Here is a 70,731-nt window from a genome sequence, read left to right as displayed (position 1 = left end):
AAATACAAATGTTATCGAGTATTGTTCTCCTCTTTCTCCATGGTGTTTCTCACGTGGTACCTCTTTGTCTTCTCCAAAGAGGCTGTGTTAGACCATAAGGGCACCAGGTTCTCCTGGCATGTTCCTTACAGACATGTTGACTTTGGTACCAGCTGCTGGGATTTGAGTTGGTTGCTGTAATGGGGATGGTCAGGGAAGGGCAAGAGGAGGATGGGGTTTGCCTTGATTTAGGTTTTGGTTGTCTTTTTTAATTTTTTTTTTTTTTTTCTCCTGGGCTTCTCCAGATGCTGGGGCTGGCAGAGTAAGCAGTAGCCAGGGAGAGGTTCAGCATCGTGGAGGGCAGCCGTTCTTGCCGCAGGATGCAGGGCTGGCTCAGGAGCCAGGCACGGGTGAGGATGCTTTGGAATCCCTGTTTTCCAACCTCATAGCTCATCTAGATGCACGGAGAGGAGGATTAACTGCAAAGCCAGCCCTTGTCTCTCCTCACTGCAGAATCAGGATGGGAAATGGAAATCTCTGAACCCTGAACTGTCTCTCACTGAAACCTTCTCGGGGTGAAGGACCTGGCGGTGTTCCCTGTTCTGCCTCTTCTGGGATGACCCCTTGAAGAGGGGATGTCTTTTATTTTGAGATGATAAAGATTTTGAATATTATGCTGGGGATTTAGCTGCAGGCTGTGGCTGGGTCTTAAGTGTTTTTGGGAATAAGAGCTGACTTTAGAGTGAGAATCTGGAATTTGAGCAGGTGTAGGACGGGTGAAGCGTGACCGGCTCCCCAGAGGGGATTAGGGAAGCTTTGGGCTTGTTCTGCTGAGTAGAGCAGAGACTGGGAGGAGGGCTGGGAGCTGCCTATGCGTGTCGCAGGGAAGTGAAGGGGAGGTAAATAAAAAGGTGCTTCAACTGAAGGACTGTGTTAGCTCATAAATGAGTGAGCAGGTGACAGTTTGGGGGTCCCGGGGGCATTTCTGCCTGCCTGGTCAGGGGAGGTTGTAGGGATGTAGCCTGAGCCATTCTCAGGACTGAGGCTGGTGTTGGGTGGTGCTGTGTTTGCACCGTAGCAGTCCCCCTAAAGTCCTGCTCGGGGGGAGAAGGCCTTGATCTCCCCTGAGTGCGTGGGCTTTATCTCGGTTGGAGGCTGCGCAGCATCCCCTGGCCTCTGGCAGGTCCCTGTAGGTGTGTGTCGAGCGCTGCATCCCAGTTCACAGGCAGCTTCTGTGGGTCAGTGCTGGGCTTAACCTGAGCAGGAGTTTGCTCAGGGGCTGTGAAATCCTTATCTCTGCAGGCAGGAGCTGTGCTGTAATGCTTCACTCCATGAGTAACTCTCAGAGAAGGTACTGTCTCTTCCTGTGGCAGATCACACACACGTTTTTGATGGGTGACTAATTCTTGCTCTGAAGAGCCATATGGCTGCAAACGAGAGCAGCTCCATGGTGCTGTGTGGTTTGTAGCCTCCGTCCTGCATCACGTTGTGCGACACTCCCCAGCCCTGTATTTCCCATCCCAAGTCAGCAGTACCCAGACCCAGAGCTCTCCCTGCACTGGGTGTAACTTCCACGGAGGAAGGAGTAACTGCAGCCATTCTCATATCTCCAAAACACAGAGCTTGGAAAGCTCTCCCCATCTGGAGCTCATCTCTGGCTCTGTGAGTCTTGGCACGTTTGATTGAGTAATTCCCTTCTTAGGCTGGGAAACCTTAATCCAACGGTGCAGAGGAGTGTAGTAGGGGGTGGAGTGTGGTTTTTTTGTGTGGTGACTTTTTTTTTTTCCGTGCATGTGATTTTTTTTTAAACTTTTTTTAAGGCTTTTCTGTGTTATCAGCACATGCCCAGCAGTGGTACTTGCTTGGGCAGCTATAATTTTCTCATTGCTTCCAGTGTAAACCTGCCTGGCATCTCAATGCTTCCATTAGCTGCTGCCTCTGAAGTATGAGAGGCAGCAGCTGTGAGGCATCCCGTGGTTTTCAGGGAAGACGGAGAGCTGTGAGTTGTCTCACCTGCCAGTTTTCCAGGATGATTTCTGATTTCCACTCTGCCTGGTAGATAAAGCAAGATGATGGAGCAGCTTCTTGCTGGCATGAGATGCACAAATTAATGCTGCTCCTTGATTACCATGCAAGGGCCGGAGGGAGGGATTTGGGTGTCCCTCTAGGCTTACTACCCCAGATAGCTGATCCTCCCAGTCTCTTTTCTGACCACTCTGGGTCAAAGCGTCTCTCATTCCATGGGTCCCACATGGTTGCAGCTGAGCCACAGGGAAGAAGCTGATGAGATTGATGTTTGTGAACAGTCACTCCTCTGTCACCATTGGCATGGAGCTGATGGAGACAAGAACCAGTGGCCTCATCCAGCCCTGCTCATACAGAGATGGAAATGAGGGTGTCTGCTGTGCTCTCCAGCAGCCCTGACACCTGGGGGAAGCCTCAGAGCAAGCAAAGAAAGGGGAGACAAAGATTTTAACAGGAGGAAAATGTTTTTGGGGAGTGTTTAAACAAATATCCACACTGATATTTACTCACAGCTTGTTCCAACCCTGTTCTTGTCTAGCTTGTGTCTTCTTGTGTCTATTGTATTGTGCTGTGCTAATTTTCTGAACTGGTCCTGTGTGTAAAAAGGAGAAAGGGGGGGGGGGGGGGGAGAAAAATCACATTGCCAGACCCCACAGAACAAACAAACGAACCCTGACCCCCCCAGCCCTAAAGCCACACTGGTTTTCCTATTCTGTTGTTAAACATAGTCTTGAGACTTGACTTAAAAGAGCAGAAGCAGAGAGTGGAACAGGCAGGCAGGCTCACTAGGAGTCTCAGTTTTCCATACCAAATGGCTCAAAGTGCAGTGAGAAATCATCCTTTGTCTCGGTGGACCTTTTGGTCAGGCCTGTGGCTTAATCAGATTCTTTATTCATTTCTGCCACCTCTTCCAAAGTCAGGATTTACACTGATTCCTGCCCCCACACTTAGGTAGATCTGTCTCTGTTTGAAAAATCTTGCCAGCGTGTCACAGCCAGTTTCACTTTGGAAGACGGTGAATTTGAAGCAACAGACTGAAAGCACTAAGATATTAATTTCCCCATTTCTATGCAACTGTGTGTTGGTTGTCGGCAGCCTCCAGACATGTGACCCAGGCTGTGCTTCTCTTAACGCCTGTCAGCATCAGGTGCAAAGATGCCCTGGTGGCCAGCCCCAAGTCATCACCCAGTCTTGCACCTGCAGGCAGCAGCATGTAGCCTTCCCGGTGACGCGTGGAAACAAACCTTACAACTCGCAGAGAGTTATAAAGCAGGTATGTTTATTGTGGCGCCGGGTGCAAGGGGGATTGCTCCTCCAAACTTGCACACCGGTTTGTAAAACAAGCATCTATTTATGATAAAAAGCATACATATTCATTAAGGTGGGCTGGGTTATTATAATTGATTCTAAGAAAAGGCGTTACTATTCTAATTATTTCTAAGAACTCATTATCATAAATCTCCCCTTGCTGCATGCGCACTGTTGCCTGGTGGTCGTGGGCCGGGGTCTTCTGGAGGAAGGCTCGCAGTCTTCTTCACCGTGTACCTTCACCTTTGTCCTAGAATGCTGGGTTGGCTGGACCCCAAACCGCAAAACTGGTCCCGACCAGATGGACACTTTACCCAGACAGTTAGGTTCCTCCTTAGCATGCAGGCTGTTCCCGCTATCTTATACACAAGGCCATTTCTTTATCTTGGAATGCTGGGCTCCTGGGCTCTGAGCTCTGTTCTTTGCCAGGCTGTACTAAATCCACACTAACAACCTTTAACCATTCATTCTCTGAATCAAGTCCCCCCTTTTCTTCCACCTTTGTAAATTCTTTTACAATTGCCTATAACACACTTTCCTTCTCCATCTGATTTCTAAAATACTTCCCTGACTCACTCGTTCACGGAGCTGATGCTTCTTCCACTGAATGTATTCGTCTTTGGCCCCCCCTGGTACAACACATAAGACATCTAGTTAATGCACACAGTAAAATTCCTAACACAAGTATTGCTACTAGAAAGATAAACAGCTGTTTAAGCCAAGCCAAGTTAGGTAACCACGAGGTTCCCAGGTACAATTGTTACTGCTAATTAATACAACAAGCTCTTCTTTCAACACTTGTAAATCAAATCTGGGTCCTAAGGGGTAGATATTATCATCGTACTCACAATACCCGTTCAACTCATTTCCCCCTCTTGCCCAAAATTTGGGCCAGGTCCCGTTGGCACTGTTCCAATCACTTGCTGCCACCCCATATAGAGGCAATTTCATTTCTCCTTTGGGTAGGGTAGTACATACCCAACAATCTGACAGATTAGTAGCCCTTACCAATGTTTCCAGATTTTGTGAATATGTATTCATATCCCATGTCCCTCCCCCTGAAACACAAAGTCCTGGCATGTTGACAACTATTAATGTCATTAATGTCCATCTTTTCGTTGGAGGCGAAGTTTCAGGGGTCCGGCCTGCGTTGATGTCCATGGGGTTCTGGAGCTCTCTTGACTCGAGTCCAATGGATCCAAGCGGCTTGTTCCTTAATCTTTATGGCTGTGTGAGTGGTCAGCAGTACCTGGAAGGTACCTTCCCACTTTGGCTTCAGTGGTGAATCTGTAAAAGACTTGACATATACATAATCCCCAGGTTCGATCTCGTGTACTGGTCCATCCAGCCCACGAGCTCTGGTTCCCAGAACCAGTTTTTCTACCTCTCGGAGCTGTTTTTGTAAATTTATCATGTAATCTGTCAATATTTCATTCCCCAACTCTGTGGATGTCCCGTCTTGTACACTATATGGTCTCCCATAGAGTATTTCAAAGGGGTTCAAACCTTCTTTGGTTCTGGGTTTTGTTCTTATCCTGAGAAGGGCTAATGGTAATGACTGAGGCCAGGCCAAGTTAGCTTCCTGGCCTACCTTTACAACGATTCATCTTTTCTACCTGACCACTCGATCGTGGGTTGTATGGGATGTGAAGTTGCCAATCTATACCCAATAATCTGCTTACTTTTGAAACAACCTTTGCAGTGAAATGAGATCCTCGGTCCGAGGAAATCACTGCAGGAACCCCAAATCTTGGTATAATTTCTTGCAACAATGCTTTAACAACTCCTCTCCTTTTATTGGTTCAGCAGGGAAATGCCTCTGGCCATCCTGAAAAGGTATCAGTTAATAGGTATCGAAACCCCCCTTTTCTTGGAAGTTCTGAAAAATCAATTTGCCATTGTTATCCCAGATAGTTTCCCTTCCCTATTTGGCCAAACTGGACTCTGGGACCTGTCCTAGGGTTGTTCTGTAAACATACCTCACACTGCTGAGTGACTTGTTTGACAGTGGCATATAGATTCCGAGCACATATTAGCCTACTCAGGTATCTGTAAAGTGCCTCTGTTCCCCAATGGGATTTCTTATGTTCTGCCATGACTACAGCCCATAGTAACGAGAGAGGCACTATTATTTTTCCCTGTGGGGTTCTGACCCATTTCCCTTCAATTTTCCCATTTAAGTCTTTGATCAATTTGTGATCGTCCTTAGAATATTTAGGTTCGTCGTCAATTTGTATCTTACCATCTGGGACCAAGGATTGTATCTCTGCATTACCCATCTCTTTTGCTCTTTCGGCTTCTCGGTCCGCCAGTGCGTTGCCCAGTTCCATAGCGGTGTTCCCTTTTTGGTGAGCTTTGCAGTGCATGATAGCCACTTTGGTAGGCAGTAATACTGCATCTAAGAGCTTGAGAACTTCTTCAGCATGTTTTATGTGTTTCCCTTGTGTAGATAAGAGTCCTCTTTCTCTCTAGACCACCCTGTGAGCATGCACCACCCCAAAAACATATTTAGAGTCTGTCCAGATATTTATCCGTTTTCCTTTGGCTAGTTCCAGCGCTCAGGTTAGTGCTATTATCTCAGCCTTTTGGGCTGATGTATTTGGGGCCAGGGCTTTGGATTCTATTACCTTCTCTGTGGTGGTTACCGCATAGCCAGCTTTGCGTATCCCTGTCGGTGAACCAGGAATCCTCTGCATCTTCCAATGGTTCTTTCAGGTCTGGTCGACTGGAGTACACAGCCTCGATTGTTTCCAAGCAGTCATGGGTCACTGATTCTCCTTCGGTTCCGCTGAGGAAAGAGGCTGGATTGACAATATTAGTTACTGTTATTTCTACATCATCTTGCTCTATCAGGATAGCCTGGTACTTAAGAAACCTCTGAGGCGAAAGCCAATGCCCCCCTTTTACTTCTAGTACCGCTGAGGCGGTATGTGATACCATAACTGTGATTTTCTGGCCCAGGGTGAACTTACGGGCCTCTTGGATGTTTATTACCACTGCTGCCACTGCTCGGAGACAGCTAGGCCACCCTTTACTTACTCTGTCGAGCTGTTTAGAGAAGTATGCCACCGCCCTCCGATAGGGTCCCAGATTCTGAGCTAGGACTCCTAAGGCCATTCCTTGTTTTTCATAGGAAAACAACCAGAAAGGTTTAGTAGTATCGGGTAATCCCAGGGCAGGTGCTTCCATTATCCTCTTTTTTAACTGATGGAAGGCTCTGTCTGCTTCCTTATTCCACACAATATTCTTTGAGTTAGATTTTAATAACTCGTATAGCGGCTTTACCAAGAGTCCGTAGTTATATATCCAGAGACGACACCATCCTGTCATTCCTAGAAAGGTCCGAAGTTCCTTAGGCATCTGTGGTCGAGGTGTCTGGCAAATGGCCTCTTTCCTCTCCTTCCCTAGTGTCCGTTGGCCTGCGGTTGTTTCATATCCCAGATAGCCCAGCAGCAAGTGACCTATCTGTGCCTTCTGTGGAGAAACTTTATAGCCATTAAGTCCAAGAAAATTTAGCAGGCTCACAGTCCATTCTAGGCATGTTTCTCTGGTGTCAGTGGCGAGTAACATATCATCCACATACTGCAATACCACTCCTGACCCAGGCGCTGTTCTAAATCTTTGGCTAGCTGATTTCCAAAAAGTGTTGGACTATTTTTAAAGCCCTGTGGTAGCACGGTCCATGTAAGCTGTGTTTTCCTTCCAGATTCTGGGTTTTCCCATTCAAATGCAAATAAAAGTTGGCTCTCTGGGCTCAGAGGCAAGCAGAAAAAAAACATCCTTTAGGTCCAAGACGGTAAACCATGCCAATTCAGGTACCAATTTAGTTAGGATTCCCCAGGTCTCCATCAATCTCCTTTAAAATGGGCCTGAATTTTTTCTTTTCGTCTCTTTGGACACTCATTCTTCCAGTGTCCTTTCTGCTTACACCATGCACATTGATCTCTTTCTAATGGTTTCCTAAAGTTCTCATTTCTTATTCCACCCTTCCCTTGTAGTGCTGGTACCAGTGCCCGTTTGTCCTTTCTCCTATCTTCTTCTTCTCGGTCGCTAAATACTCCCCATGCCTCATCTAGCAGAGTCTCTAGATTTCTACTTTCAGTTATTCTTAGCTTTTGCAGCTCCCTCCGGATATCACTAGCGGACTGCTGTATAAAGAGAGACACTAACTGCTGTATTCCTATCTCTGATCCAGGGTCCAAGGGGGTGTAGCGTCTCATTGCATCTCGTAATTTATCCAAGAACTCCGAGGGAGTCTCCTTCGGCCCTTGTCTTACAGCATACAGCATTGACCAGTTAATGGCTTTCGGGATAGCTCTCTCCATCCCTCTTATAACCCAATCTCTATAACTGTGTAATGCTTCCAAGTGACTGCTCCTATTTGGGTCCCAACGAGGGTCCTGCAAGGGGAAATAGTCTTTAATGTCTCTTCCTGAATCTTTCATGTGGTCCGTGGCTATATCTTGAGCAGCTTTCAAAACCAGTTGTTTCTCAGTTTCTGTCAGGTGATCTAATAATAACTGGATATCACCCCAGTCAGGATTGTGCTGCTTTACCAGAAACTGAAAATGTTTAGTGACCCCTACGGGATCATTCCGATAATTCTTTGCCACGCTTTTCCACGTTTCTAAATCAAATGAGGAAAAAGGGACTTTTAACAATACAGGTAGTCCTTCCGGACCCACAGCTTCCCTTAAGGGTGCCTGAATCGCTACTCGCCCTGTTCCCTTCTGGGTACGGGACGATACCGGGCTGTCAGGTGGGGTCCTGGAATCAGTTTCTCCATCTCCTTGGGAAACCTTTACCTCCTCCATTGCCTTAACCGGTGGTAAGTAAGTTTCAAGAAAATCGTCTTCTTTTAAACCCCGAATCTTTTCAGGCTTTGTGCATCTCTGCCCTATGCTACAGGCCGAACAACCTCTTTTTATATTTGCTTTCATTTCTTCCCTTCTTTCTTTCTCCAAGGCTAATACCATCGGGTCTTGTGGAGGTAATAGCCCGCAGTCCCGTTGGTACTCTGGGTGGTTCCGAAGGGTGAAAAACATGTCCGCATATGTGACTTCATCCCACTTTCCTTCCCTTCTAAGGAATAGCATTAATTGTAATATAGTATTGTAATTAAGGGTCCCGTTAAAGGGCCATTTCTCTTGATCATCTAACTTGTAAAGGGGCCACCACTGATTACAATATTTAATTAAGGTTTTCTTGTCCACGCTGCCACCTGGTGAGCCCCCGATCTCCTTCCAGTGTGCTAAAATACACCCTAGGGGACTCTTTTTAAGTATCTCGCCCCCTTGATTATTGCCCATTTTATGTTCCTCCTTACCCCCTTAGTTAAGAGGTGACCCTGATCTCCGGGTGTCACCTGGGTGTTATTCTTGTTTCCCTCCTGGGAAACGGTACAGCTATATCCCTGTCGCTACCTTTATCTCCAGGGGTAGGCTATGTCTCCACAGATTACTTGTTTCAACTCTCCCGCCCGCTCGATTTTTTCCACTCAGTCCAGCTACCACACTGTGGATGCCAAAAATCGTCCTCCTGATCTACCCAAACCTCCGTATTACAAGCAAAGCACTTTAAGATAAAAATAGGATCACAAATGTTATCTGAATGTCCAAGACACTGCCACTTAATATTCTCAATATTAGGTTCACACAATGTTTCTTTATAGTCTGTCATACGCTTCGTTCGTCTCCGGCCGCTCTCCTCGCGGAGAACACGGAACCGCGGATCGGAACTCCGCACTCGCTCCGCAGCAGTGCCGCGTCTCAATCACTCATTTCACTCATACAACAATTTACACCTTATGTCAGACAATAACACGATAGCGGTACCTTATGACAAATACAACAAGTAACCAACAGTATTACAATTCTACATACTAACACAAAAACCCGAAACCGAGGGATCCCACACCAGCCATTAGCCCAAGCCTGAGCATACCCCGGGGCGAGTACACCGACTCTTTACCACGCGTAGGACATCTCACGACTTACAGGTCCCCCCCTTAAGAAACCCTAAACATACCTGGTCCGCAGGAGATGGTCCTTGTCTGTCCCCGCGGTGATCTGGATGAGTTGGGGAGTCCTTCCGAGAAATCTCGGGGGCGCCCAGAGGAGTCCCGTCCTCAGCAGGTCCCGCAGCCGGACAGAGGGGGTCCCATCTGGGGTGCCAAATTGACGCGCGGAAACAAACCTTACAACTCGCAGAGAGTTATAAAGCAGGTATGTTTATTGCAGCGCCGGGTGCAAGGGGGATTGCTCCTCCAAACTTGCACACCGGTTTGTAAAACAAGCATCTATTTATGATAAAAAGCATACATATTCATTAAGGTGGGCTGGGTTATTATAATTGATTCTAAGAAAAGGCGTTACTATTCTAATTATTTCTAAGAACTCATTATCATAAATCTCCTCCCCTTGCTGCATGCGCACTGTCGCCTGGTGGTCGTGGGCCGGGGTCTTCTGGAGGAAGGCTCGCAGTCTTCTTCACCGTGTACCTTCACCTTTGTCCTAGAATGCTGGGTTGGCTGGACCCCAAACCGCGAAACTGGTCCCGACCAGATGGACACCTTTCCCAGACAGTTAGGTTCCTCCTTAGCATGCAGGCTGTTCCCGCTATCTTATACACAAGGCCATTTCTTTATCTTGGAATGCTGGGCTCCTGGGCTCTGAGCTCTGTTCTCTGCCAGGCTGTACTAAATCCACACTAACAACCTTTAACCATTCATTCTCTGAATCACTGGGGAACAGGCTGTGGTACCTCTTCTTATTTAGCTGGGCGTAGGTCTGGGTGGAAGAAATCAAAAGACCCCCATGGGGCTCTTTGTGTTACAGCTGCCCTCCGGAGGATGGGCTGTGGGCCAGGACTTTGTGACTTTGACTAGCAAAGGGTTGTAAGAAGGAATTGAAATTGCTCTCCTAGCTTTTGTTGGAGGCCTCTTCATTTATTTTTCTCTTTTTTTTTTTTTTTTTTTTTCCCTGATGCTTTGCAATGGCTGTTGCCCACCGAACTTTGTAGTACCTCCACAATGGAAATGCATGTGTGGCTGTGGTGTAGGAGCACGGGCTGGCAGGAGCCAGCCAGAGAGACTGAGCTGGGTTTGGTGCTGTGGGGGAAGAGCAAGGCTGTCCCTGCCGCCTGCACATCCATCTGCTGGGGGATGTGCTGTGCTTGCAGGCAGGGGATTTGCGTGTCGCAGTTTATATTGGATCTTATCTACCTGCTCAAAGCAGCTGGCATCTGAAGCTGATGCACTTAATCTCTCTAAGTCTCTGTGTGAATACAGATTGAATCACAGGTAAACTACCCTTTCCCTTGGGGAACTTGGAGGTACCTCAACAGCGACTCTGGATGCTATAACAACGCTGTTAGTCCTGGTCTGAAATGCATTCTGAGATATCCTTAAATAGGTAGAGATGAAGATGACTGATTTGTTTAATGCCTCTGCCAATTTTGGTTTAGTCCAGCCAGCAGCCCTACCTTGCCTGACCTCAATTTCAGTGCTTCTGATATGAATGGCTCTCTGTTACTCTAACCTTGCCTCTCTTGCAGTCTCTTCTATTAAATAATCCAGCATCGGGGAGTGGGGAAAAAGTTTTAAAATGGAATTTTTTTTTTTTTTTTTTTAATATAGGAAACACTTGTTCATGAGGGTCTGTTTTTTCTCTCTTGCAATGGAGGGCAATTTGTGTGGCCCTGTGCAATGGTGAAATAAAACCTCAAGTTCAACATTTCCCATGCAACATTGCCAGTGTTTCTATCTGCTAAACTAGGTTTGACTCGACTGATGAAAATCTTATAACTGTTGTTGGAGCGTGAGCTGACAATGGCAAGGGAGTAATCCATAATCAAATCCTCGGGGATTAGTTCCACATTCAAGGCGTGTGCACTCTTTTTATTACTATTATTATTTTTTTATTTTTATGAAAACTTCTCTTGCTGTGTCCGCAGAGACAGCGAGAGGCTCGTTGTGGATCAGGCACTGAGCTGGGACTCGGGAAGTCTGCGTTCAGCTCCCAGCTCTGTTAATCCTTTCGTGCATGGCCCTGCACAAGCCATATTGGAAGGGATTCAGCTCCTTTAAATTAACTATGCAAAAGCTACAGGTCTAGTTGGAGCCAGTCCTTCAGGCTTCTTCTGTGAGCTCATGTGTAGATAGAGGAGAGCTTAACACCTCACTGGGGAACCAGCAAGCAGTATGTTTTAAAACCCTCAAGGCAGACATACGTGGCTCAAGCAGCTGAGCATGCCGTGGGCAATGATTGGACTTGCATCTTCCTGGAAAGAAGATCACCCTGGCTCTGGGGTGGTGATTCATACCTCAACCCTGACTTAGCTGTTCCCATATCTACACCTCCCCAGAAGTTCTGTCCCCATCTCTTTGACCCATATGGTTGATGATCTCCATGTGCAGAGCATTGATTGAGAGATGGCTGCCTTGTCTGACAGCTAAGCTGGAGCAGAGTGGGTGCTATAAAGGAGTTTAAATTGTGAGATCCCATATGAAAGTTGCAGCAATAAATAAAATCCAGTGAAAAATCAAATGGTGACCTTTCCAGCAGGAAGAAATCCAGTCTGCTCAGTGAATAATGTTTACAGGTTTGCATTTCCCTTTCCCAGGAAAGGTGAGGGCTACTTAGATTCCCCCTCCCTGGCACAAGTCCTTGGCTGTTGACTGGGTGTATGCAGGAGCCTTTTGGGTACAGAAGACTTGGAGTCTTCCCCCAGCTGAGGAGAAATCCCCACGGCAGCACTGCTCATCCAAGGAGAGAAGTAGGAGCAGACTGGGATGTCTTTACTGCAGCTGTCCCTATAATGAAAGGACAAGACCTCTCAGCCAAAGGCCGCAGTGAGCTAAATGGGCTGTGAATCTTCCGAAGGGCTGCTAAGGGAAAAGGGAGGGGGTGGGGGGGAAGGTCCAGATTGTTTGAAGAGGCTGTCTGAGGCTCTTCCCGTGTCTGCCAGTTCTTGGAGAAAGGAATTGAGTCTCTGCCAGGGTTTGAGTCATCTCCCTGTTTCAGGGGTGGTAGCATCCTCTCTGGTCTGCACTCTGAACTTGGATGACTCCTCCATGATATGGATAGACCTGGAGTCCTCTGCTGGCAGGAATCTTGGGACTCTTAACAACCGTATCTGCCATGTGGACCTGAGGTGGTCAGTGCTAAGAGCAGAAATCAGGAGGAGGCACTCTCTGCAATGTGGAGACAGTGAGGGTGATGGGAACTGGAAATAGGGTGTCTCTTCTTGGAAACTAATAAGGCTACAAATAAATCTCTCCTCTCCTTGCTCTCTGCAGAGCAACTAGATCTTTCCCCTCCATGGGGCTGTTCCTCAAACCCAACGCCCTGTTTCCCTTCGGTTTCTTTGGTACTACATGATGGCTCATCTCAGAGGGACGTCCTGATGGAGGCATATTTGGCTCCACTCCTTGTGCAGCAGCTGTCAGATGATGCCTTCACTCCTGCTGCTGTGTTAATGATGCACTGGGCTGTGAGGACAGGTCTGGCATCACTTGTGGCTCGACATTCCACTGAGTCACAGTGTTAGTATTCCAGAGTGAATTTAACATGTAAGTAGGAGTGTGTGCACCAGCAAGGAGAAAGCCATTCAGCAGTGATATTGTAAAACGAGTGGTCACATTAGCAGGTGCTGTAAGCACGGCTTTCAAATTCTGGGAGCTACTGAAGAATTCCTTTATGCTCGAAGGAAAAGTCTGCTGGGGAATAAAAATACAAAAATATTTGCAAGACTTCTGGGTCTTCTACTGTAAAGTACAGTAATCCTTATCTGTGTTGGTTAACGACCATAATGATTATAGGAGTGAGTGCGATTTATTAAAATAGTTTTAATGTGAAAGTAAATTGTGTTTATCATGGAGGCCACTATACTTTGCTAGAGAAGATAAACATGCTTGAAACACTTTTGAGGACCACTCAATATTTAAGGTGCTTAAAATGTTCCTTCTCCATTACAGGTATTTCTAAGAAGGTGTGTGCAGTTTGGTGTTTCTATGCATGTAAAATCCTTTGGTGGTTTCATGTTCACGATGACTCGTGTTTGAGTCATCAACCTGGGCAGCTGCTTAAGTTTTGAGAAGAGATCAAATACATCCTTGCCTTTTGTAGAAATCCTGCAAGAAATCAGCAAGAAAGTACTCCATCTTGAGAGCATGGGATGTGTTATACTTTTGGATTCACGACTCTGTCCTCTGAGCAGGTCATCCCATTTTATCCTTATCTCTTGAATGTCCTTCCTGTTCATTGTAATCTGTTTTAAAGCATTTGTTTTGTATTTCTGTCCCTCATGGGGGTGTTACGTTCTGCCACTTGTGCTTTTGATAACTTGCTACCCAGTTCTTCATCTCTCTTTCTTCCTAGCTTCTGAATTCTGGATGAAACGAATCTTTCAAACATTTTACGGTTAAGAAAAGGAGTCGGTCTCCACAAATTCACCTGTTTCTTCTAAAGCCTCAGCTTTGGTCCGGAGGAAACATGCTGCTGATAAACAATTGCCTGTTGCAAACCAGACATGGGCAGAGCAGTTGTCAGCTGCAGCCGCCTCTTCATCGGCTGTGATTTTGATTTGTGTAACTTTAGGACAGCTGTCACCTGCATTTAGGTCCTTCCCGTTGTTCGTGTCCCTGCTGGTGTATTAACTGAGCTGGCCCATCACTCTTTTTCATGGTTACAGCCGTGAAAGCTTAGGGACTGGTTTGAGCTCGGACATGGCACAGAAAGGATACGTGACTAAAGAGAGATGACGGCCGTCTGCGAGGGCCAAGAGGGGGGAAGTCTGCTGGAAGGAGCCATACCCCTGTGATTAGACATGGTCAAACTAAAACCAAGCAGAAAATGGGAACAGGTTCTGGGAAGGGAGCGTTGCTGGTCTGCCTGCACTTGCTGTTGTCATGACTCTTTGCTTATGTTTATTTGCTAAGGACTGAAGTTGTGATTTCTATTTTTTTAAAGTGATCTGATAAAGGTAGTAATTTGAGGTAGTAATTACCTTGTTTCTTGCATAAGACTTGCAGATTAATGTTTACAAAGTCATAACGCAAGGCAGTGATCTTGATCTCTTGTGATTTATGTGCTGAATTATTATTATTTTTTTCCTTTTGCGTGATTCGGTACAGACGTGGTGACGCTACACTACAAAGAATTGCAAACGCAGGTGCCTCCCCTGCATCTCGGGGTGATGGCAGGGTTAATGTGGTATCTCCTGTCTGTGCTGCTTCCAGCGTCGCCAGCTTTGCTCCCTGGCCATTGTGTCATTATTTTTTGTGGCGTTGGGACTGAACAGTAATCAGACCTCTGGTTTCTGAGGTGATGTGGGGAGAAGCTTTTGGTGCTTCCAGAGCAAGGAAATGAAGGAAGTTAATTTTGTCTGGTGGTGGGAGGAGGGACAGTACAGCAAGGCAAATGTTCTGAATCAAGCCTCTTTGTTGAAGGACGTATAACCTGTATAAGGAAAAAACCCTATAATGCAATTTCTAAATCGAATTGAACGTAACTGCAGTGCCAGTTTCTAGGCTGATTTCTCCTGGTTTCCTCTGCTTACTGGTGAAGCCTGTACGACTCTTCTTCCTCTTCTGCACCATTCACAACACGTCCATTTGTGCATCTTGCTTTTACCCTGTTGCTGTGGAAGAGGTTGGGGCTGTAATGGGGTGTCTGAGGAACAAGCTGGGGTCAGGCTTGCTATTCTGCACCAGGCACCGTGGATCTGCTTGCCACTGAGCTTGTCTGTTAGCCAAATGTCATTAATGGCTTTGACTCTGGGAGCAGCATTGCCTTGGTCTCCCCTGATGGGCCTTGGCAGGTTCCTCCTCGTAGTATTGACCTTGTCCTGCCTTGGCATAGAAGAACAGCGTGTTCTTTCACCGGCGTTTCTGTGTGCTACACTCAGCAGAGCAGGTATTTGCAGACATGAAGGCTGCCTTCTTGGTCAGCTCATCAGGAATTCACTATGACTTTGAAGCGCTGTGTTTGGGAATCGGCAGCGTGGATTTCCCCATTCCTTCTTGGCTCAAAGCAGTCACGGCCGGTGCCTCCATACAGGGCCCATGGTCTGCTGTGGTGACAGCTACCGTAAAACTTCTTTGCTTGGAAGGTCTTTGCATGAGCCTGCCTAGGGAGATTTACAGGAAGGCGAAGTCAATCTGCCAAGTTCCGGTGTCTCATGGGATGAGTTTTCCTTCTGGCATATTGAATAGGGACATTATTGTTGACAATGGTTTTCCTTATTCCATATGCTTGGACAAATCGGTGCTTGTAGCAGGGAACATCTCCCTACCCCGTGCCCACCCACGCTTAGGTGTTGTTCAGAGATGGTGACACAGCCTATTTCTTTTTTCTAATCTGCCTGGATGGTTGTCAAAGGCCTCTTGAAACAGGGAAAGTGGCAGTACTTTATCTCGTGTGGAACTGTCTCTCCTTTGCTTATCGTCTTTTCTCCCCTTTAATTTATCTCTGTAAATCAGGAATATTCCCTTGCACTCATTTGAGGTCAGACTGCATAATTTGACAATAATGTTATGCTCAAAAATACCTGAAGTTGGAGAGGTTTCAGTAAAAGAATGGTGGTATTTTGGGGCAACCAGCCTGAGGCTAATTTTTCCCCAAAACCATCAGCAAAAGAAGTCCAACATCAGGAATACTCCTATAATAGGATGCTCTTACATTAGTAATGTGAAACAAAACACCACTGATCATCTTGGTTTTTGTAGTGTTCTTCTCTGAAATGTCTCCAGGCTTCTATAACAAAGTTTAAATGTCTTTGTTAACAGATGAGAATTTTAGACCTGTTTCTGCCACGGCTTCCTTTAGTGATCCAGGGCAAAAAAGTTTCATTTAAACTAATGTGACATCAGCCTCTGTGCAGCCAGCGGGGGTTTGGGCTGGGTGAGATGTTCCCTGGAGCTGCCCTGCGGGGGGAGAACATCTCCCCAGGGAAAAGAAAGTTCTCGAAGCTGATAATGTTTGTGCTGAGCTAACAAATGATACCGGGCTGCTTTTAGAGCATTGAAGTTGTACTGCGTCTCCAGAAGCCAAGTAGTGTACTATGGTCTTAAGCGTAGTCTTCAGGGACCTCATTTAATAACAGCTTAACATGGGCTATCCTCATAACGAGGTCGGGAGTTACAGTTGTGAACAAACACATTAGTCCCATGTTTTGCTGATGAAAGGGAGCGGAGGCTGCAATAAATGCTGGGGGAGACTGCCAAGGGCAAGAAACCTCTCTGAAGCCCCCAGCCACGACCCTCGCAGTCAGGCCTGGCTCCATCGCGAGCTGGAGATGCTCACAGCAAGCTTTGCTGGAAAGGCTCCGTGGTCCCCACCGCCAGCAGTGCTACCGCAGAAATGAGTGGCATTTTCCCCGGCTGAGCCAGACAGCTGTTTTATTGAGACAAGCATTAGTTTTATGTTACATCCCTGCTCTCAGACTGTGGATTTTCTACCTGTGACTGCCAAAACGTCAGTCTTTGAGCGGAACAGGGGAAGTGAGGAAAATGGCTCAAGCTTTAAAAACCAAAGCAGTAAATACAGAATCCCATTCAGCCCAGCTCGGGAACGGTTTACCTTTGAAGCCAGTGGGAAAACACTTAGAAAGCACAACAAGACAACAAAACAAACGCACAAACAAAACAGTTTTGTCCCCAGCAATAATCTAACCACCAAAAAGGGAATTCTCTGGTTCAAAGCCTGACTCCCCAGGCTGGGGAGGTGCAGATAAAACTCAAGCTGGTCAGAAGAGTGCGACTCATGTTTCCTCTAATGGCCGCTTCTAATTTCACCTCCTGTTTTCCCTGGAAAGCAAAGAGAATCTTGTTTCTTTTGGATATAATAGGTTTGGGGGATGCCCAAACATTTTTCATCTCATAGTTTTCGATGGCGTCTAACTGTGTGAGCAGCACTGTCGCTCGGTGGGAGAGGTTTCACCATCACAGTCAGTGACCAAAGCGTGTGGGGTTGGATGGGCTTCGGCAGTATTTTTGGCTCTGCCGTTGACTTGCTATCTGTGGGGGACTTGTGCATTGGGAAGAAAGCTTGGACCAGGAGTGGGCTGTGGAGCTGGAGGAAGACCCAGGGTATTTGAGCACTGGGGTGATGTGGACTGAAACTTAAACTGTCAGGGGCTGCAGTTTCACAACTGTTGGCATAATCCTCATGGAGTGTGGGCTCATGGGTGTGTTCCTCCTGAACTGTGATGAGTGATGATCTACCAAGCCAAAAGCCTGCTGGTTTCAAGATAACCCCTCAAAACTGTCATACCAGGCAAGCTCCCTGCATTTCAGGACCATGGTGTTTGGAAGTGATTCTGTGGTTTTCTGCATGGTCAAAGTTGTAGTCTCTCTCACCCATCTGCTCTACTGGCATCTCTGCAGGTCACTGGATGGGGACAAGGGGAATAAGAAGCATGAGGCAAACTCTGTACCTGAAGGATCTGGAAGGCTTCTTTGACCTGTCCTTGGCAGGAAGGAGGATGTTGGAGACAGAGGTGAGCCAGATGCCCCCATTGCCCTTGCTGGAGAGCAGAGCCCTTGGGGAAGCGGGGTGGTGGGTGGCATTCAGCAGAGGTGGAAGCTCTTCCCTGAAGCCAATTGATGTGCAAGTACACTACTACTTTAAAGTTGCTATTTCCTGTGGAAATATTCCTCCTGCCTCCTGAGCTGCCAAAAGAGTGATTGCATTACTGTGAACCTCTGCTGCAGCCAGTAGTTAAATGTGGATAAAATGACCTGGTTCCATCCTTGGCCTTCTCATACTTGCTGTACAAACTGAAGCAAGAGTGGCTTTAGCTGCCTGTGTGCTCTGTGGCTGCTGTCAGCTCCTTGTACTGATACATCTGCTAGATGAGGTGCTTTAAACAAACATCGGGGGTACTGGGAGAAGCCTGACAAATCTGTGCTGCTGAGGTTTTGCTGTATTGACACTGGGATAAAAATGAAAGCTAAACAAAAAAGACATATCTGGAATTTCTGAATAGCTTGTTTGCAGCCCAGTTAGCTGGAGCTTTGTGGAAACTGGGTCGTGCAGCAGAAAGCCATGAGATGGGGTACTGTGGTTTTGGGATCATGTTGCAGAAAGTCTTTAAGCAGATGAAGCTGCTTCGATGGTGCCTTTCCAGGGGAGAGATGTTCTCCAGTATCCAGCAAAGCTTGCAGCCCTTCTCCCCTCTTTATGCTGGTCACCACAATCCTGCCTTTTAACGCTGATCCAGCAACTTGCTTAGCACCCTTCTATCTCTAAAGCAGCACAGTTTTGGGGAGGTGCCGCAATTCATTGCATAGCTAGGACTTTAGTATGTCCAGCTGGAACTGAAATGGATGTAGTCTCTGGACTGAGCATCTGCTTTGGAATTAAATGGTAATTTTGCCTGGCTCGAGTCATACATGTAACGCTTGTTGTGGTTTATGGCTTGGCAATACGTGTATTGCGGTATCGTGTAGGGTCCCTGGCTGTGACCAGGATCCCACTAAGAAGTCCCTGTAGCAAGATGAAATGAGAGATAATCCTTCATTTGAGGCCACGTGGGACTTGCTGTGATTGAGACTTCTTGAGCAGAGTGGTTTGAGAGAGTGAATCACTTGGGAAAGGCTTCTAGGAAGAGTCCGAACCAGGTAGACATAATGCCAAGCTCCTGGAAGATGGCATGAGTAGGATGGCATCTCATTTAAAGACATCTGTGAAATGGCATCTCTCTACATGCACTGTCATCTGTTTGGTGGGCTTCTAGAGCCAAAACTGGCTTCAGAAAACTCCCCAAAAAGAATGTCAGCATGAGTTACTGGCCTTTTTTTTTAAAATGAATTAGTCTCACCCCACTGTATGCATCAGGGTGAAAGCGTGGCTGGGCTCTATTAAACACTGTAGCTGGTTCCTGAGAAGCATGAAGAAGATTCATGAAACCATGAGAATCTTGGAAACCACAAACCATGTAGTGAGTAGCTAATAAACTCAAACTGTGCAGCAAAATTCAATTTTTCCTTTTTTTCCTTTTCTTTTTATTGAGACAGCCTGTGTTTGTAAGAATGAGAACTGGCCCTTCCAAAATTCATGGCTTTTTAAAATCTTTATTTTCATGAACTGTGGATGTTTTTCATAAAGTGTGTGAGTATTTCACCTCGACTCCTCAGGATGCTGTTGGTGGGCCCTCACCCCGTTTGCCCTCTGGTTCACCCTCCTGCGGTGTCTCCTCTCTGGGTGCTGCACGCTCAAAGCAAGGGGAACAACCGTTTCTATTACAGGAGCTCTCAGGAGTTTAACATCTCTAATGTGCTGCAGCGCTCAACATGCTGCACGGGATTTTAATTACCTCATGGTGATTAGCAGTCCAGAAAATCCCATCAAACCAATTCAATAAGGTGCACCTGACTGAAGGACGCTGCAGGTTCCAGGGGTTCTTCAGTGCCAGGCCCCACCGGTCCCCACAGGCTGAGGATTTTCCCTGCCTGGGCAGATCCCACCAGAGGGAGGAGAAGCCTTTCAGGGTTTTGCACCATGCTTCTTGCTTAGATGGGGAAGAAAGGCAAATTGCCTTTCTAAAGAACTGAACCAAAGATGGTTTAGATGTTTCACTGGTTTCAGTGGTTGAATGCATTTGCATTCCATTTGGCCATATTAAAATTCCATTTAAGGCCGAGCTCTTGGGCTAGTGGGGGACAAGCAGTGTAGAAAGGAGAAACCTGCTCATTTTCACAGCCACCCTGCCACTGTTCTCCCCTGGGAGACGGTTAGTAAGAAGAAAGCTTCACTGCTCCAGTTTGTGTGACTGCAAGCACAGGGAAAACAAGGGTTTGGTGTCTCAGCAGAGCCATGCAGTAATTCAGGGGTCAGAAAAGCTGTGGCACACGTGTTTTAGGGCCTGAACCCAGAGATGGGGGAGCACTTACAGGGGAAATTATTATTGCTGCTGCCACTACTACTAACATCTTTACTAAATCCATACAAAGCAAATTACGGTTTGAGTTGAAAAATAATGAAGTAGATAAACCATTTACAGAGTGCCCGCAAAATAAAGAGGGGGGAAGTGCCTGTGTAAAACCCCATCAGCTGTGACTGCTCTTTCAACTCAGCTGCGAGAGTTTCTAGCTCAGCGCTTAATCTATGAAATATCCTTTCATCCTGGGTGAGATGAGTCATTACAGTCGACACCAGGTGCCACTTCCCATACAAGCACTGGTGGATGCTCCTGAGAGAGCACGACAGGCTCCTTCGTGCTGGAGATGAAACTGGCCTGAACCAGGGCATCCACACTGGTTGGTTTTCAGTGCTCCCATGTTTCCAGTGCTGCTGTATTATGGCTTTAAAGCAGGCTGTCCTCGGTGTATTCACCTCCTCAGAACCACATCCACAGGAATGGGCCCGGAGGGAAGCAATGCCAGGTAAAATGGGAAATATCAGGAATTTTAATTGCTGGTTTAAGAAGTTCCTCTCCTGGCCATGTTACCTACCTGATTGGAGCAGGGACCTGGAGCTTGGGTGATTTTTGGAAACACACTGACAAAACATCTCAGTGTGCCCGTGGCAGTGTGAGGGGACTATGGGGGTGTTTCCCACCACAGTGGTCTTTGGGCAAGGGAAAAGTAGAGTTTGGACCTGATGACCTGCATTTTCAGACCTGTCGCTCCTCCATTTCTGATAGAGTCTCCAGAACAAATCTGTACGTTCCTAGTAACGTGGGCAAGGGCTATGAGGTTACTCCCTCACTTGGGATGAGCCTTATTGAGCCAGGATGGTGGTCCATGAGCTGGGACTGGACCCGGTGCTCTGTTTGGGGTTGTTCCTCAGGTTTGCTTCACTTGCTTCTGTTCCCAGTGCTGCAGCAGACCCCCAAGAATGAGGGGTGTGTGATGGGCACAAAAGGGAGCTGGGGGGCCCCCGAGGAGCCCCGGGGGAGGCTGATCCCTCCTCGGAGGGGTTTGGGGGTCTCCCTGCTCCCCGTTTGTGAGCTGGGGGATCCCTGGTAGCCCCCAGCCCTAGCGCTCACCCTGTCCCCGCTGTCTCGGCGCTGCTATTCGGTGAAGCAGGATGGCCATCAAGTGGCTGGTGCTGGGACTGGCACAGGAGCCTTTTCTATCCCCAGCTTTCTGTCTCTCTCCCTGGAGAGGATGTGAAATCCCAGTCCTGCTCTGCAACGAGAGGCACAAGTGTCAGGCCAGCTAAGGACTATTTCTGTTCCAATCGCTGGGTCAAACTCAATAGATGAGCGTTGGTCTGGTTTTTAATCTCCTGTGCTTGCCCAGGAAAGCTGCTCCATCTGGGTGTAAAGCAAAAAGAGTATAACCCCTGACCCAGGCTGGTCTGGTAGGTCAGTTTTGTTGGAATTGAGCTGGTATGGACTTCCATCAGCTCAAATAATTGACTGATATCTGCATACATATATAAATAGTTTTGGTTTTGTATCTTTGCTTGACTCCCCTTAGCTCCTTTGAATGACCTGTCTTGTCTCCCATGCTAAGATCTATGGCTTGGTGTCCTGTTTGGGGCCAGCCCCAGCAAGCAGAGGTGTGTCCAAGGCCCAGTGACAACCAGGAGGAGGCTAGGGGACACAATATGTGCCCATCTGTGGGATCTCTGCTCTGGAGAGCAGAGGAGCAAAGGAGACTGGCTGATGTGGGCGCTGCTGAAGTGACTGCAGGCTGAGGTCGTGCCACATGTCTCTTTGGGTCACAGCAGTGACCTGAGCAGTGAATCTTGTGGATCTGCCGTGTTTGCCTGCAAAAGGGGTTTTAATTTTGATGAAATCTTAGATAAAGTTGAGCCCTGCCCAACAACAGGCAAATGACTTGCGTAAAGCTCTTATGCTGAACAGGTTTATCCTCCTGAATACTTTCACTAGAACAATTAGTACCTTTTATACTTTTCTTTTTCTTTTAAGCCTTGTTTTTCTCTTCCAGCTCTTCTTGTGCCACAGGCTGAGGGGATGGAAGGCACAAAATTGCTGAGCAAGTTGCTGGCTGGAGTTTGGATTGCATGAACCCAGGGATACTGAACCCAGCTCAGTGCAGGAGGAGGATGTAACCCTCTGGGCTCCGTGAAGCCGGTCAGCAAACACTTCATGGGAATGCAAGGCTGGGGGTGGGAAATGCTGCAAACCAACACTTGGAGGAAGGAAATCCACTTGTACCACAAACTGGGGAACGCATTATTGCTCTCTCTGCCATCTCTGCTAAGGGGCAAGAGTCCAAGTTGGGTGATGTTGCTGCTCTGTGCACAGCACAGCCTTTGTCAGATGCTGAGCGCTAAAGCAGGGACACGCGCATCGCAGGGACAGCGGTGGGGCTGTCAGGTGGAAGATGAACCAAGGGAAGAGCATACAGGTGGTTTTGTGGCAGATTTTTGTCACTGAAGAGAAGCTTGATGTTGGTCTGGCTCTATTAGAATTGGTTCCTCATTCGAGGTTCAGAGGATGTTGTTCCTTCCTATCGCTTCTGTTTTATTTAAAATAAGTTGTCGTGATTTCAGGTTTATTGTTTCTTTACTTGCACAGTTCTGAAGATAATGTGATCCTATGCCTCTACTGGGACCACTACTGTGACACAGAGACTAGGTAGGAGCTTTGTCCCAGATATGTGTATGCAAGCATTATTTCACCAAAAATCCTTTTTTCACATTTCTGACCTTTTTGGGAAAAAAAAGGATAAAGAAATTAAACCCTGAAAAGCATATTTGTGGGAAAGGAATAAAAAGCATCTTGTATTCTAGGTGGTTTCTTCTATAAGCTGCTTCAAAGCCTTTCTACAGTAAAAACTGCATAAAAAGTCAGTAGCTACAAGAGTGCCTGGGTTGGTCTAAGTGAAAAGATGAGAAGAATGAGAGTGACTGCCATTGTCTGGGAGCAGGAGGTGGAAAGACCTCATGGGGAGCCAAGGAAAGAGGTAAGGGCAGCTCCACCTGGAAATAAGCTTTCAAGTATCTGTTTGGATGCGGCACGTTGATGTGGCTGCTATGTATGTTTTCCAGTGCAGTGTGTATCTTAATTATTAAACGGTGAAAGTTTAAGTCCGTTATCTAGATGTTGGAGAACCAGCCTGGCACAACCCCTCAAGTTTTTCAGCAAGATAATCTGAAGTTGTCTGGCACCGATACCAGTGCTGCTGGAATAACTGGTTTGTGGCTTGGGAGATGCTGCCTGACTTTGGGAAGGAGCTGGATATGTGGTTGGCAGGGGATGGAGTGGCACTGATGCCTTGGGCGTGTGGAAAAATGGAGTGGGAGGGTTAGGAAGTGAGTTGCTGCCAATGGTTGAAGTCCAAAGCCACAGCTTTGCTCCTGCTCTGCCTGAAGTAGGTGTTTGGACCTGGTTACAGGTACGTGCTATGGTTCTTACCAGAAATACCCTGGGCTGTCTTTACAATAAGACTAGAAAGCCCCGTCTGGAGGAGCTTGGTCAGCAGCTCTGATGTCTTAGAAGGAAGAGGTTTGATCTCCCCTTTCAGCAGTCCTTCAGCTAACTGGTTTAACGGCTTTTGAAGTGTTGCTACTTCTATTTAGTTAAAAAACCCAAACTTCTGTCATGATAAGAGCATTGTGAAGGACATTTGCTCACTGGGAAGGAAAACACAAAGCTTTGTTGTTCCTTTCTCCTAATCAATTTACAGGCTCTTTCGGTGAATGTCAGGCACTGTACAGACACCCTAGGCTCTTGTGGAAAGTTAATGTTGTTTATTATGAATTACATCATCTTACTCTGCAGGAAACAAACATTGACCTATTTAAGTTTGCTCTAGCTAAAAAAAAAAAAGTCATCCAAGGAAACAGTAACAGGTAAATGCAATCCCTGCATGTTTCTCTGCTAGGTGGTGTTATCTGCCCTGCCTTTCCTTTTCCTTCGTTCACCTGATCTTATTGGATCATCAGGGTGAATCTGACTTGTGTCTCACTCCTGTGGTCTGGCTGGGGATGAGGGTACCCGAATGCTGCAGACGGCCACAGGCATCTGCAAAGTCTGCTAGACCCCCCTGAGAGGAGCTCCTCTGCATTATGCTCCGCATTAGTGCTAATTAAGACTTTTGGTTAATTGCTTATCAGAAAAGGCATTGTTTCGGGGAGGCTGAGAAACACTGAGCTGTAGGCTGCAATGTTTGAGCTCTGAAGGTAGATAGTTCTACTCGAGAGAAATTTTGTAATATGTAAACTTACTTTCTTGCCAGTCCCTGAGGATCTATGTGCCTTGTATATGCAAAAGAGTGCATGATCAGTGTAAGATGGGAGGGTACCCAGGTGTGGATTTGCAGGGCAGGGGGTGCCTGGCAGCTCTGCCATCGATCCCTCTGCCACTCTGGTGCAGCTCATGTGCCCTCTGTGCCCACTGTGACCATAGGGCCGTGCCACTCATCAATCGATGTGTGCCTGGCAGTGGCTGTGCAGAGCTGTGTGCTGAGTTTGCTCCACTTCTTTTTTTTTTTTTTCTTTTTTTTTTTTCTTCCTATGAGAAGAGACCAGATTTTAATCTTAAAAAAGCAACAAACCAAACCAAAAAAAATGCGCCTGATCACTTTGACCTCTAGGTTTTTCCAGGCTCACAGGAAAAGAGCTTCTAGTGAATAATATTAAAAAAAAAAAAAAATCCTGCAAATAGGAAGACAGTTGTTCTCAAATGAGTACCCATGTACTGGGCTTTTCTGGGTCCTTCCTTCTATGGCCCATGTTTCATCTCTCGCCCACGTTTGCAACTTTTCAATTTGTATTTTATCTTTTTGGAGCATGAGCTAAAATGCACACAGATGTGGATACACTGTGGGTTTTATTATTTTGTTCTGTATTTCCTTCCTAAAAATTCCTGATGTTCTGTTTTACTTTATAACTGCTGGTAGCACTGAGCTACCCTTCTGGCATATGTACTATAATCCTGATGTCTGTGTCTTGAAGGGCTGATAGTTAATTGGGAGCTCACTGCTGTGATGGTCAGATACTGCATCGTTCTCTTCCTGGATTCTGCATCTTCCTTCTATTCTCTTTGGATATCAGAAAGACATCCCACAGCAAGCAATGGTTTAGTGTTCCTTCCTGGGAAAATGGAAACGGTAGGATCGGTACATCAGGGTGCACCAGCTACAAGGTTTTGCCTGTAGCTAGCCCCCAAGTGAGGGATGGGGTGATTTACCTGGTGGTTACTCTGGGGTAGGATGAAGCTCATCTTCCTGTAAAATAGATGTCTTCCCACAGGTTCAGCTCAGCCTGAAGTAGTCTGTGCTCTCAAGTGTCTGATGCTCAGACAGATTATGTCAATAGAAATCTTATTCAAATATTTCCTCTGAATGCTTTGAAAAACTTATCAATCCCTTTGTCTGAATTTGATCATCTTTCCAAATGAAAGACATCTGTTATGCGGCTCCTGCATGTGACGCTTCAACCAGATTCAAAATACTATCAAACGTTGTGGGGAATTAAGTCTCATTTTACTGAATTGAATACTTTCAGTTTTAATTGCAGAGAGAATAGTTTTATCCATGTTGTATACAAAACCAAATTCTTCTGACGTATAGTTGTTTCCTTCAAGGAAATCAGTTGATTTCCCTTCATGGCAGATGTGTTTTGGCTGGCACCTGCATGCACCAGTGCTTGGGAGCCAAAATCAGAGTAGGATTTGTAGGATTCCTTCCCCTGCAGTTAATCAATGGAGAATGATGTTTATTGAGAAGGAAATGTTACTCAGGGAGTTTACTGCCTCTGAGTTCAAGACTCTCTTAACAGTTGGCATAAATCAGCTGACAAAGAAATGTGGTCCGTATATCGCTTGCTCCCTTATAAACAGTGTCCTTATCTTTTTAGCAATAAAAAAGTAAACCAGAGTAGTTTTACTTTCATCTGTGCAATAATCACAGAATCACAGAATCTTCATGGTTGGAAGGGACCTTTGAGATCACCAAGTCCAATCACAAAAAAAACCCCCAAAAAACAAACAAACAACACACAAAACCCCACAAAATGCCACACACCACACCCACCCACAAACAGACACAAACCAACAATCTCGGGCACTAGAGCATGCCCTGAAGTGCCATGTCTGCATGTTTCTTAATGTTGTTCAGATGTAAACATTGATCTTCAGTGTAAGAACCATAAACAAATATTACTGTCACATGACAAAGCTGATGATGTGAAGCATCTTCACCCTGTTGTCTTGAAACAAGATGGGAGAAGCAGAATCCTTAAATCTTACAAATTTCTATTTAGGTGATGTTTCTAATCATCTAAATAGTGACAAATTTATGACTAAATAGGCAATGGATTCCCCTCACAGGGTGAAGGATGGCATTGTGGAAGCTCCCTGAGGTCCATCTGGGCAGTGGTACATTTGGACCCCATGGCATATGTTAACTGGGAACCCACATCACTTTGGATGTTCTCTGGTATAGCTGGTCCAAGAGGCAGAGGTGGCCACGTAGTTACCTCACAGTCTGCCTGGTGTTTGTATAGTCCTGTGTCTGTCAGCAGCGTATGAATAAGTAACTATGGCATTTGGGGTTGGAGAATGACTCGCTGGTGGCAGCTCTGCAAGAACCAGGTGGTGTAAGAGATCCCAAACAGAACATGACTGTGATAAATTGGGTGGTTAATCCAGGTAGTGGGACCTCAACTGGACTGCAGTGTCTTGTTTCATGAGTTCTGTTTGAGGAAGATCTCCATGTTCCCCTTAGCATCTAAGTCAGTCATGGCCTTGCTGCACTTGTGGGGCTTGCTGGCAGGGGGATGGTGGCTGAGCACTGGCTGTCTGTTAATACTTTGTGGAAATAATATCTCAAGACCCAGCTGTTTGGGGAACTACCTTGCACTTCAGATAACTAGCATGTTTGTTTCTGTAGATGAGCAGCGATACTGCCCAAGACTGAAGGCTATCTAGAATGGAGGAAACTCATGAAGCCAATAAATCTTAGTTTGTGAAAACAGAAGAATGTGTCCCCTCTGTTCCTGGTGTGGCCTGCAGTGGCCAGAAGCTGTGTTGAAATGATAGCTATTTTTGAAAGGGTATTTCTTGTTGGGGAACTTGTGGTTCATGAACCACATCATCAACCATGTTGGGACTCTTCTCTTCACTGCAACTCTCCATGGGAAGATCTCCTTGCGGTGCAACCTTGGTAGGGAAAGGGGAGTGTAATTCTTCTCCGAGGAGTTAAAAAAATGTGGAGGAAATAATAAGATTTGGAGATCTGATAGGCAGTTAAGCTGGAAAACAGCTCTAAAGAGAGCTCTTTGCTTGGGATCTAGCTGTAGGAGAGGTTCTCCTGTTAGCATAGCTGTCTGGCTTTTGAAGCGAGGGCAATCTTTTGTTGAGATTCCCATGTCTCATCCTGACGGCACTGAGGTCTGCTCTGGTGCCTCAGAAGCAGTGCTGCCATCTGCACAGCCACTGCAAGATCCTTTTGCACCGTGAGCTGAAGTTGCTCCCTACCTGGATGGGAGACCCCAAAGCCAGCTTGGCCCAGAGCAGACCAGAGAAGGAAACATAGTGCTGCAAAGGGAATTTCTTCTTAGTTATTCTGCCTTGCCTGAAGTAGTGGACCAACGAGCCTCCCCGCAGACAGTGTCCGTGGAGGAACTGTATTGGAGAGGATGTGTAAGTCCCTTGCAGTGTCAGGGGTGTTCCCCACCTGATTCCCTACCTTCAACAGCCATCAAGGGCCTTGGGCTGCAGTGGGATTGACAGCTTCCGTCTCCTCAGTGTGCAGTAAATATAATAAAGTCACAGTCTTGTGATTAAACATCCCTTTTAGAGAGAAGGAAATAGGGTTAAAAATCTCCAGATTCCTGGCACTGATGCAATATGTGTAGTAGGGGAGCAGAAAACAGGCCTGATGGTATCAAAAAGTCAGATGTCTACCGTTAAACCTATGTATATTTATCCTCTGGAATAGGCTGCCCAGGGAGGTGGTTGAGTCACCATCCCTGAATGTGTTTAAGAGTCGTTTAGATGTGGTGTTGGGGGATATGGTGTAGGGGAGAACTTTGTAGAGTAGGGTGGATGGTTGGACTCGATGATCCCAAGGGTCTTTTCCAACCCGAATGATTCTGTGATTCTATGTTATACATGAAAAGGGAAGCATTAACTGGTTCTCCGTTTCTTGCTGGAAGCAGTAATGATATCTCAGGGAAGCGTGGGAGTTCCTTGGGTCACTGGACTCCAATGTGAGATGGGAGTTAAAGGAAATGCAAAATCCCGTCTTTTGTACCAGAGCTGAAGTAATTTCCTCTGACAATGAAATCCGCATCCCAAATAAACTCTATTCTTATAAATAGCCAAATTAAGAGCAGTGGTGTCAGATGCAGAGTGAATCATACAAGGAAGCCTTCCAGAGAATGTAGCATGTTCCCAGATGGCTTTTGATAGTGGTGATTGAGGAAGATGTCTTCTGTTCAGAGACCTCTGGAGAGATATCTTGGGGCAGATCAAGACATCAGGAGCAACATCCCCTCTCAAACCCAGTTCCTTCCCTCCCCCCCCAAGTGGCTGCACTGCAATGGGCAAGTCTTGATTCCTCATCAGAGTTGGTGGATCCAGAAGTCATGGTTTGCTCATGGGAGGGTCTTTTGTCTTAGCTACCTCCTGTGTTTTGCAGTGCACTCTTCACTGTTATGAGTTTAATTTCTTTTCCCTCTAAACTGCCCTATCTGTGTGTACATTTTTCTGGTTTTGCCTAGAAGAGTAGATCATAGCATGAGTACAGTCTGTTCCAGCTTTGAGATCTTGCAGGCTTCTCCTTTGCTGTTGATTATTTTCCTTCTACTGCCGCTGTTTAATTTTGAAGACTTTAATTCTCACTGGCATATTTGGTTGGTGCTGCTGCTGAGCAGCACGCTTGGCTTTTTGCTAGCACACAGTACCTACAGACTACTTATAAGAAGGCAGGTATCTAAAAACTCTCAGGTTCTTATGTTGAATCGTGTTATGAGAAATCATTTAACCTCTTAGTTTCATACTGAGCTCCTGGGGTTGTGGCTTTGGCTTGTGAGCTGTTGCCCAAGCTGGCCTGAGAGATCAGTAGTGCTGGGACTGGGTCAAACTCAGGGACAACAGGCATTAAACTCTGTATGTGGTCTTGTGATGGTTTCTCTGGCTTTGCTCTTTGAGGAGTAAATCTGCTCCCCAGTGTAGCTTGTACCAGATGTATCTGGGAAAGATTTTGCCTGCAATGTTTGTTGCCTTTTGGATTTTGTTATTCTCTGTGCAATATTTAGAGTTAAACTTCTCAGAAGGCACATGAGCTTCTCCGAGATGACAAGGAATGTATCAGCTAGGTCATTGCCTTTTAAATATTCAGTTTTGCTCCTCACTTTAGAGAAAATGCAACTGTTGGTGTAAGTAGACTTGTTTTGCAATTCCATCATTTTGGCTTTGAGATAAAAATGTCCAAAGCTGCAGAACCTGCATTCTGTAGCTGCAGACATAAATGCAAACAAGTTACTTGGTTTCTAGAGAGAAGGTGGCTGAGCAGGCTATGAAGTACTTGCCAAGCACGCAGACCTAGAAGCAAGTTGTGGCACTCAGTAACTATCTTGGGGGCAACTTTCTCAAGTTGCCCTCTGGAGCCCAGAGGTGCCTGTGCTTTTACAGAGAATAAGCTGGAATACAGGAAGGGTAGGTTGCTCCAGATCATATTGTGTGACCATCTAGGAGCTGGGATGTGCTGTTAGGTGGTCTTGGCTTTTAAGCTTTCAGGCTTGTCACATAGTGTATATTTTCTTGTAGAAGTATGTTTGTATTTTGAGCCTATAAATTTTCCAGGCCATCAATTCCCTATTGTCCAATAAATGTTCTCAAAGGAATTTATAGTGGGTTATTTCTACCCTCTGTTTTGGCCAAAGAGAAAAAAACAAAACCCATGGCCAGGACTGGTGTTGCGAAGCTGGGAGTGAAGCAGAATTGCTGCTGCAGGTCACCTTCCCAGATGTGCTCTTCATCTGCTGGAAAACAGATGGGGAAAGCTTGACAGTAGTAAAAAGCTGATTTTCCTCTACTTGAGTGTTTCCTCTTGCAAAAGGGAAGTTCTGTCCTGCTGTTTCAGGCAGCGCTGTATTTGTTCATTTTTGTTTGGCCTTTGGCAGGGGAGGCTGAGGTGCAGACAAGCAGTGATTTTTAGCTGGCGGAAGGTGAATGAATCCTCTTGTACTGGGGTTGAAAGGATTGCACCAGTACTGTCTCAGACCTGTAAATCTGTTGGTGAGATCCAGTGCCTTGTGGATATCAGATGATGCGGTTTAAAACAAAACAACAAAACAAATCTGAGTATTCGGAGTATTGGTCATCGGGAGCTGCTTTCTCCTGTGGTCCTCACACTGTAGAAGCCTCTGTTTGGGGAACTGAAATAATTTGTTCATTCCTTAATGAAAGTCCTTATCTCTCCCCACAGACTGCTTGTGACTTGTGCTGGAAGTGCTTTCAGTTATGGTCCAAAAATGCATGAGTCCAGCTTTCCCAGAGACTGAAAAATGATGTCTCAGCTGCTTTTGTGTACCATCACCATGTCAGCAGTTTTCATGAGCTGGTGTAGCTCGTGGCAGCAATACACTTGTATTTAGATGCCTGCTTGTATTAGTTAGCAGGATTAGTTATTAAGATTCAACTGTATTTTGGCTGCACATTGTGGGGCAGTTTTAAAGCAAAGAGAACAACATGTATACTAAATTAAATCTTGCCTGTACAGTTCAGAATACAATAAATAGATCAGAGAATCATAGAATGGTTTAGGTTGGAAGGGACCTTAAAGACCATCCAGTTCCAACCCCTCTGCCCTGGGCAGGGACACCTCCCACCAGATCATGTTGCTCAGAGCCCCATCCAGCCTGGCCTTGAACCCCTCCAGGGATGGGGCAGCCACGGCTTCCCTTCCCTCCCTCCGCTGAGATGAAGGAGGATGGGACTGGTGGCAAATATTCTTCATGGCGACTTCTTTTAAAAGAAGTGCTCAAATAAGGTTTTTGAGTCGTCATAGGCTACCAGAAAAAAGCAGAGATTAAATTTTCCTCTTGCCAAGTGCAGAAAGAGCAGGCTCGTCGAAGTCATGCATTACTGAGGAGGAACAAAACTGGGCATGGAATTGAGTGGGCAGAGATGCAGCCTCCAGGCTTGCAAGGAGCTGAGTGTGGATGGCCAAGACATTGATAGCTTCTCTGACAATACCCGATGGTGGTCTTGGGCATGAGGGGGATCTCACCTTCCCTGCACCCAGATGCTGTGGCAACAGCCCAGCCTGTTAACTCTCCACTGCACCCATCACCTTGAAAACAAACCCGAGCGTTAGCTAAGTGCTTGAGTCGCAACAGAAAGTGAACATTGAGAAAAAAAATGACCTGGGCAGGGAGAGAAGATTCAGCGGGTTTTTCTGGAGTGCTCCTGGTGGCAGCAAGTTGGAGCTCTGGGACAAGGGTCGGAGTCAGAAAAGAGTGAGCTGTAGCCCTGCTGCGGCACGTGGTGCTCTTTTATCAGTAGTCTGATGTCATCCCTGGCGCCATGGCCACAAGAAAGACATGTTGTTGCTTTCATTTCTGGCCTTGAACTGTGGGTTTTAGTGACTTCCATCGCCAGGGCGAAGCGCTGGCCGATGTCCCGTGGTCACTGTCCCGGCAGGTTGTGCTCTCTCTCTGCGGATCCGGCTGAATGCGCTGCAAAGGAACAGGATGGCTCTTTTGAGCCATCCGGTGATAAATTCTGGCAGACTTGCTGGCTATGAGAGAAATCTGCAAGCAGGTGGTGCTTATCCTAAAGGATGTTAACCCCCCTCTCTAAGTAAACTTACGTTTCAGATCAAGATGGTCAGGGAAATATCCAATTTCCTTAACATTATTTTGAAGGAAGTTGTGTGTCTCCATTCAAAGGCTGCTTGGAGGATATAGTTTTAAAAGTCTTAAGATGATTAGCTAATGCAAGACAAGGCGTTTCATTTTGTTGTTAATAATACAGTCAGAGGGCTGGCAGTCAAAGCATTTAATAGAAAAATCAGTATTTCAGCTGAGGAGGTGTTTTACAGCCCACTGTGTCTCTCAATGTGCCACTGGGGTTCTTAAGATGTTAAACCAAAGCTTTCTTGGTGGGGGGAGGCAAGTTCTAGAACTTAAAATTTGTGTCAGCAGTAAGGTACACATATGAGGATTATACACCCAAATGTTACCTTAAAGGAAACCTTAGGCAAGGGTTAGACTTTCATATACCAGTCAGAAACTGGTGCTGCATCTGCCATGCAGGGGGAATCTCTGGCTGGAGGGAGCTGGGGGAGGCTGTGTGCTTTTTGGGTCGATGCGATGCTGCTAGCTGCCCTAAAATTACATATAATTTTTCATCACCCACTTGCAGAAGGTGCCGGTTCCTCCGCCTGCCTTCTGGGTCATGCTTCATTTATTCTGGGTGTCTCAAAAAAGCAATCTTTTGACCTGAAGCTGGGGGAAAAGAAAGTAGAAGAGGCTGAGCCACAGCACGTAGGAATTCTGGAAAAGCTGGGGCAGCCTGGACTAAAGCTACGAGTAAGCGGGGAGAGGCGGGGGAGTGGGTGTGAGAATGTACTGAAGAGAGATGTTAATTAAACTTCGTGCGTGTGGCTATTACACGGGGTCTCGAGCAGGGCCAAGCAGCACCTGCCAGAAAAAGACAGAGGAGTTGGTTGGGTTTTTTTTTAAAGGGAACGGCTCTAATTTAATGCCCTGAGCCTGGAAGGTGAGAGGGTAATGGCAGAAAAATGACCCAGACCGAGTGACCCAGTGTACGATGTCTGCTAAATAAAACCCTGAAACTGTCTCGCTCGGCTCATTCTCCACCCCTTCAGCGCCGAGGGCTCAGCGTGTGGGGCTCAGGGGAGGCCAAGCACATAAACCCCTCCAGGAGCACCGCTTTCTTTAGAGCGCAATCTGTAAACGCAATCAACTTGTAAACGCAGTCAACTTGCCTGGACTTTTGGGACTGTCAGTCACGGGATGAAAATAGGGATAAAGTACAAACAAAAACCAGCTTGAGTGAGAGAGTGGACTGTGGACGGGGAGGAGGCATTGCTCTTCTGGGACGCTGGTAGCAGCGTGGAGCTGGGACTGCCGCTTGTGACCGGCTGCGGGTCCCCCTGCGATACAGTAGGTGTGTGCTGCACGGTGACGGTGAGGGACAAGAAAAGGTCTTTGCATGTGCCAGAAGGGACGGCCGGGTCAAGGAAAATAGCTTATGGCTCTGTGGAGGTATCTAGGCTTATAGGGAAGAGGGAAAAGAGTGGGGTCTGCCTCTCTCCAGGTCACTTCCCTGTTGTAACTTTGTGCTGCACTTGCTGGAGTTAAAAAAAAAAAAAAAAAAAAAAAAAAAAAGAAAAACAAAACCAAAAAAACCAAACACACAAAACACTTTAATAGTTTGATTTGTCTCCTTGACACACCAAAAAAACCCCAAACAACCCGAAAGAAAGCAAGCAGCAGATTTTATCATCATCTGTGTACCCTGTGCTTACAGGCCCTGAAGTAAGCAGGTTCCCATGGTGCCAGCAGCAGCAGAGTTTACCTTTAGAATTGCTCATTTTATTGACGTGCCAAAATGCAACTTGCCACCATTATGCAAGAACTGATACAGATTGTAAAATCCAAACAAATAATAGTTCAAACAAAAAAAAAAAAAAACCAACCTCGCAAAACACCGCCACAAAGCCAACCCTCCCCATTCAGCAAGAGTCTACTGGTGAAACTGGAGCCTATTCCCCTCTGAGAATGGGCAGATCTCAAAATTGTTCTTGGCAATGGGCTTTCCCCAGCTCCCAGGGAAGGGGAAAGGCTGGTAAGGAGAGAAATGACCAGCCGCAGTGGGATGCAGCAGATGAGGAGGAAAGGCGCTGTGTCGGAGTGTTGAGGGTGCTTCGGAACATGTTCTAGTCCTCAGAACTTGCTCTGCCCAGGGAGGGATCCAAGCAGGAGCATTGCTGGGCTGGCTCAGCAGGAAGGTGCGTGGTTGTTGGGTCCTGGTCTGATTGGTCTTTAAAATATGGGAAGTGGTGCCTTCTATGCTGGTAAAAAAATGGAGCAGTGCAGTGGTTTTCCTTTCGTCTGCTTCCTGGCAGTTAGAGGAGCTCCATGAAAGCCAGAAGAGCAGTGCCTTTGAAGAAAAAAAAAAAAAAAAAAAAAAAAAAAGGAAAGGTGGAAGGTGCACTAACTTTTGCTCGTTTCCTAAGTGCCTGGAGTCACTAAGGAAATCCTAGGAGGTAGGACGTGACTGTAGATGTTTAAGCTCCCCCATTTATGCATATGTTGGTGGATCCAGGCACCTTTCCTGGTTTTCTGTGTGGCTTTGCCAAACACATGTGTCTCAGAGCCGCGGCGGCTGCCTGGAGGGAAGCTGAGATCTTGTGTCTGTGCCAGGACTCAACGGTAAATGTGGAAAGCGGGCTGACGTGGCACACGGAAACCATGAACAGCTTGATGTAACTGCTAATGAGAAGGTCATATTTGCCACATGGCAGGAACATAAACCTCAGAGATCACTCCATAGTTAAAGGAAGGGAGACACAAGGAGGGAGCTCATCTGTTAACACCCTTTTGTCTCAGAGGGAATGAGTTGGTTTGTTCAGAATCTAAAAGCAAACAGATGAATGGACCACGGACGATCAGGGGATGGTACCTTATTTATTAACTTGGGCACAGACTTCCTCTTCAGGCCGTTTCTCTCTTTGCAGGGTGGGGACCCAGGTGTGCCCACACCGCTCAGCGCTGCCTTCAAAAACTTAGAAATCTCTTTTCTGAAAGTGACAGCTGGTGCTTGTAACTGCTGCAGGGACCTTTGCCCCGTGGGATGGGCTTGTTGCTGGAGCTTCATCAGCAAGGCTTAATATTACAAGATCTTTTTTCAAATTGTTGCCTCTACTGATCTTTCCAGTTCTGCTTTATGATAATCACAGATCTGTGCTCCAAAAGGGCAAGCCTGAACTTAAGTAATCACCTAGTACTATCTTTAATCTTATAACCAGGCAGATAAGAGTGGAGAAGCGTGTCAACTCCTGCTTCAGGAACAATAATGTTCCTTCCATCTATTTTTCTTCTTTTTAGTCTGTGAAAAGCTGTGGCTTCTGGTGTATCTAAAAATCTGTACTGAAGGAAAAATAACTTGTGTGCTTTGGCTGATGGTCTCAGACATGTGACTTTTCAGGAGAAAACGTCCTGTGTAGCAGTGAAGCAGAAAGAATAGTTAGGTTCCCACAGTTAGGGAGAAATCAAAATAAGAAAAAAGTAAGAAACTACAGACCATATCCTGGATTTTGATTGTAGTTTGTCTTTTATATTCCTTGGTCTCTATTATGAAAGGGAAAATTGTAATAGCTAGTTTTGGTATTAAACAAATAATAATTCTTAAAGTTCTTTCAGTTTCCTTTCACAGAAGACTTCAGATCCTGTTGTAGTTCATTTATTTGCTGTGACCAAACTGCTTTACGTATAGTGATGTTGGGTCTGGGTGTCTCTGAAAAGCTGGAAATGTTTTGGATGTCTTCTCCCTGTTATTCTGATCTCTGAGATGCTGTTGGGTATCGATTGGGCTATAGTTTTGTCCCCAGTCAAAACTTTGCCCTGAGCATCTCCTGCCCAGATGCTCGGAAAAGGATGGCGTTTCTCCTGAAAAGCCAGCAAACCACTTCCAGGTTTAAGATTCACAAGTGCAGATACGGTTCCTGTCTGGCACGCTTGGAGAGCTCAGTGCCGTTCGAGGAAACGACCTGCCTTTTAGAGGAAGTTGGGCTGCAAGTGCTCCAGAGGCTTTGGGGCATTGCCACAAACACTGGCGTCACTAACGTTTATTTCTTGCCAGGGAAAAGCTTGTTTGCACGCCATCCAGGAATTTTCCAAGCGTTGGTATTGGTCAGTACAAACAAGACTCAGCTATGGAAGAGCTGCTTTATTCTGACCTGCTGTCTCCCCAGACACGGCAGGATCACTCTCCTGGCAGCTCGGCTGGTATGCAGCTTCCCTGTGTGGCCCACCAGCCCTGGCTAACCTGAGAACTAAAGAGGCTGATGATTTGTATGGCATCCAGAGCTGTAACTGGCATGGGGGGGATCCCTGTGCTGTGCCACCCCATGCAGCAGGGAAGAGTAGCTCCTCTAGTGGAGGAAGTTCACCCCTCTGGTTGCAGTGTGCATCTCTGTTACTGACCATGGCCTTGAAGTCAAAGAAATAAAGGATCAAAATTATGGCTACAGTCCGTCTATGTGTGGGGTTAAGAAGACAATCTGTCCTCCTTCTTGCCCCTGGTCTGTCTTCTGTTTCAAGGGTAGTGCCCTTGAGGTAGGGGCTGTCTCTCGGGGTGTCTGCAGGGGTCTGAGCAGAAGGGGGTCCCCAGGTACGGATGCTGCGGAAGCGCCAAACAGTGCGGCATCCCTGGGATAGGGAATTGTGTTGTCCCTTAAATGGGTTCAAGCTCAGTGCGCAGCAGCCAATTGCCACACACAGGGTTGAGATTCCACATTTGGAACTTTATTCAGTTCTGTACAGAAGCGGGTGCAAAATTTGCAAAGCTAGCAAGGCCATAGAAGGAACAATTGAATTTTATACATTTATACATCAGGAAAAAAAGTTCATTGATAAATTAATTAGCTATTGTTCAAGACATTAGGTAACTACAGACTACAGTGCATGTGCTAATTAATTCCAGCTCATTATACAAAGGTGTTCTAACATTAGTGTATAAGATCTCCTAGGGGTGTGGTTTTTACCATGGTAATTAGGCTTAGGTTGCTGGAGACAGGTAAAGTTGGCACTCCCTCCCTCCTAATCTATCTTCTATTGATCTGTCTACTATCTAGTTTTGTAGTTAAACGTTCTCTTTTGTGTCATAGTTAATTGTTCTGTGACACCACTTCCATCCATCCTCCCATGTACTTCATGTACTTGTTTATCCATGGACACACTCATCCATCCATGGACTTACCCACCCACGCGACCACAACTGGAGGGGTGGAAATTGCTAATACGGTGATATGGAAACCTCAGGGAAATGCACCCAGTGAATCTTTGCTCAGTTGTCTACTTGGTGAAGAATCAAGCACTTGGATGGGGCTTTGAGCAACCTGGTCTAGTGGGAAGTGTCCCTGCCCATGACGGGGTTGGAACTAGATGGTCTTTAAGGTCCCTTCCAACCTAAAACACTGTATGATTCTATATTCCTTTTCAAAGCAGTGGACTCACATCAAGGATGAATTCTGGCCTTATAATAAAGGTTTTAAAGACTCAGTATCTTAACTAAAATAAATAGCTGTCTGAAGTTCACGATGTAGTTCTTAGACTAACCTACAAAAGCTCTTTCTGCTAGCAATAATTTGGATAGTTTCATTGGTTTCTCTTGCATTAAGTCACCAGTGCCAAGAGATAAGAGACTTGTTGTTTTTCATAGTAGCATCCCTTACCGTTCTTCTGAACAAAGCTTATTGTGTATACTCAATTTTGTGAGGCAGCTTTTCTGGAACAAAGTTTACCTTTCCTTGTGTTCACAGCTGCATATGATGCCCGACTGGTGAATTACATGGCAATAAAGATCGCTTTTATGACAGTACAATAATTGTCATAAACAATTATGGTTCTTATTTTTATGTTTCAGTCATCAATTACTTTATGTTCTATTTTCTTAATGTACTAGATTAACAAGGAATTCCCTTGTAAACATAAAAGTGGGGGGTTTACAGGATTTGGAAACCAAAACCAGTCACAAAAGAAACTGAGACCAATGACATAATGGAAAAATAACTGTTAATGCTGACACTTGGGATAGATCCATGGGCCTTATTATTACTCTCTCGAATTCCTGGAACACGAAATAGGATATATAAAAAAAAAAACAAACAACCCCAGGTAATGGTTCTCTGAAGCAAAAAGGAGTAGAAGCCCAAAACACTGCTTGTAATCATGCATATGCCTTAGAAAAACTCTAGGGTTTTCTGAGTTCAAAGTATTTGATTTTCACCTCATGTTTTCTGGTTCATTTCTCACGTTGAGTGTCTGGGTAAACCTCTGGCTAAAGTTAATGTTAATATTCTGGATTAAAGGAAAGGGTTTTTATGCTGTCAGGGTGGATCAAAGTAGAAGATTCCTTGGCTGTAGGAGAAAGATCATGTTGGATGTTAGCTGTCTTGGAAGCCAAAATGAAGTCTCCTTCAGGAGTAGAGTTTCTAGGACTATTGCAGTAGAAATACAGTTGAACAAGGGCCCTGATGGTAGTGACATCAGTAAAACAGAATACAACTGTCTCTCCTTCATCCATCGAGTTAGTTGTCCTTAAGTTAATTGGGCTTTGAGGCCAAAAATATGTAAGGAACTTGAAAATTTTGCCTTAAACAGAAATTGGTGCGTATGCAGGAGTAGGCTGATGGTCAGATGTTAGAGGTACTCAAGAGGTTTTACAAGTGGTTTAGCACATCTTCTTTCCAGAGGTCTTTTGTCTTGCGTTACATGACAAGAATGTTCTACAGCCCACAAACAAAAACAAATTCCTAACGCATATTTCTGAGTAAGAGAAGGGGAAATTCCTCACTGAAGCCATAATAATATTTTTTTTCTTTTAATGAAGTACTTAATTTGGAGTCAAAGGATGCAGTGCAAGCTCTATCTATATAAACTAAAATAAACTTCTCAAAACAGTTCTTGGATATTGAAGTTCTTTACCTGTTCTTGGAAATTTTAGCGTAGGTGGTATATGTTTCCCTCATATTTCTGTTCCGTGCCTGTAGAAAGCAGGCGTTTGAGGAACTGGGCATCACTCACAGGCAAAACCGAAAATGAAGACTCATGTGAAAATAGGGCCAGGGGAAGTCAATACTGTGGCTCTTAAGAAGAGGCTAATCTGAAGCACCTCTCGTGTGGCTGGGTATTACCAAATTTTTGTGCTTGGAAACTAACTTTTTCTGTGAAAAATGAATCAAAGAAAAATTAAAATTCAATCAGATTCTCAGAATGTCTTTTGCACTGGCAGCTTGCGCTAGAGCTTGAACGCAGCTGCTATTTAGACTTGCTGGATTTGAGTTTAGTTCTGTTAGCAATTCCTCAATCCATTCAATCTTCCAAAGATCCCAAAACCCCCGATGTGCAACTTTGCTCTGTTCCTTGGCTGCAACTTGTGACACAAATGGCACAAGGGAACCTGTTAGAACAGTGCCGGCCAACTATTTTTTCTCAGTGACTCACTTATCAAAGATATGGTGTTTGGAAATAACCATTACTGTTTCCCTGGGGAAAAAAAAAATAAATAAAATGCTTCGATGTGGAGCCAAAGGATTGAAAAAACTGTGAAGTGCTCTCCAGGCAGCACTGGTGCGTGTACTGGTCTCCCAGTTTCTGTAAAGCCTTATCCGAGAGTGCGATAGAGCCAGGGCTGCAGAGTCATTCTTGAAGCGTAAGGGGGTTCAGCTCAGAAGTAGGGAGCTGCGGTGCATCTCTCTTTCCCTTATTTCTGGCTGTTCTTTGAGACTATTTGCAACCAGGAAATGGGATCATCAACTGATATATGAGAGAAAGAGGGTAGGTATGGATTGATGGAGGGGTAAAAGGGCTGTTGCCTCCTGGTGGAGGTGCTGTGTGCTGCGGTACGTGGGACTGATGCGTGTGGCAGTAGCAGCAGCTCAAATGTATAGGTCACCCTGTCCTCGGATAGAGGTTTTGAGTCAGCAAGCTGTTACGAGCTGTTTTCCCCCTTATCTGCACGTGGGAGTATATCTGACACCTTGCACTCCGGGAAAATGTCACACACAGGGCTTCTTTTAGTTTCTTTATTAACTGATGTGCTTGAAGGCTGCACTATCAGACTTGTTTTTCTTCTGTAATGGCAAGTTATAGAATCATAGATTTGTCTGGGTTGGAAGGGACCTTTCAGATCATCTAGTCCAACCATCAACCTAACCCTGATAAAACCCATCACTAAACCACGTCTCTAAGCACTATGTCAACCCGTCTTTTAAATACCACCAGGGATGGTGCCTCATCCACTTCCCTGGGCAGCCCATTCCAATGCTTAATAACCCTTTCAGTGAAAAAATTTTTCCTAATATCCAATCTAAATCTCCCCTGGCGCAACTTGAGGCCATTTCCTCTTGTCCCATCGCCTGTGACTTGGGAGAAGAGACCGACCCCCCCCTGGCTACACCCTCCTGTCAGGGAGTTGTAGAGAGCGAGAAGGTCTCCCCTTTTCTCCAGGCTGAACACCCCCAGCTCCCTCAGCCCCTCCTCATAAGACTTGTTCTCCAGACCCCTCACCAGCTCTGTTGCCCTTCTCTGGACCCGCTCCAGCACCTCAATGTCTTTTTTGTGGTGAGGGCCCCAAAACTGGACACAGCCCTCGAGGTGGGGCCTCACCAGTGCCCAGTACAGGGGGGCGATCACCTCCCGAGTCCACTCTGTTCCTCCTGTTATTTTTTAATGAGGAATTCCAGGCAGTTTCAAGTGGCAGGGAAAGGTATAAGGTGTGATGGGTCAGCTCGGGGTGGGCTGCCAGCAGCAGCCAGTGAGTGTTAGAGATGTCTGCTGCCAGGGGTCTTGAGAGAGCTCTCACCATGCCCCATAATACATGCACATGTAATCCAACCCATGGCAAATTTTGGAGCCTTTTGCATTTAGATGTGTTCTGACCATGGATTGAGCAGAGAAGATGCTTGGCCCTGTTTTGGAGGGGCTCACGCCGTCTCTGCTGGCCGTGCCAGGAGCACCAGGGTGCAGAGCAGCCCCTGCCGTCGCCTTGCAGCGAGCCTTGCTCCAGCCTCTTCCCAACCACGGGTCTCGCTTGCTCAGAAACTCTTGACAGGAAGCATTTCTGATAAAGTTCAGAAATGAAAGCACTTTTCTGCATTCCAGGCTTTGAAAGAACAAAGGAAGCGATGGTTTGATTGTTAATTATGAAAACTGACTTTAAAACCATGTCCTCTTTTTGTCCTGGTTTGTTTATGTGGGCACTGGGAACCCAGAGACAAGAATGACTCTCTCTGCAGCTACTCCTTCATAGCAGGTTGCAGAGTGGGATTTTGGTCTGTGTCCTGAGAGTTCCCTGGTTCTGAGATGAGGCTCCCCACTTTTTTAATCTGCTGAGAGGTGCTGGTTTACCCTTCAGTACGGTGCCGCTTTTTTGTCTCAGCCACCTATACTGACCCAGCAGTAGGTGTTGGCTATCAATTCCCGAGGCAGCTCTAAGGGGTTCTCCTCCTGCGCTGTCAATTCTGCCCCATACCCTGAATGTCACTGCGCTTCTTTGACTTTCTCTGGGGTTTTGAAACAAAAACTGATTTGCCACAGGCAAAATCCCAGCTTCCAGGACAAGCTGTATGACAGCGAGTGGGTATTCTTTGTGCATTAGAAGCTCTTTGGTGTACTGGCTGTGTGTCTTAAAGTATGTAATCTTATCAGTTCAGCACTTTTATAGCCCTGCAGAGCTCTGCCCTCCACCTTCATTTCTAGTAGCCCCACCTAGCTCTGCCAGGCAGGGCAGGGTGGGTGGCAGCCCTCCCAAAGGCTGTCACAGCAGCTTATTTTGAGGTGCTTGTGGATGAGTAGCACTGCTACGTGGGAGCCAGAGACTCAGACTGCTGGGGTGGGTGAAAAGGGACATGGAAAGGAAACCTTGCAGCTGCCATAATGCTGCTGCTTTGAGGATACTCTTGTGTAGCATCTGTGCTGAGCCCAAGTCAACTGGGATCTTTCTTTGCTTTTTCCTGAGCCTGATTTCTGGAGGGTGTGCTCCCAGCTGCAGCCTCCAAGCAGACAGTGCGGGGTTATAGAATGTTCCCTTTCCTCATCCTCCTTTTCACTGGGAACAGGGTATTCCCTACTGAGCATACAGATGGCTCCCAGCATTACAACACCCCCCTTTCCCCCCCCACCCCAGACAAACCCATAAACAGAAAGAAAGGCAACAAATGGCTGTGGCTAGCTTCATAGTGGCTTTTTTTTAATCCTGTTTTGTTTTAGTATTTGTGAATTTGGCAGTCTAGACTATTGTGAATGGCACAAACATTTGTTTTTAATGTCAGCTTGCTGTGAAGTCACTGCTAAACAGGCTACGCAGAGCCAGCATGGCAGACCAAGGAGAAAACTGCAATCTTGGGACCTACTGAGAGAGTGGCTGCATCACCTTGTGTGTCGCTCCTGGAAACGGACACCTCTTGACTTTGCTGGTGTCAGTATTTAACTTTGTCTCCAGTCATCTAGAAGCCTTGTACACGTGGGGCCAGTGCGGGCCCTAACTGAAGGAAGGGGACGAGAAGTGAAATAAGGAAGGCACTGTTGAAAGAAGCCTCCTACCAACCCTATCAGTCCCTCTGGAGAGGATAAGCTGAAGCAGAAAGTGTAAAATACTGCAGAACAGGTCCTTGACGCCTTCGTTAAGTGGTCAGAGTTAATAAATAACATTTTCTCAATTAAAGAGTAAATGTAAAAGTGACCCATTGAGAAACAAGTACATGCAGCATTAATTGCCAAGTGCTTCGCCAAGGACAATGAGCATTATTGAACCTGAGTTGCAAAGAGCCTGGGAATCAGAGAGGTTTCTCTGATTTACTGGAGGCTGTGCCAACACTGCCCAGCCCTCTGGTCCCGACTGCTCCTGCCTGGTTACGTGATGGGCACAAATCCAGGTAAAGAGCAGGAGTGCTGCTGAAATATGCATGTTTTGGCAGGGTATCTTTGGCAGGGAATAAATTGACCTCAGCTCTGTGCTGCAGGCTCTCCTTGCACGGCAATTGGTAGAAGACCCAGAAGAAGATCTCAAATCCAGCCCATTCGTATCACTGTTGCAGTACGTAGAGAGACAGATTTGCTACCCAGGGCCCCATAAGCAGGTTCCTGGGAGGTTTTATGGGGGGTGTGATTTTTTTCCCCATGGTTTCCAGCTGCAGAGTCCCATGCAGCAGCGTGGACTTAGCTTGCCTGCATTGGAGAGTGACACCACTGCCCTGTGCTCCAGTCACCGCTGCCCTGTGCTCTGCAGCAAGCAAAAGTGAAAACGAAAATCCATTTGCTTTTTAAAGAAGCGAGACGCTGGTGATGAGCCTTTTCCTCTGGGATCCAAGTGGCTTCTACATCTCCTGTGTAGGGCTGCGGAAGAGGAGCTGAATGACCCGGGAGCTGGAAAGGCTCCTCGGGTGCATGGAGAAGGGAGGGGGAGAGGCATGAAGGCTTCCTCGGGTGCAAACAACTTTTCAGGTACTCACCCTGTTTTCTTCTTTAAGGGGTCCTGTCTTACAGCCAGCCTTGTCTCTTACAAATTCTTGCTCTTATTTCCTCTTTTTAAGTAGGCGTTCAGAAACAGGCACTAAAACAGTCTGCGGCAAAAAGGGAAATGATTAATGTGTTTCACGTTTTCTTGGTGAGGAAGAATGTGTTTTACTCATGTGCATGATCTTGCTAAATAAGTAAAACCGCTTTTCCCAGCTGGGACTGGCAACTTTCATGCAGTTCTGCGTGGCTTCCACGTTGCTTGTGTGAATGTGAAAACCCAGCAGCTTCATTAAGTGGTGCCCTTTCATGTAAGTGTGAGTGACCACAGAAGTAATAGAATACGTTTGTTAAGAGCATTTTCATCTTCATATCGTTCCCAAATAAATTTTCCCACATCCCATTAACTTTTTTCTTTTTTTTTTTTTTCTCCTAGCTCCTTAGCATGTTTTGCTTATATCCCCTTTCCCAAAATTGCCATCCTGTCATATTTGCAAATAAAGGATGATTTGCCAGGAGGGTTGCAGTAGAAATCTTTGCAATTCTCTTCCTTTCCAGTGAGAAGCTGTCACCCAAGCTGGAGCTGACTGGGACTTGTTTTCCCTTTGGCTATTGCTCCGCTCCCAAAAGGGACCTGTGGGGACTCTGGTGGCTCTGGGCTCAGAACAAAATGAAACAGAGAACCATACCAGAGAGTGTCAGTCTGCAGAGATATTGCTTTAAAAGGAAAAGAAATTAAAGCAGGGAAACAGAAAACCCTAATGGGCTGCAAGCAGCAAATAAAGCATTAGTAGCGTTTTCTTATGGTTATAGTGGAAAATTTATTTAAGAGCAGTTGCTTGGAAGTCATGTGCTTTACTATCAGAATTTTTGCAGCAGTTTTTTGGCTCAAGCACAAAGTCCTGCTGATTGCTTGTCTTTGTTGGCTTATTGTTTTTTTTTTTTATTGCAAGAGCTTGTTGAGAGTGGTTTTCAGCGGATCAACAAAGGTGGAACCGGTACTGAAAGTAAAACCCAAATTAGCTCTTCTGTAAATTCTACTCCTTTTTCAGGAAGGAACTTAGAGTGGAAAATAAAGTCTGTAGGATCTTCTGAAGTTTTTTGCTTTTTGATTTGCTGCTTCTTTACTTCTTATAGTATTATTTTCTTCAAACTGTTTGAAACTTAAGTCCTCTCTGTGGGATATTTAGGTTACCAAATAAATATTTTCTGAAAATCCTTCCACCAACACACTTCTGCCTGACTGTATAAACCATATACTAAAATGCTCATAAAGCTGTAGACCCCTGGGGTGTGTGGCTGGAGGAGAGAGAAGGAGCAGGGAAATGCAGTATGTGCAGTTGGAAAATAGCACTGGATCTCCTGGCTCTGTCACCGCGCTCGGCCACCTCCTGCAGCCAGGACTTTGGGTGACCCTTGCCCTGTGCTGTCACCATGGGGGTTCCCACTGAAGTGGCAGCCTCAGGCGAGCTGTGCAGGTGGCAGAGGTGGGTAAGCCTGGGGATGCACGCTGGAGAGGCGGTGAGCTGGTTTAACTTGCGCTGGAGTGGGAAAATGCAGGTGTCTAGCCAGGATGTTATAGGTTTTTAGCTTTTAACTTTGAGAGACGACCTTTCCTCTAGTAGAAATGACGTTATTGTGTTAACGACCGACTGACTTTCTTGTCTTGGTAAATATTGGAGTTGTTTATTGGGTTGTGTTTGCTAAGAATTTACTGGAGACAGAAAAGCAGGAGAGTTTTGGGGAGTGGTTTTTACACAAATAGATCTTTTCAAAAACAAACCCGAAGACCTCATTAGGGCTCTACAACTTTCTGTCTCTGGCTAAATCCACTTCTTCCTGCCAGTGAGCTCAGGTTGGCTTGTTCATGGGGTCAGGTCTGACCTGGGGAAAAGCTCGTCAGCTGGCTGTGAACGATGAAGGAGCTCCAGCTCATCATGGTTGTTCCATTACTTATCTACTGTTTGCAGCTGGTCCACTTTTAAGGTCTGGCATTGCTTTGTTCCTGCTGTGTAGACAACTTCAGTAGCTCTGAAAAATGAAAGTTTGTATTGCCTTGAAAAGAAAGGCAAGCAGGCAAAAAACATGATGAAAAATACTTTCTATCCCAAGAGCGTGTTTAATTTTTTGATTTGAGTGCTTTATTGTTAAAGTAAGTTTAAAACTGATGGCAGGAGGTGGCCAACACAGCTGAAGAATCTCAGAAACTTGCTAGAAAAGAGGATTTTAAGACAGACCAGTGGGAGGGGGCAGAGATTTGGTGGACAGTGTTCTGGCTTTTGAAAATGAAGAGAAGAGTGAGCGTGGGAAAGAATGTCAGAGAGAAGAGGAGGGAGATGTTCTTTGTGTACAATGAGAGGAGGGGCAAGGATGAGGCAAGAAGACCACAAAAGAGAAGACAAAAGGAATGAGGACAGAAGATGCAGACCTCAGTCTGAAAACTACTGGGGAAGAAACCACTTGTCCTTAACCTTTGGGCAAATCACTCAGCCAGATGTGCTGCAGCTGGTCTGCAAGGACTGCATGAGGCTGGCGAACGCGCTCCGAGGAGGACAAGGAGATATAATACTCTGAAGGTATTTAAAAGATGTGTAGATGTGGCGCTTAGGGACATGGTTTAGTGGTGGACTTGGCAGTGCTGGGTTAATGGTTGGAGTCGATGTTCTTTAGGGTCTTTTCCAACCTAAATGATCCTATGATTCAATGGTTGATGATAGTCCCTTGACGCTCTGCTCGCCTGCAGGGGACATTGTTAACTGGTGCTTTGCAAAGTAGGAAACAGGATCAGTCAGTAACATGTGAAATGGTACGGAGTGATCTGTTTTGGGGAAAAGAAAAACAACCAAACCCCCCAAAATCAAACAGACAAGAACTATTTTTAGATGTATGGAAAGAGGATGAGAAAAGGTGCTGTGCTCATTTGATGCTGAGTGTTGTTAATACTTGGTGGGGCAAGAAGAAATTCTTGCAAGATTGTATAGGTGAGAAGGAGCCCTGTGCGTAAAATGGAAGAATTGGTCCCTCGTGTGGTGTGAAGTGGAAGTGGATGGATCGCACCGTTGTGGGTGTGCATGGTGTGGAGCAGCGTCAGGACCTTGGCTTGGGCCAGTATCTCGCAGGCTTGGGCCCTGCCTAGGGGTATCAAGAGCTTTTAGGGCACTGCGGAGGGGCCCCTGGTTTTATTGCACAGGAAATTCTGCAGATGGTCTCAAGGATTTCCTCCTGTGCCTGTCGGCCACTGGAAAGGGCTCGTTTTGTAGGTTTTGTTTTCCTCCTGTCTCACCTGTTTCTGGGAATTGGGGTGGGACTTTCTGCAGCTCTAGACTAGCACAGGTCATGAGAGATAAATCAATTATTAACTTCTGCTTAAAAGAAAAGAGTTAATGCATGATTAGGAATAAATGCATAATTAATTTGGAAACATCCTCAAGCTACTTCTCAGGTAGCAACATGCCAAAAAAGCTGTTTTAATGAAAGCTTCCAATGAAAAGCCCCTAGAAGGAAAGCAGTTTGTGTTTTCCAGAGCAAGGCTAGTGGGAAAAGTTAGGTGAATTTTCCAGATTGTTTTTCTTTCTCCTTTGGAAAGTGAAACTTGTGTTTTACTTAAACATATTTAGTAAGTTCACGACAGTTTCATTGAAATGATTGAGGAGGAATTTGTGACTAAATCCAATATATTTATTGAAAAGAAATACTAAGTTTTTGTTTGTTTGTTGATTTTAATTTGAACAGGTGTTTTGTATCATGTCTTCCAAACTAAAAATAAAATTCAATTTGACAATAAATATTTCATCTTAGGTCAAGCAAAACACTCATTCAGCACAAAACATCTTCCATGTCTAATTTTTGGTGTGTTTTGGAAGTGACAGCAAGTCCACATTATTTGTTGCATGTACGAGTGAAAGATGTGTGCAGGGCCACCGCCTTGAGGAGCCTGGAGGACCTGGACATGGAGCCTCCTGCCCAGCAGGCTCAGGAGGGATTTCCCTTTCCCTGCAGATAGACCATGTGTCTTCTACGGCTGTGATTGACCCAGGGATGGAAAGGGGTCTGAGTTTGGCATTTGCAAAAACCATACTGCAGTAGCAGCTGAGCAGCATGAGCATTTCTTTGCCTGTATTCCAGCTGTCTTGGCTAGAAGAAACTTTACAGCACTTGGCCTGGAAGTTGTTTGTTTGGGTGTTGGTTTTTTGTTGTTTGTTTGGGTTTTTTTTTTTGGCTGGAGAGTGATTATAAGAATGAGATAATAGCTGTTAAACACCTAATTTAACATTCAAACAGGGAGATGACTGAGGGAGGAGCCTGGTGAGCCTGCCCTGGGATCGTAGAGGATCTAGGAGAGCATCCAACACTGTTAGAGCTCAGCACACAGGGCAGCCTGATGGACTCTCCCCGCTTCAGGCGGTTATGTTTCCTGCTTCTGACCATCGCAACTCCCCATGCAAGTGAGTCTCCTTGTTTAATCTCATTGCTTTTCACTGCACATTAATAGCTGAAAACTTTTAAACTGTTATTAGAAAGCTCAATTGTGGCCAGTTAAAACTAAGACCACAAAACCACTAAGGTGAGAAAAGGAATTAAGAAGGTGAAGGTTGATTTATTTGACCTGTCACAATCACGTAACTTGGGAAGGGCAACTTTTTGGATGTGTCTGAAATCAGATGAGGTGAGTCCTCTCTCAAAGGACTGGCTCTTTACCAGGACAGTCTGAATGAGTAAAACCCTGTTGCCAGGCCTCAGCACCCAGCCCTAGCGTACTCCAGTGCTTCAGCCAGGCTGCTGGTGAGTTTTGGCTTGGCTGTAAAACTGTTGCTTGGTGGAATATTGAACTGAATCAGTGGGACACTGGATCCAGCTGTATGTAGTCTGGCATCTCAGATGTGAACTTCATTTGTCCTGGGCTGGTGGAGATATGCCTGATAGGATTATGCCAGGGAGTTTTGGAAGGGAAAAAAAGAAGAACGGATGATTCATCTGAGCCTGTCTGGGCAGAGAACCTCTTAGGTCAACAAGAGAAATGTCTTTCAACTCACTTCCCAGCTTCCTAGTTAAAACCCTAGTGGCAGCAAGGGGGCGATTGTGTTGTATTTCTACCCCAAAAATTAGTTTGGGGACTGGGCCCAGTACCATATTGGCAGACAACATCTCCTAAGCCATGGCTGGGTTTGTCCACCAAAACTTGTCTCATTCTCTAACACTAAAAGTCTTGGGAGAAAACTGGTAGAAAATAATTTTTCTTTGTTTTCTCATGTAGATATTGCCATGCCCAGTGGCAACCCTGCTGAGAGGACACAAGACACTTCCTCTGGCAAAATGCATGTGGTAGTCTACTACTGTGAAGACTGTGAGATCAGTGCATGCGAACCATCCAATTACGAAGGCTTTGATGTAATTCATGATACACAAAATAAGACATTTTTAAATAAAGTAATTAAGTTGGAGATCAATGAAACAAACATCAGTATGTGCTTTCAGCAAGAAAATACTTCTTATAAAGGAATTTATGCCATCTGGTGGAGGAAAGATGTGGGAATAGGAGACTCATGTGGCATTGTGGATTATGGAGGTATGGTCTACTGGGAGCCTGGCTATTATGAACATATGGAAAACATATTTCTGGTTATAAAACTGAACTGTTGTATATTTAGGCAGACAGTGAGGCTAATGAGTAAACTAATTTGCCAAAAAGTCATGAAGTCATTCACAAAAATAAATTAAATTCTCTCAGGTCAAACACTGCTTAGAACTACACTAGTAGTGATTCAGATAAATTCATGTTACCCTGATCTATAAAGATACTTTTTTTTTTTTTTTTGGCAACAGCAGTTCTCATGGTCAAAATCTGTGCTAGCTTGGAATGTGTGAATCCCATCTCCTTCAGGCAATACACACTTAAATCTGGGTCTAGCCTAAAGAGCCATTCTGTGTTGCTCTTCTGTACAACTCAGTAAATAACCAGGAGGTATCTTTCGAGCTTTCTCATGAAACCGTCAAATTCAGTGATAAAAATGCCTGTTAGTACATGTAGCAAGTGGCTCCAAGAAGGCAAAACTTCATGGTGAGTCAGGTTGCACAGATGTAATTTAGTTGAACTCCATCCAAGTCAATGACATTTCACCAGCCTACACGCGACTGAATGTATATTTGGCTTTGTCCTCCTGGCTGTAGATGATTCTTTGAAAAAAGGCTTTCATCACCTCTCTTGTTTGAGTTATACCATCCTTTCTAATCTTATTGCTGACAGAAGAAAACAACAAAAGAATGGTTTGCGTTGGAAGGGACCTTAAAGATCATGTAGTTCCATCCCCCTGTCCTGGGCAGGGACACCTCCCACCAGACCAGGTTGCTCAAAGCCCCATCCAAGTGCTTGGCCTTGAACACCTCCAGGGATGGGGCAGCCACAGCTTCTCTGGGCAACCTGGGCCAGGGTCTCATCACCCTCACAGGAAAGAATTTCTTCCTAATAGCTAATCTAATCTCCCCTCTTTCAATTTAAAACCATTGCCCCTCGTCCTATCACTCCACCCTCTGATCAAGAGTCCCTCCCCATCTCTCCTGTAGCCCCCTTCAGATACTGGAAGGGGCTCTAAGGTCTCCCTGGAGCCCTCTCTTCTCCAGGATGAACACCCCAAACTCTCTCAGCCTGTCCTCACAGCAGAGGGGCTTCAGCCCTCTGATTATCTTTGTGGCCTCCTCTGGACCCGCTCCAACAGGTCAATGTCCTTCGTATGTTGGGTGCCCAATTTTCAACCTTACATATACTTTTGTTCAGCCTAACAGTTCCTTGTGTATTTAATTTCTGATCAGTGTAAAACATTTCTCTCCTGGATTTATGCTTACCGTTGCAAAATATCTACACGTTGTTATCACTATGTGAAGGTTGGATGCCACTAAAACATGCATAGTGACAATTGGAAATTGCTGTAGACAGGGAAGCCTATATCCCTTGGAAGGGTAACCAGTGGATGTGCTGAGTGTGGGATCTGCAGGTAGGAAGGAGTTTTCAATATAATGGCCTTTACATTTCCCACCTGTTAGAAGAGGAATAAGTTAGATAATGGCGCAGTGGCATCAGGCTGGGTGGGAGATACACTCTGGGGTCTCTGAGAAAAATATGGATTGAAGATCTTATAAATGGTCTATATTATATCAAAATTTCTCTTATCTTTCAGCTTCCTCAGAAAATATGAGTGGTAAAATTGCTAAAATTTGCTGTGCAGCAGAAACAAACTACAAAGAGCCCAGACGTTCCCTGAAGTGCTACACGTCAGGTGAGGAACCACCAACCAGAAAACCAACAGTCATCATCACTGATGAGGAAGATCTAGGTTAGTCTCTTCTCGTGTTTGTTTGCCCTTTGCTTTGCAAGCGTTTTGCTCAGGCAGCTTGACATGACCAAAGCCTGACATGCAGCAGGGCAGATGTACTGTACATTCACACCTTGGACCCGCACATGCTGTAGCCATTCAAACTCAGAGACTTTCCCCTAGCCCATGTAGGTTCCTGCTCCTGGAAATACATACCTGTAGGTATAGGTTTCTGTAACCATAGCTATATAGCTCTAGATGCAGGGATGCTGAGGGAAAGTGGTATGTGATGCAACAATTTCACTTATCAGTAAATAATGAACGAGACTTTACCTCCAGACCGAGAGGACAATTGTCACCCAGACTTATTTTTCTATCCAAATTTCTTTCACTGTAGAAATCCCTGTCATCTTCCTTAGCTTGTGGACAAACGGGGTGTCTTTACTTGAGACAAGTAAACTCTATTTATCCTTTTCTGGAGGCAGTCCTTGGTAGAGGTATGGATTTTTGCATTTTCCTGTGTGGTTTGGGTTTTTTTTGATTTGGGGTTTTTCTTCGGTAAATTTTGACTGTGCGCTGGATGATTCTATTGTTTCTCTTCCAAATTAGACAAGTATTAAAGTAACCTTTCTAGATATTTATGTGTTTAAATTCCTGTGCATTGAGGTCTTTTAAAAATGGTAAAAACAGATTTCCTTAGTGGCCTTTGAACCCGCCATTAAGGATGGGTTTTGCACCTCTTGTTTTTGCTTATTTCAAATGAGATAGACGTTCAAAGGTATCTGTTGTGGTGGAGAGTCAAGAATTAGCTTTCAGTGTTGATAGAGTCATTCTTCTCTTACAGGTGTCTTCCTTAAGAGGCTATTTGTTCTCACATTCACCAGTTCATTCTCTCATTATCAGCTTTTGTGGGCTCCATTGCAGAAGCACCAGGCCCAGTTTTTCCGAACTGCTGCTCGTGAGGCAAGCTCATTTCTTGGCACACGTGTTTGATTCACCTGAACTCTATCTTCTTCTACTCTCCAGATAGTACTCAACCTGTAATGGGCGGAAATGACAGCATTGGCATCATCACCACAGTACTGTTTCTTGGGGTTTGTGCAGCAGTACTGATAGTGTTTCGTCTTCGACGGAACCAAAATGGTCAAGGTACAGTCTGACAAAATGTTATGTTTCCTTTTGGTAACATGCCTTGCAAGCAGCGCTGGTAGTAGATAAAGCATACAGGGTTTTCTTTCTGGATCTTATTTCCATAACATTGTTTATGAAGTTGCTGAATGATATTTGCAGTGAAGGGGAGGCTGGGCTAACAGCTGGTATAAACTCCGCCTCTGCCTTGGGTGCCATGGCGTAGTCCCCAGTCGGCTGATTTATTATGAAAAATAAGCCCAGAAGAAGTTTCCTCACTGCTACCATAGTATACAGCCAAGTGACCGCACCGCTCAGCCCTGCCTCAGTGGCATCCAGTGCCTTGGAGCAGTCTCGGACTGCGGCATTGCCGGGCAGCTTCCCCTGCAGAGACGTGTCCCAGCCCAGGGGACGGCTGAACGTCCAGATGTGGGCTGACGGGTCCTTTGGGTGAGTGGTTCCCTCTCACAGCTCTGCCCACTAAAGAGCTGATTTTAATTTAAGACAAAATTATTTTCCTAGTTATGTCCAAGGGAGGAGTGTGTTTTGTAAATGAATATGCATGGAAAGGGCTGGGATAGGCTCTGTGGAGTAAATAGCGAGTCATGTGAAAAAAATCTTTTGGATCCCTGCTCTTCTGTCCTCCTCAACACAAAAACGGCAGCATTCTTAAAGCAAGATAATATTAAAGCACCTCATACTTTGGAAATAGTTGGGCTACAACAGAGTATAGAACTTGGGGTGCAACTGTGCTGTCATATGGCAAAGTGTCACACCTGCTGTACGTGGTGGGGATTTGTGGGCAAAACACAAGGCCTGTGGGTCTGTTTGAGATGGATACCGAGGAGCTGCTCAGGAATTTCAGATAAATATAAATTGGGAAAAAACAACTGCACGTCTGTTAGTTTTAATTCTTCTAAGTAAATCCTTGCTAATGCTGCTACTTTTTTTTTTTGCTGTTGTTTTCCTAGGGCCTGTCATGTTGATCCAACAGTTTTTTGATGGTAAGATTTGACTTTTTGGGGTTTAATTCTGGTAAAAGATAAAATCGCATTACTACAATGGCAGGGGGCTGTTCAGTGAAGGACTAGATGTGGTTACTAGGACTGTGTCCAGTGGATACCCATCTCCTCCCCACATCAAGTCTGAGTCAATAGATTTTAGTCACTACATGACTTTGCAGTGGTTCCAGTACTCGTGTGTGGATCATTTACACATTTTTACAGACACCCCTTGACCATGACATATGGATTCCTCCTACATCCTGTAGCCAACTTGGCTCCAGGGTTTATGGGACCCTGTGTAAGGCCAGAAGTTGAGACATCTCCTCTCAGTTGCTGAACTGGTCCGTCCTTTGAAAACAAACGTTGGTTGTTTCTTTCTAAAAGTCTAAGAATTAGATTCTTAGGTCTGAGTTTGGTTAAAGTTAACTTGTTGGTTAGAAGTTAGTTTAAGATTTTTATTTTGTGTTCCCTTTCCAGTGAATGGAGAGAAAGAGCTGTCTTGAAGATGATTCATCTCACCTTAATATGGTTTTAAGATGAAACAGGTGAATTACCTTGTGAAGGTGCCTGTTTCTCTCTGCTAACTCTAAAGGAAGGCAATGGGAACAAGCTGAGATGTTTGCACATCTACAGTTAGACAAAATACAAGGCTATCTGTGACAAGTGAGAGTTGCACAAGTACCCGTAAAACCCAGTAAAGATAACACAACTCTGGCTTCACTGCAGTTGTTCTATTAAGACGTATTGATATATTGTTGTGATAGGTAAAAAATTGACCGCTAGTGGCTCTCCTGAGGTCCTGCCCTGTGGTGTGACTCTCGGGGACGTTTCAGGCCTGGCCTAGAGCCCCTCTAAAGCAAGGGCTGATGGGCCACAGCAGCCAGGGCAGGGTTTCAGCAGGGATGCCATGAACTTGCTGGGCAATGAAGCTGCAATTCTTTCACCTTTCAGAACAAGAGGTAGGACATCAGTAGCAACTGGAACAAGGCAGGTGCCCTGAGGTCTTCACACTCCAGATTTCCAAACTTAAATACAGGCAATTGGATTATAATTCTCACTGAAATCAACCTGTGCCTTTGGTCACCTCACAGATATTTTTCCTTCAATTCTGCAGCTGCTGGAAATAAAAACCTGGTCCCTGACATAGAAGGATTTGCACCTTTTTGGAAAAAAACCTACAAATGAGAAAACCAGGCCTCTATGCCAGCAACGTACTCCTCGGTACTGATATACAGCGTTCAGCTGAATTTCTTTAGCTCATTTTATACGAGACCTCATGGTAGTTCTCACAAATGTACCTTCACCAAATCTATACATTCACTGAGGACTGTGACACTGAAGCCTTCATGAGCAACATGGGAAGCTCCCTGGATCTCCCATCCTCTCCTGGTGCTTCGCTAAGGATAGCAGTTGTTGCAAGATGTTTGGCTGGCTCAGCAGCACAGCTTTAAACCAGCAGAATTCTCTCAATGGTTTTTCTGATTGAAGCTATCAGTTCATCTGAAATTCTTCAGAGAACTGTATCTGTGATCAGGAAGGATGTGTTGAACCCTGAGGCAGATGTTCTCTGCATGTCTTCCATTTTGTAATGTAATAGCACACCTATCAGTCTTTATTATTTTTTAACTCCCAGGTCTCTATATCCAAAAAAGCATTTTGTACAGGTGACTGGTTTGTTGAATTAGAGGGATTTGGCCTTTTGAACAGGCATTTGATTTTGCAGCCACCTGCAGGGTGAGGACATCTCCTCTGGATGCTTCTTCCTGTGGAAATGGTGGACGGGAGGGCTATGTCCAGCTCCCTTAGAAATGGCATTGGGTCATGGGGGCCGTAGCCCCCTCCCAGCCTGAACAGAAGTACGATATCAACCTCCCTGACTAATTAGGTCATAAACCCACAAATTTTAGTGTAGGACACTATCAACAGTAATTCCACTGAACAAAAAACCATATTGATGTACCTGCTCTCTTTACGTATCAGAGAAGACTGCAATATTTCTGCATCTAAAGACAGGTTTGGGTGTCCGGCATGCACACAGTGTGTGATGAAATACTGCACTTCAGAGATCCCCATTTGGTAGTTCACAGGTGGTATGTCATCTTCAAATGATTTATCATTCACGCTTAATTAGAATAAATCCTCAAGGTTTGCATTAGACCTAATCTAGCATCAGGCTTTTGAGCAAAAATCATCATCAGCACAACTGAAAAAGCAGATCCCTGGAACAGTATGAATACTTGGTGAATCATTTTTACATGATTTAATTACCCATAAACCTGTGGCTGAAACTTCCAGCAGGAAATCTCAAAGGGTATAGGATGTCATGTGACTCCTGAAATTTGCTACAATCACATCTGAAGGGAAAGTTCATAATGGAAGACATAAAAAAAAATGTTACTAATTAACTTTAGAAATACAGAAGAGCCTCTGTGCTTAAACTGTGTTGTTTGGCACAGGAGACTAGCGCTGTTATGCATTGGGTTTTTTCCCCCTGCCCAGTGGGGACTTTAAACTCATGCTGACCTAACGTACCCTTTTAACTCCACGCTCAGCTTATTTGTTAGATTTTGTCTTTTCAATTTTACTGGGGTGGAATGCAGTCAAAACTTCAATAAGAGATGGCAATCCCCAGCTATTCAAAGTCTTTTAGGTATTTACGGAGTATATTATTTTGACTGATCCTGTTGGGAACTCTTTTATCTCATGATGAATGTTATAATATGTTTATTCAATAAGCCAAAGCTAAGGCTACCTGTAAAGAGTCCAGACTGTGCAAGGATTTAGAGATAGAAGAAAAAAGACTTTTCCTTTTTATACAGCACCTTAACACAATTGCAGTTCCTGTTTTTTTCCCAGAACAGGACTGCTGTAAGTTTTCAACAGAGTATGACTGTGTCTAAAAGGAGCGAGGAAGAGGTTTGTTTGGGAGAAAAGCCATCTTTTTTTGAGGAAATAATATATCTGCTGCTATAGCCTGGGAAAGAGCCACTCACATCAGGTGTGGGGCCTTTCACTTTTTGACTCCACTGGAGCTAGTTTCCCTCTGCTGTATTTGACAACTCACATTATATTAACTTCAGGGATTCAGGTTTAACAATGTGCAGATTTAATTTCTACTCTTTAACACCAGTTGGGGCCAGAGAGCTGGACATGTTTTGAGAAAAAAGGTTATATGGACGGCTTTGGCCAGTGACAGTGGCTTAAGGAAATTAGTCACGAGTCGCAAGTCACACACTGATCTTTATTGCTCACTCAAGCATGCTTTGCTTTACATTTCTGCTTTCTACTGATGATTATGCAGACTGTGATATTCAGAGGCATCACTACCAACTGTTTCACTTTGCCCTTCCTGAGTCGTGTTGTGCTGGTAGACACCAATCATCCCATACCTCAGGGAAAACTGTCATAAATAGCTTTAAAGATCTACAATGCTTGTTCTAATCAACTGTGTTGTGCTGTTTTGCAGTATAAAAATATAAGCAAATACTTGCTTATGAAAGAAAAAAGTGACTCGCCAAATGCCATGATTTGATACTTGTAATTTCATTTTAATGTTTTTTTTTGTTTTGTTACTATACTCATCATAATAAAACATCAGCTTAAAAACTGGCTGTTCATTGTTAACCCTGTGTTGATCATATTGTTATTTGATATGTTAATCTCCTTTACAAAGCATCACCATCATATGATTCCCAAGCTCATAATCCATTATTATTGTCAGTTCACTTAAATATTGCGAAAGACAGGAAGTAAGAGAGATCTCCCGGCATCTGCTTCGCCTCCGTAGGGCTACCTGAAAGCTTATTTAACAGCCTTCCTGAACTCTGTTTGCTTTCCAGTAATTGATCAAATTTCTAATCTTAAAAGCTTTCAAGAAACTCTTTGGGAACAGAGTTTCCTACGTATTCACACAGAGAGCAGGCAGCCTGCAAAGCCTGTGGGAACACCGAGAGACTGAATTGATTGTACCAGAGCCTACATTTCCAGTAAGGCCACGACAGGGAGATAATTGCCTGACTTTGGGGCTGTGAAGAGCAACTTTGAGCCCAGCTTTTCTCAGGTGCCTGTAGAGACTCTTTCTAATTCTGCCCTCAGGGTTGGGGGTTGTTCAGTGGTAGGAAACCGTGGGCGTTGTAAGTCAAAACCAAGATACACCTCTTGAGAGAAATCTCTCTCCCCTCTCTCTGTCACATGCTTTGTGATACTAAGGCAAAAGAGGCAAGTTGCTACATTCTTTTAGTAGACGACTGATGTAAGCTGGAAGAAAACAGGCCCACTCGTGGCATACAAGCCTTTCTTCACGTCTTTAACGCATCGAGAACGACTAAAAAGACCTTTGAAAATGCTGCGGATATCACATCTCCCAACCGCATCCCTCTTTCTTCTGCTTCTCCTGTGCTTCCCTGGCCAGAATGGTATGTACAACATAGGCGCTTTTACATTTCACAAGTTTCAATAATTCCTGTTTTCCCCCCCTTAGACTATTGTCTCAAATGGGTTCCTGGCAAATTCACCGTTAGCACAGCCAGGTGGAACTTTGAAAAATATTCTCTGAAATTATAGAATGAGTTTTTAGAAAAAAATAATGAAAATTTATTGTGATTAGAACTTTTCTACATAGAAATTAATCTCTGTAGAAAGAGTGGAAGTTATTTTACCAGTAGTGCAACATGAACTATCTGTATCGTTATGGCTGATGGGGAGCCCACTACTGGATACAAATGAAAATTGATATTTACTAGAGACGTAATTATTGAAGATGTAATAAAACCTTACTAGAAATATCCATTGCTTAATATTGTTGAGAGTACAAGCCGGAGGAACACTTGGGGAAAACGGTGTGAATCTCTAAGGAAAACTGGCTGAGGAAAAAGATTTCTCCAAGCAGTCAGCCGTTTTTTCTCCCATGACCATTGGCAATAACTGGAAAGGCTGGTGACTTGAGAAAAAAGTATTATTCATAAATCAGTACATCTGAAAGGAAGATGCAGTGAATCTGTTAAGAATATTTATTTTGAGTGGTTTTGCCATTCTTTGTTAATGGTTGTTGAGGAGCCAATACTGATTTCCGCAAGTATAATTTAACTCTTGAACTTCTACGCTGGTCTTTTGGAGAAAACAATTGATGGGCTGTGGCTGCTTCTCGTTAGCTGCTTGGGTTCTTAGATCACAAAAGTGTAGGTCAACTTAGAAGTACTGATTTTAGGCTGATGGAACTGAATTTCCTGGGCTTTCTTCCATGCTCGTTAAGGCTGAGTGCTCTGCGCTTCTCCAGCCTTCTCCATCACCCCATTTCTCTGCTGCTTTGGAATGACATTGCTGACAGCTCCTGCTTGCCTTAATTCCCTCTCTAACTGCTGTAGGAACAATGTCCTTGTGTCTGGTCAGCTTGGACTGACCTACTGTATCTAAATTCCCATGACTTGCTTGTTCTGTGTTTGACTTGTGTGTTTGTTCCCTTATTAAAATAAATTGGTTTTAGTACGTAGGGATCCTTAATTTTTTTGTCAACACTTACTAATTCTATCCTTTCTACACTGTGTTTGTCCTACATATGCAATACTCTTAATATAATTTTTATTTCCCTGCTTGTAATGTTGTAATGTAATTTCTTTTGGATGTTTCCCATTTGATCTCTCTGTTCCTCGGTATTCAGGGCATAAGTACTTACTGTTCAGTTTCTTTTGATATTGAGGTCATTAGAGAACTCAAAGGGTCTCATTATGTATTTTGATACCTTTGTTTCTTAGTATAGGCTGGAGTTATTCCTTCTGCAGTTCTCTTCTAAGAAGCTACACTATCCGGTTTCCTGATTGCTAGAGCAACTTTCTATTAAAAAAAGAAAAAGAAAAAAGTGTAGTTTTCTTCTATTCTGTGCCATTTACTAGTAGGATCATACTGGGAATCTACAGAGCAGACTCAATTTTTTTTATGAATGACAGTAAGCTCTGGGAAGATGTTGAGTTGCACAGGTCAATGGGCATGAAAGGCACTATAGGTTTCAGGACAGCCGAGAGATGATACACACAGGACAGCAAGACTAAGGTCCCATCTTACAGAGCGGTTCTGTTGAAGGAGTAGTTGTTTTCAAAAACTAATTTGGTATCAATAGATCAAGAAGAACTCTGATATTATAATTTCAGTTGCATGTCTTATTTTTAGGTGGAGAAAATGAACAATCAACAGACATTGTCAGTGTTTGGGAAGGAGACTCCATCAGCATAACTTGCTCAGGTTCAGAAAATCAAGTGGGAATGTACTTGAGAGCTGGCATACAGCCAATCAATGTGCTTTATGTTTCCAAGGAAAATACTTCATATATACATCCTGATTTTGATAGTCGCCTCCACTATTCAAGAGAAGGAAGTAATATCAGGATAACTCTGCACCGTTTACGGGAATCTGATTCCAATATCTACCTATGCTCTGAGTATATTTTTAGCAAACAACGTCCCAAAGAGCTGAATGGGAAGACAACCATGATCGTGGTGAAAGGTATTGCAATTCCACCTTTTTATGTCATGAATGAATAAATACAGATATATATTTTAAATCAAAGATTGGAAAAAAGCATAATGGAAGGGAGACTGACAGAACTTTACCCATGTCTGCTCAGGTAATGTACTGATTTGAAGGAAAGTGTGGGTCTGTTCCTTGAAAAGATGAAGAAAACACATTAGATAGAACAGTACCAAGAAAACCCCTAGAGCATCAATTCATGACTAATTTAATGTAACTACAGATTTTCCCACGAGTCGTAGGTTGCTGCAGCAGTTTGGAAACAGTGACGACCCGTAGCACTTTCCAAAACAATCAGTCTAATCTGCATGAATAACTTGCAAAGCAACGAGCCTTTTTCTTGGTAGCATTTTTTGCAATCTTTTTTGTTTTTACTGTTTTGTCTAAAATGATAAATTGGTAATAGTCGGGAAGCTGGTGCCAGGCGGGGTTTGTAAATTGAGCATCAGTGGATAAAGGGATGTGAGTTTTTTCTCTCAACAAACAGTTGATGAATGGCACAAGTGCTCCTTTTGACAGTAATTTCTGGTTAGGGGAAGAATTTTTCTGTCTTTTTTTTTCTTTTCTTTTCTTTTTTTCTCTTTTCATTACAAGATGGTTGAGTCCACAATATTCTTTGGCAGCTTATGCCTCTACGTACCTACCCTTCTGATGAGACCATCTAACCTGAAACATCTTTACCAGAAATTACAGGGTTGTCTTTCTTTCCCATCCCCAAGACATGCAAAACCTAATTGATTGCTGGATCAGTAATAGTCGTGATATCTATAAAGATTTATTGCATCCTTCCTTAGGTTTCTTTTTTCAAACTAGTTCACCGTTTTCTCAAATGAGTTCCATCTTGTTGATTATGTACTGTTTCTCCAAATTGTTTTATTAAATTACCTTATACCTCTCGCTGATTCTGATCATCTTCTCTAAAACGCTTGCAGCCTTCCCAGAATTATCTTTTGGACAAATGTTATAAGTTATGTCTTTATTCCCTCACCCCCGTTAATAATAATGTCAAAAGGAACAGGTTGTGTTCTCAGAGGAACTCGGTGAAATGTCTTCCCAGCTGGACAGCAAGCCATTAATAACTGCTTTTTGAAGTCCATTTTCAACATTGATGGCACCCACATTGTATGGTTTCATCCAGACCAATAGTCCCCAGATCTTTCTATGGCTTAATCTCACTTGAGAAAGCAGCCAACGATCCGTGTCTCAAGGGCAAGCTGATGAAGCTGTATTCCCTTAGAACAGTTCAGTATATGTATTTTTTAGGTAAGTGGAGACACTTTACAACCAGGTGAACCTGCTCAGTCAGTCCTACTTTCAGATCCCGGGGCAGGAAAACATGCTAGGATGTACTGATATATATCTTTGTTCTTAAGGCGTGTATAAAGGTAGCCTTTTTAAAAAATAATTTTGTCTAAATTTCTATGGCCTGTTCTTTCTGTCTTTGACCTCCGTATTTGCTCCCTAGTGAAAATGCACTGTGTTAAGTTTGTGGTAGCCATTAATGTCTCTTGTTTTTAGGAAATGCCAGTGGAGTTATTGAGCAGTCACCGCACTCTGTCAATCCTCAGGAAGGCCAGTCTGTCAGCATTACCTGTGCATTGAGAAGCTCAGATGCAGAGAGAGGGATCTATTTGCTCAAGACTCACATGCAACCTGAAAAAGTGCTGTATGTTTCAAGTCAGAATGCTTCGACTATTTTTCCTGCTTTTGCTAATCGCTTGGAGTATTCAAAGGAAGAGAAGAAAATAGTGATAACTCTACACAACCTATGGAGAAACGACAGTGATATATATGTATGCGTTGGGGTGTTGAACAATTCCTATTCCTTCTCAGCGAATAGAGCAGGCACCATGATGCTGGTTAAAGGTACGATCCTTTTGCTTGCTTAATCATAACTAACTACACGCATGTTGTAATACAAAAGGTGGACTAAAAGTTTTCAGAGCTTTAGTCAGGACGATAAAGCACTAATCCATGGCTACATGTTTTTCCATACATGAGAAAGTTTGGAGAGTGCGCTCAGGCTCCTCTGCGCCCTGTTGTACTAGGACACAGGAACAGGCACTATGTTTCTACCTGCCTTGTACAACCAGAGGGGAATTAGAAAAGAGAAAACTTGCTATAATCCCGCATCTTAAAGAAAAAAAAAAAAAAGGTCAAAATCAGGCAAAAAACATTTCAGTGTGTCTGTGAATACTCTGTCCATGTTAGGAAATGAATCAGTATTCTTAACATCAGTTCTTTGACCTTAATGTGACATAAATGTCTTATGAAACCATTCCCTATAGCAAGTCTTTGTGTTTAAAAATAGATCACACCAGGGAGTGCAGAACAAGTCTTCAGGCATTTACTTGAAGTACCACAGATAATAGCAGAGATGATCTCACCCCCCCCGTATTACACACTGAGCACAGTGTGAGCATACGTTCCAAAGACAGGGTTTTTTCTTCTTCTGCAGGATGGGGTTGTAACCAATTGTTAAGATGCAGACAAAACCAGCAACGCAGTGCTTGCTTTTGATCTTACTGGTGCAATTTAACCCTGTGCATTGGGCTATGATGAGATCTTTCGGCAATTAAAATAAGGTTTACATAAGCCCTAAGAGTTGCGAAGGATCTATTTGCAGTCTGCAGAAAAGGCTGTGGTGTTGTTCTGTGCCTCTGGCCGTAAGCGGTGCAACAACTCAGTAACGTTAGTTGGGGAAAAAAACAGCTGCACATCAAAGTAGCAGGGTGATTACCAGATACTGTGTTATTCAGATATGGATTAATTGAGGTAATCCTTTCAGCTAGCACTAGCACTATTCTGCTTAGCCTGTATACTCTGGATCACAATAGCCCTCCTACTTCTGTCTGTACTGCTTGCAAACCTACCTGTTAGATACTCCTGGCCGAGCCCTCAGTATTGTTGTAATACTGCAGTAAACATTTTCTGTTCCTGGTAGGAGTGTGTGGTCCTGCTTCTGATCAGTGGCATGGAAGCTATAGCCTTGTAAAGTGCTCCTCGCTGACCCATCATGTGCCACCCGCAGTCATCACCCACCTCTAGAAGAGCAAAGGGAATGCCAGGGAGAATACCAATGGGGTGACAAATGTGGCTGTGTAGCAGGCTGTTGATATCTGGTTTCTTGCTGACCAGTAAATAACTTTTTTCATAGTAAAAATAGAATTCTACCTCTTCATATTTATAATAATAATATAATTTCATATGCAGAAGTGGAGTGGACAAACTGCGGTAACAGTTCCTGGATCATCTATGGTCTTATCATCGTGCTAGTGCTACTGTTTTCTGCACTGGTATGCTGTACCTTCCACCGTGTCGATGTAAGTATGCTGTTACCATGCCACAGCAAACCTGAATAGCTGCCTTTGATATTATTTGTAAATAGTCACTGAGTCAAACAAGCATCTGGTAAACCTCAGGAATTATGGCTTTCTATTGTCTCCTCTTTGCACTTGTTTAATGTCTGCTGGCTATAAACTCTTGGCAGTAAGGACTGTGTCTTGTGTTTCTGTAACTCTTAGTAAATGAGGCATTGCTTGCCTTTTGATAACAAACCTCAAGCAAGCCACGCAGTCAACAACCCAGCCACGCAGTTTATGTATTTCCCTGAACAGAGCACCTCACTATTCTGTTTTGCTTCTTTCTTTTTGGTCAATCAGGAACGGGGCTGTATTTACCAATCTTGTAATAGATGTAGGAGAATGTTTGGGGGGGACACAAGGGCAGCAAAAAGTCATAAAATAGCCTCATGTCTGAATATAGCTGTAGGAAAACAATTTTGCCCTGTCCCTGAAAAATAAGTGACCAAGAATTTTTTCCTTTACAGGGGTTATTTACATCCATATTCTGCAGAACATGCCCAGTAATTATTCGTCTTTGGTAGATCCTTCTGCTCCATAAAGATTACTCAAAATTAACAGAGTATGATTTACAGGCCAGGTTCCTGTCTCGTCCCTCCATATATGGCTTCAGTACTGCTAAAAACCAGCAGTATAACATTGTTCTGGAGAAGCCAAGCAGCCCTGTGGGAACTGGTCTCTTGTGTTATCAGTAACCAATTAAGGATAAGCATTATTTATGTTGCGGCCACAGTTGCATCCAACTCTTGAAGGAACTTTTAGTGAAATTACATCAGACTGACAATAGAAAGTTAAATAAATAGGTTGACGAGTTCTACCTAATCTCATAACCTCATTGGGTTATGAGAGGAATTTTAAAAATATATTTCCACTTCAAAGAGATGGATTCCTTAGATGTAGAATCATAGAATCATAGAATCATTCAGGTTGGAAAAGACCCTTGGGATCATCGAGTCCAACCATCTACCCTACTCTACAAAGTTTTTCCCTACACCATATCCCCCAACACCACATCTAAACGACTCTTAAACTCATCCAAGGATGGTGACTCAACCACCTCCCAGGGCAGCCTGTTCTAGTGTCTGATCACTCTTACTGTGAAGAACTTCTTCCTAATGTCTAGTCTAGGAATGTAAATTGACTCCCTCCTTGATCGAGGTCTTTTCAAGCTCTGTTCTGCATGACTGTTTGCTTTATTTTGCAGATGAAGAAATATTTCCAGAAAAAAAACCCAAATGCAGTATATGAAGATATGTCTTACAGTTCTAAACGTAGCACCTTGGTCAGAACCAACACATACTCCATTGACAATTAAGTTTCTGCCAGCTGGGACCGTGTGTGGATCAACCATTCCTTTACAGGTCTCTCTGAGAGGTGCCTTAGCAACCCGATGCAGTAGCTGAACTGAAAATGTTGTCACCCACCTTCTTCAGTGGAAAGAAAAACCTGACTCCTTTCCAAAGCTGTTTCTGCTTTTTTGATCACTCGTAAGGTTATTGTTTTTTTTAATGTACAGAATATGTAGTGAAATGCAGGTCCCCTGCACGTGTGTTTGCAGTGTACTATGGAAAGCAGCAGACTATACATTTGGCTAGATGCAATATATGGGCTTGTTTCTTTGTTTAATAAACAATCCTTTCAGAGAAGGTGGGGTAGATGTAGAGGTCTGGTTCTGAGTTTTGGTAAGTGCTCAGGAAGACCATAACAGGCCTGATTAATAATATGCAATGGATCCACATATGCATGGATTACAGTTCTCTTATGAACCCTTGTGGGTCTGCCCAAGAGCTCACGTAGCTAAAACTACGCAAGAGTTACAGCAAAAAAATCTCTTCTGAAGAGAATTCAGAAACTTTGTGGCAGAGAGCATCACAAGTAAAGTTTTCGATATGTGTGGGCTTACCTATGCAAAGATCATAAGAGTGCCACAAAAATACAATCAAGTCTAGATTCTAAATTACTGCCTTTGTCAGAGATACTGGCATGACTGGTGTGGGTCTTGACGTGGTTGACATGCAAAATGACTAGATTTGGGGCACGATGGCTTTTTGGGACAGCAGAAATATTTGTGACATGCTGGTGTTGACTCAAACTCCAGCTGTCTTAGACCTACACAGCAGAATGCATTTCTCCAGGTCAATGACTCTACACTGTACAATACAAGGTGAAATAATCTGGATAATGCCTGCATTCCAATCTGGGCACGGGTGCGTCTGGTCCAAAATCACTCTTAACAAGGGAATTTACCAAAAACTCACATTAGTCAAGCAGAAGTTAAGCTTGGTCTGGTGATGGGTGCTACAATGATGTTTACCTTCTGAGCGGAGAGAGGTGTCTGCTGATTGCAGACCCCGCACCCTGCACAAGCTGTACCTGAATGAAACCGTTTGTGATCCGGCTTTGTACAGTTGCTCCGTATTTTTTTATACATGTATTAAAGACCATTTCATGTATCTTGCAAATACATGCTGGTTATTGAATGGGCTGTTTCTTTTAGTGGTTTGTGGGTTTTTTTGAGTGATTCAAAGGCTTCTTGCAAAATGCCGTGTAACTTGCTCTTAATGGCACCTCAATAGGGAACATAGTAACTGTTTTACACTTACTTACATAATCTACATGTGGGGTTTTTTTTGTTTTAAAGCTAATTGCTGAAGAAGACTTCAGACAACGTATATTCAGATACCAAAGAACACTTCAGACAATGTATAATCATGCAGTCCTTTCATAGCGGCTAAGATAAAATTCCTAAAGAGTCACAAATGTCAAACGGGGATGGCTGAGGAGCAAAAGGCACTGGGCAAGCTCAGCCCATCCCCGTTGCAGCCGGTGGCGAAGACTGAGGGCCACGGGGTTCACTAAATATGGGGCAGGAGACGGTGCCTCACCACTGTTGACCCTGTTTAATGTCTCTATGGGCATGGCCCCAGTGGGGTCCTGTGTTCCCTCAATGGGGTCCCACGTCCACTCATAGGGGTCCCATGTCCCCTCTCTGCATGCCCTGGGCAAGCCTGGCCCACGTCCCCTCGCTGCTGGCAGCAGGCCCCGTTGCTGTGGTAACGGGCGGCCCTGAGGCGCCCATGGCCTGGGCAGGCCGCAGGCTGGGCACTGGGGGAGCACCGCCAGCCCCTCTGCCCCCCTCGCTGTGCAGGGCTTGTCCCCAGGAGGTCCCCAGAGCAGGGACGATGGCGTCTGCGTTGTAGTCAGGTGGGTGGCCATGACTCCATGACTGGAGCAGAGCAGACCCTGCGGGACTATGAAGGCTTCGCAGCACCTTCCTGCCCGCCCCAAAACTGCTCCCAGAGGACTGTCAGGGTCCTCCCAGGGCCACTTTTGGGGCGGAACATCTTTCCTCACAGGGTGAAAAAGGGAGGCCCTCCCACCAGAGCCTGTACGGTGCTTGAAGGCCTGCAGATGCGCTGGCCCACTGCCAGAGGGGCCAACAGGGGCAGCCTGCTGCCATCTTGTCACCACAGCGTCTCCTCCTGCTGGGGCAGGCCCTGGCATGAAGCTACAGCCATGCATGTCCCTGCTCGGGCAAGGCAGCGCTATCCCTTGGCCAAGCACAGGGACCGCAGCGAGAGCAAGTAGATTGTGTCTAAATGTCCCCTGCAGCATTTAGACCATTTCTGTCTTTGTCCTGGACAAGCCCAGCTCAGGGGTGGATGTAGAGGTGGGGGAGATGATCTAACAAATTTGATGCCGATCTAGGAGCTAAAGTGCTCATAGAATCATAGAATGGTTAGAGTTGGAAGGGACCTTAAAGATCATCGAGTTCCAACCCCCCTGCCATGGGCAGGGACACCTCCACTAGAGCAGGTTGCTCAAAGCCCCATCCAGCCTGTCCTTAAACACTTCCAGGGATGGGGCATCCACAACTTCCCTGGGCAACCTGTTCCAGTGCCTCACTACCCTTACAGTAAAGAATTTCCTCCTAATATCTAATCTAAATCTCCCCTCTTCCAATTTAAAACCATTACCCCTTGTCCTGTCACTACATTTCCTGACAGAGTCCCTCTCTGGCTCTCCTGTAGGCTCCCTTCAGATATTGGAAGGCTGCTATGAGGTCTCCCCAGAGCCTTCTCTTTTCCAGGCTGAACAACCCCAGCTCTCTCAGCCTGTCTTCATAGGAGAGGTTCTCCATCCCTCTGATCATCTTCGTGGCCCTCCTCTGGACCCGTTCCAACAGGTCCATGTCCTCCCCATGTTGAGGACTCCAAAGCTGGACACAGTACTCCAGGTGGGGTATCAATCTCATAATCGCAGCTCAATCTCATAATCACTTTTTGTCATATTTTCATCTTTGAAAAAAGATGCAGGCTTAGTAGATAAGGGCAATACTCTCACAGGGACGATGTACGGAGGTTTGAGATGAGCAAGCTGCCATTTGCCATCAGCTTTCTGTAGCAATGCTACTGTGCAAACATGACCACAAATATGAAAAAAAAAAGCTGTGAAAGGAAACAATAGTGGAGGTGGTTTTTTCAGCTTGGTGTAAATAAAATAAAAAAAATAAGTAAAACCTAGCCGAGGAGAATGACATATAGTGAGACATTTTATGAGTTGTACCTGGGTGGAGGGGTAGAGAATCAAGCCCGCGAGTAACCCAAGCAGTGGTGAATGAACTGCTTGAAAAGAAGTGCTGGGGAAATTAGCTCAGGCATGTCAGAAGAAGGGATGGGCACTTGGCTGTTCAAGAGGGTGGGAGAGGTCTGAAGATGCAGCATGGTCTCAGAGCTTCCCGGGAAGGCAGGCAAATGGAATTGCTCATCTCCAGAGTTGAAGACAGAATTGTTCAGGGCTTATCCTGTTGCCTTTGCTATTTTTCTGGCTCTTGTCCCTGCACTGAGGAGGAACAGGATTTTAAAGGAGAGGTGGGAAGCCCAGTATAAGGCTCTGAGACTGTGTCAGGACCCACAAAGGGAAATGGCATCAGGACATTAGTGAGATCCCCTGCCACATTTCAAGGGCTAAATGACAAAAGCTGCAGCTGGGAGCAAAGCAGCCTCAGGTGGGGGAGCAGAACAGCAGCTCTAATATCAGCATTTATGGAACACAGATGGAGAAAGCTGAGGCAGCTGAGCAAGGACAGTATGTCAGAAGCAGAAAAAACCACTACAGGCAAGGTACAAGCCATGTCAGAAGTGACTCAGGGTGCTAGGTCTATATGGAGTGGCCTGGGCTGAGCTCTCAGGGAGGGGAAGTGGGTGCTCATCAGAAATAATTTTTGGTTTTTTTCAAAACTGGAGAGACCAGCCAGCACATGTAGATTACTGCTGATGGAGCCTGTAGACTCAGTAAAATTTAACTGAGGAAAGCATTTTAACCCTTTGACCAAGGTGCATCTGAAAAGTATGTGCTTGAACTCAGATACTGAGAAGGTGGATAAGCTGGGTTGAGCCACAAAATATTTTCCAGGAGGACTGTATACAGGATAGAAGTAGGTTCTCCTCTTGTTGTGACTTCTGATACATTGTAGGACACTGGATTATTTCCAGTGACTATCCTGCAAGCAGATGTTCATATGCTTCTAGCAGTTTTAAATGCTACGTGACGTATTTTAAAGCCTATGTTGGTAGAGTTGCCTGGAGTTAGTTGCTTCCACCCACCTGCCACTGGTTGCTGCTTGTGATCATTTCCATCTGATAGCTCATATATGAGACTTTCTATTATTATTTGGATATGACCAAAACGTGTCCAGCACTACTGGTTCTGGTGAAGACAAGCCACGGACTGGTGATTTCTCAAGGACCCTGTGGCAGTGAAAAAAATATTCCCATTCACAGCATACAATCTTTTCTAAGCACTTGTTTTTCAAGGCATTTAGTTTCTTTTTGAATGTTTTGTAACACTCAACTTGCAATCATGTATTAGCAGTCAGTTTACAGTCAAGTTGAGAACATGCAGTTTTTTCTGGTTGTTCACAGACTTGGGTTTCACACAATTTAGAGCTGTGAAGTGCTGAAAATGCCTTCTTGGTGCCATTTTTTTTTAATCTGGCATCTTTGGTTAATATGCTTCTGCTCTAGTTAATGAGTTCTGCCGCTGCATCTACTTTTAAGAGTATTTCTGTTGTCATGCATGGGTTTTAGCACTATTTTAAATGCCTCAGTAATGACCGGATACTGACTGTGGGCAGCATGCAAGAAATCTTCCAAATTCCACTTGAAATCTCAACAGGTTTTAACTTATTTTTTGGTAAATCACCAAGAGTACATTACTGATCCTAACTCTCTCATATAGGCAGACCATCCTACCTTGTTTACAATATCCTCATATGCAGAGTGGCTTAATATTGAGATCACTTTTTTCTCAAGAAAGTGAAATAAAGCAGCTTGCCTAAATATTGATCAGAGTGAATAAAACACTTTTTCCTAACATTAAAATTTTACAGTGTTTTCATCATCTTTTACAAGTAGATTATTTGTCCAGCTTGAGGATGAGAGGGGACTTCACTACATGTAAATAAGCTGCTAATGGGGCTGAATGAACTCTCTGCTTATTCCTTCCCGTGCAACTACTTCACAAGAACAATTATTTTGCTTTCAGGTGGTATTTGACTGCAGCAACCGGCTGGCGTATTTCTGAAACTCTCCCCAGAAAACATGTCCATGTCTCCAGAGAAGATATCCACCTGAGGTATTAGAAATTACCTGCTATGCTCTCGTGCTTCTGACCATAATGAGAATAATATAGAATCATAGAATTGTCTGGGTTGGAAGGGAGCTTTAAGTTCATCTAGTCCAACCATCAACCTAACTCTGACAAAAACAAAAAAAACCCCATCACTAAACCATGTCTCTAAGCACTATGTCAACCCGTCTTTTAAATACCGCCAGGGATGGTGCCTCAACCACTTCCCTGGGCAGCCCATTCCAATGCTTAATAACCCTTTCAGTGTGAAAAATTTTCCTAATATCCAATGTGAACCTCCCCTGGTGCAACTTGAGGCCATTTCCTCTTGTGCCATCGCCTGTGACTTGGGAGAAGAGGCTATCTAAGAATATCTAAGTATTGCAGATTCCAAGTGAAAGATGCCTGTGAATTGCTAACAGGAATTAGTAACTGTCTGGGAAAGCCTTTAAGTTCATTTCTCTTAGCAGTTCATACTACCTTGAGACATTTGGTCCATTTCCTCTTAACACAGTGGAAAACTACATGTTTGTTTCTTCACAGAACCTGGCTGAGCTCTCAGGTTCAGGAGCCAGTATTGCATCCACAAATGCATTAAGATATAGAGGGCTAAGTTATGCAGCCTTTTCTCCTACAAGTGGTGTAAGTTGTAAAAGCTTACTCTGGGGCTATTTGTACAAGTAATGCTTTATCAACAGGAGTAATCATTTCATTCTCAGAAGGCAGAGCTTGTTACTCTGCTCCGATATTACAGAAAAAAAAAAAAAAAGAGAGCTTTGTTTTTTGGGGTCCTCTTTCTCTACACATATTGCCTCTTTGACAAGCCTTCCGAGAAACCACAAAGGCCAGTTTGCTGCTCATGGTTTGCACCTGCTTTATATTATCTTTGATCAGAGACATAATTGACAACAAGCTTGTGGGTGAATGACATTTAAGGTATATAGTTATGTCCTCATCTGGTTTTTAAGGGTTGATGGTAAGATGACACTTTGCACAAATGTCTGTGACTTCTGAGAAAAAAACACTGTAACATCCCTGTGGATTTCTCTGCTGCTTTCATTCTCATGCACTACAATGCTCGTAGTGCAAGATTTTGTAGGGAGTCTCCTAAAAGTGGTGGCAGACAGTGACTAAACTCTAACAGCTTTTGGACTCAAAACTCCTTCTTTCGAGAAAGAAGACCCCCTTCTCAAGGTTTCAAAAATGCCATTAACAAGAAACCGCATGTATGCGTGTACACACTGCAGGTGAAGAAACTACAGTTTGTAAATGACTGTCAAGGCTAAAATTAAAAAACAGTCTTCCTCAGAGAGCCGTGTGCTCCTCCCTTGCA

At 44.8% G+C, this 70,731-nt stretch overlaps 2 protein-coding genes across 3 annotated transcripts; both read left to right on the top strand.

Moving 5' to 3' along the window:
* The first annotated feature begins 45,834 nt into the window (after positions 1-45,834).
* Positions 45,835-56,509, top strand: LOC141473014 (uncharacterized). 2 transcript variants are annotated; one of them, XM_074160316.1, is made up of 7 exons: positions 45,835-46,024; positions 47,730-47,893; positions 48,703-49,014; positions 50,621-50,780; positions 51,786-51,904; positions 52,855-52,887; positions 54,002-56,509. In XM_074160316.1, exons 2-7 carry the CDS (start codon positions 47,830-47,832, stop codon positions 54,070-54,072), a joined length of 759 nt encoding a protein of 252 aa, XP_074016417.1. In that variant the 5' UTR covers positions 45,835-46,024; positions 47,730-47,829; the 3' UTR covers positions 54,073-56,509. The 2 variants fall into 2 exon arrangements, with proteins under 2 accessions (XP_074016417.1, XP_074016418.1); XM_074160317.1 differs by having other exon boundaries at positions 45,845-46,024; positions 50,621-50,776; positions 51,782-51,904; positions 54,002-56,490.
* A 2,334-nt stretch (positions 56,510-58,843) lies between these two features.
* On the top strand, positions 58,844-65,227 carry CD7 (CD7 molecule). Its single transcript, XM_074160357.1, has 5 exons — positions 58,844-58,859; positions 59,050-59,382; positions 60,925-61,272; positions 62,620-62,729; positions 63,973-65,227. The coding sequence occupies exons 1-5, from the start codon at positions 58,844-58,846 to the stop codon at positions 64,081-64,083; spliced, it is 918 nt and encodes a 305-aa protein (XP_074016458.1). The 3' UTR covers positions 64,084-65,227.
* The last annotated feature ends 5,504 nt before the right edge of the window (positions 65,228-70,731 follow it).

This window comes from Numenius arquata, chromosome 17 (assembly GCF_964106895.1).
Source record: "Numenius arquata chromosome 17, bNumArq3.hap1.1, whole genome shotgun sequence".
NCBI classification, from domain to species: domain Eukaryota; kingdom Metazoa; phylum Chordata; class Aves; order Charadriiformes; family Scolopacidae; genus Numenius; species Numenius arquata.
The sequence above is the reverse complement of the archived record's forward strand: the minus strand, read 5'-3'. Positions and strand labels throughout refer to the sequence as shown.

What these genes read in the sequence shown, in the direction of transcription:
- CD7 (XM_074160357.1), top strand. An exon ending in CACCATGATGCTGGTTAAAG is followed by an intron (nt 61,273 to 62,619) that starts GTACGATCCTTT and finishes TTTCATATGCAG; the next exon opens with AAGTGGAGTGGACAAACTGC. An exon ending in GTACCTTCCACCGTGTCGAT is followed by an intron (nt 62,730 to 63,972) that starts GTAAGTATGCTG and finishes TTTATTTTGCAG; the next exon opens with ATGAAGAAATATTTCCAGAA.
- LOC141473014 (XM_074160316.1), top strand. Translation starts at nt 47,830, where the DNA reads ATGGACTCTCCCCGCTTCAGGCGGTTATGTTTCCTGCTTCTGACCATC. An exon ending in CATCGCAACTCCCCATGCAA is followed by an intron (nt 47,894 to 48,702) that starts GTGAGTCTCCTT and finishes TTTCTCATGTAG; the next exon opens with ATATTGCCATGCCCAGTGGC. An exon ending in GATGAGGAAGATCTAGGTTA is followed by an intron (nt 50,781 to 51,785) that starts GTCTCTTCTCGT and finishes CTCTCCAGATAG; the next exon opens with TACTCAACCTGTAATGGGCG.